Source organism: Mustela erminea, chromosome 10 (assembly GCF_009829155.1).
Source record: "Mustela erminea isolate mMusErm1 chromosome 10, mMusErm1.Pri, whole genome shotgun sequence".
NCBI classification, from domain to species: domain Eukaryota; kingdom Metazoa; phylum Chordata; class Mammalia; order Carnivora; family Mustelidae; genus Mustela; species Mustela erminea.
The window spans coordinates 101,983,443-102,052,212 of NC_045623.1; the positions used below are offsets into that span (position 1 = coordinate 101,983,443).

The window sequence follows — 68,770 nt, forward strand, 5'->3', positions numbered from 1 at the left end:
CACTCCAGGGCCCAAGAGACTGCCGGTGGCACTTCCTGACGGGCACACAGAGACCAGACTGGATGGCCTTGGTGTAAGAGGAGCTAGTGCTCTAGCCACCTGCCCGTGAGCTGGGACTAGATCTGTGAGAGAGGAGCCTGGTGTTGGGGCCGCCCTTTCCCACTGGGGACACGACACATGAGTTGATGTCAGCCCGAGTCCCTGAGCCTCCTACAGGGGTGGCGAGCTGACAGCCCACCCTTCCTGAACATTGTGCGCCGGCCCTGCGGGCAGCCGTGTGGGTACATCGACTCACATACATGCTCACGGGTCTCTCTGCTTTCACCTTCCAGGAAACAGCAAAGCGAAACCTTCCCAGTTTGATCCAAATAAGCAGACCCAGCCCGGCAAGGTAAGAAACACACTTGACATGTGAAACTAACAGGATTGTGTATGTCAGCTAGGCTTTGGTTCCAAATTCAAATGCAAAATACAAGAAACCATTAAAAAGACAGTAAACTCTGGAGAATTCTCGCCTGCTCATGGGGCTTTTTCTCCCTCTGCCTTTGCTGGGAAGACGGCCCGGCTGGGAGTCGTCTCCCTCGGCCTCTCCTTTCCCTCAGCTCATCTCTGCTCAGTACAGACAATACCCATCAGCTAGTCCAGCAATAAAAAAGGAACTTGTAAAGAGGCTGAAGGGCTGGCATGTGGTTTGAAGGGGTGTTTGCTGTTGGCTGCCATGGGGATGAGCTGTAGGCCAGAGACACTCCCTTGGGGGCCCGCACAGGCCTGCCTCTGCCCGTGGGTGTTGCTGCCAGCCAGAGCCAAGCGTGGCTGCAAGTTCAGCATCCGGAGGGTGAGACCTGTGTGGAGCCCTCGTCTTCTGTTGGTAGCCCCTGCGGACAGCCTTGCCTTCAGAAGCACCCAGAAAGGCCCAGTTCTCAGAAAACCAGGCCACACCAGTGGTACTGGAGTCTTGGACGGGCCGGCTGGGCTCCTATGGGGTTTCCTGCATGTGTCCTGTGGTCAGGTTGTCCCTCGACCAAAATGGCTGTTTATCTTTTCAGAAATGCATTGCACCCAAAAAACTTAAGCAGTCGGTGGGAAACAAAAGCATGTCCTTTCCAACCGGAAAGTCAGACAGGTACGTGGAGGAGGCCAGCGTATGGGCTCAGAGGGCCCAGCTGGAAAGCCTCAGAGAGCCTCTCGACCAGATCCCTCTCTGTCCGTCGGGCAGCGGAGATGGGAGGAGGGGAGGGCCTTGCCAAGGGCCGTCCCCCGCAGCAACTGTCCCTGCGTCCCTCACCGCCTGCTACTGTACAGCTTCCCGGGGTCCCCTCTGAGCAGACGGACTCAGAGTTTTCCCAGATCTTCCCATTTCTGAGGAATGAGGGAGGAAAAAAATCAGGAAATGTGGCTTGTCATTTAAGAATATTTTTGTTAAAAACATGAAACCTTCATGCTCAGGCCAGAGCCTAAAACCAGAGGACTCACCCCTAGGGTGTGGCCTCACCGTGACAAGGCAAGCTGCCTTTCGGTCTTGGCGAGCACAGCCACCCTGGGGCCGCAGAGTGCTTCTGCAGCCCCCTCTTGTCTGCCAGAGTGTGGGGGACACGCTGCTGCCCCGCTCAGTTCTCCAGGGGCCCCGAATGAACGAACATGCCGCCCCAGCTGCCCATCCCTGAGGTCTGCAGTGTTTTGCGAAGCGGCTGAGAGCAAACCTCCGGCCAGACCGGGAGAAGTGGCTCTTCTGCTTTCATGCCGTCTGTCTCTGCAGGGGTTTCAGGCACAGCTGGCCAAAGAGATAGAGGCGGAAGAGACCCTTGGAACTCCCCAGAGGACTGGAAGCACTGAGTGGTGCTGCTGCTTTTTGTACGGACCCCTTTTTAAACCATTAAAAATAATTCTTGTTGGAAGAAAGAGGATTCCAGACTTTTCCTTTGCTGCCACCTCAGGGCTGGCAGGGAGAGGACAGAAGCTCGCTCGGAGCCCGGGCTTCAGCCATCTGGGGGTAAGTGTGCCTTTGAGGACACTGAGATTTCTGGGGGAACCCAGAATCACCCCCGAGAGGGTGTGAGTCACAGGAGACTCAGTCACAGGAGACTCAGAAAAGGGTGGCTTCCACGAGGCTTCCATGGGGCACTGACTCTCCCTTTCCAGGGGTCCTCAGGTCACGCCCCTGAGGCCGCATGGCGTGGACCTTCTCCGGAAGATTTGCTGCTGGAGCTTTAAGAGCCAGCCGTGACCTCCGGAGGGCCGGGGTTCTCTGCCGTTCCTGTCTCACACCTTTTTTCTTTTTAACGTTTTCCCCGATTAGAAAAGTATTTTAATGTCGTTTTCCCCAGTTGGAAAAGTCATAGCACATTCATTGGTGGAATGAGGAAACAAGAAAAACCACGTGATCGGTAATCCCGCTACAGAGAGGGAAACTTCCACGCCTTGGTATCAAGGCTTTGTACCACGTATCGATTCATTTCCAAACTTGGATTTATGTTTCTACAGTTTTTCACACTTTTAAAGGTTTTTTTGTCGTTCCTCCTTCTAAACTTCCTTCTGGCTCGCTGCCGGTTTTGAACATTTAGATTTCCGGTTTTGTATTAATAATGTTCCATGGAATTTCTTCAGAATTCTGTTTGACTTTAATCCTGGAATGGGCTATTAAATTCAGAAAGCACAAAATACCATTATTTTTGTTTTCACAAATATTTATTTGTTTTTAAGATTTCATTTATTTATAGGACAGAAAGAGCGATCCCAAGTAGGCAGACAGGCAGGTGGGGGGCGGGGCGCGGGGGGGAAGCAGGCTCCCCGCTGAGCAGAGAGCCGGATGCGGGGCTCGATCCCGGGATCATGACCCGAGGCGAAGGCAGAGGCTTAACCCACTGAGCCACCCAGGTGCCCCTGTTTTCACAAATACTCAAACGAGGAGCCTGTTTTCTTAGACGTTCTTCTCGAAGACTACTGAGAGGGCTGGCTGTGTGCGGTTCCCCGAGGGGCTGTGAACCCAGACATCGCTCTGCTGCCAGGGCAGTCACGCAGGACAGCAGAGCACAGCCCAGGCCCCAGTGGACTGAAGTTTGGACTAGTTGGGGCTAGAATGGTTGCATCTGTCAGAAAAGCCAGACTGTTGGTGACTTAGCAAAACAGAAGTTTTTTTTTCTCTCTCTCTCCAGTCCTAGTTAGTCCAGAGCTAGCGCGGCGACTGGCAGTTCTCACTCTGACCCTTACTTGTGGCGCTACCAGCCTCCACTGGAACCCAGGGCTTCCACCTCATGGGCTTAGTAACTGGCCTAGCTCCGTCCATCACGTCCGCATTCCATTCAGCTGGAAGGAAGGAAAGAGAGGCACACGCAGTCTCCCTTTAAAGGGATACGGCCCATGTCCGCTTCCCATCAGCCAGCACATAGTCACGTGCCACAGCAAAGCCTACTGGGAAAGTCATTTCGGTGTCCACAGGCCCCTAAACGTGCAGGATTCTGGTACAGAGCTGGGAGAGAACAGACACGGAGACACAATAAGCCGTCTGCCCAGACATAGCAGAGTCTCTGCTGTTTAAAAAAAAAGAAAAAAAAATGGAATAGATGGGAATTTCGAAGAGCGAGAAATGATTTTCTACTGAGGATGGCCTAAGGAGGCTTCCCGAAAGGTACATTTGGGTTCGACCTTGAAGAGGAAGGGAGAAAGTCCAGAGAACCTTGTAATTAGTGCTAAGTGTGGGCTTCTGCCAGAGACCTGCTGAGAGCAGAACCCAGGGCTCCACCCACACCTGCCAACCAGGAGGGAGCTGCCGGGGAAGCCGGCTGCAGCGAGCTCTCCAGATGATTCCCCTGGTGGCTCAAGCCTGAGAACCACTGGGTAAGCAGGGCTATGCACCCCAGGCCTTTGCTGAGTGGCCCGCAGAGGGCTCACTACTGACCGGAGCTGACCTAAGAACAAAGACCGTATGTTAAGTTTCTTAGAGAGGTAAGGTGATTCCTTGTCCTTGACTTGGAAATGTGTGTCAGTGTTTTCTGTTTGTTTTATGAAAAGATGGGGAGACCACAGACAGTACTAGCTGAGACCTTTTTAAATGTCCTTCCTTGCCAAAGAAAGAGTTGGCCACCGCATGTCGGCCCCCAAACGTGTTTTTGAAATTTTACTGGTCCCCAAAACCACAAGTCCAGAACTATGGAGCCACGGGATGGAGACCAGAGCCTTGGGGATGTCTGGAGAACAGCTGTAGTTGCGTCCACTGGAGTCTGACGCTGTGGGGAGAGCGCTTGGATCCCCAGGGCCCTGGGAGGATGCGTGAGTGTCCCAAGGGCCTTGTGTCGGTCCAAAAGGCTCGAGGATTCTGAGCCAGGGAGGACTGCTGCTGTGCCCCGGGAGAGGGTGTGGCAGGGTCAGCAGCGTGGCGGGGAGAGAGAGAACTGAGGAGGAGGGCTTTTTGCTCCAGGGCCACACTGCTGCAGGTGGCGCCTTAGCTTGCCAAAAACATTTTCAACCAAGTAATCCCATGCCGTGGCCAAATTCATTCCCACTCACGCCTGCCTGGCTGACCACAGTGCCTGAAACACAGGACTCGGGTGTTAACTGCAGAGTCTCTCCCGTGACAGACACACCCTGCAGCGGTCCTACTGCCATCTCTGCCTCCACAGCAGCCCTACACCCCCCTCTCTCCTCCCGGTGGGTGAATCACCTGCGCGTTAACAGGCTGAGATAGTTGACCCACTTGACAGTAATACTTTGCAACTGAATCTTAAATCGTGGGTCTGAATTCATTCTGTACCTTGGGTTTCTCCACCCTGATGTCCCGTATCCGTTGTGAACGGAACTGGGCTATGTCGCGCTAGCCGGCTACTTCTGAGACAACCACCGCCTTTGTTCCTTGTGATCTGAAGCTGAGTGACATACATGGGATCATGGCCCTGGACATCTAGGGACTTTCCTGCCTGCCCTTTATTCGGGGCCTTTGTTTTCTTTGGGCCGGGAAGCTTTGGGCTACTGCTGCTCCACACCATCCCAGAGATCCCATTCGCTGCTGCTGTTGAGGCCAAAACTGTGGTGTCACCTCCTCTACAGGAGGGGAAAAGGTGTCATTGATGGTCCTTCTCCTCTGAGGATATATGTGCTGGAGCAGCTTCGTTCAGCCTGCGGGAGGAATGGGACTTGATCTTCTGCTGCCCCCACCCCCGCCTTGCAGTGCCCCTGGAATGCCAGGGCCCCAGGCTGGTCTCTGCTGTGCAATCCCTGGAAGAAGGCCAAGACAGCTGACTACGAAGTGCCTGGACCAGCGCCCGGGGCCTCCAGCGCCAACTCAGCCTGTTCTCCAGTGCTGCCGGCTAGGGACACCGTCCCTAGTCTCCTCGAGCTCACAGTCTGGCTCAGGGGACACACACGTGAACAGGCAATCACAGCTCAGAGGTGTAAATGTCCTGATGGAGTTAGTACTGGACTGAACCCAGGCAAGCCTGCAGTAACTGGACAGAGGGGTTGACTGTATCTTACCCAAATGACCTCGGTCGGGAAACAGCTCCCTATGAGACATCTAGGTACTTTTCTATTGTCTTGGTTATCCTGCCCTGGAAAAGGAGCTTCAAGTCAACCGAGACACGTTGTTGCTCTAAGCCTTGAGGCTTGGGCTACATGATAAACACTGTGTTATTCACCTGATCTTACAGAGAACATGCTTCCCACCTCCAAGCGGAGGCTGCAGAACGTCAGTCAAAAACATCCCTGTCATGTCCCCAGTAGCTTCTCCCAGTCTCCTCTCCCTTCCCTGGCATGCGAAGAACTATGCATATAGAGCAATTAGCATTTAATATTTGGTAATTAGCATGCTTAATTTGATTCAGAGAAGTTCCTTGACATTTTTCTAAAAACAGCACGTTGCCGCCCACCCTTCAAAGAGCAAAGCCATTTGTGTAAAAAAAAAAAAAAAGTGTGCCAGTCTTATTTGTTGCTGAATATGCATGTGTTGGCCTCTTCCGGGACACGGCTGGTAAATTTAGAAACTCGTTTAGAAAAGAACTCCTCCTTTTCCAGCAGCCGAAGGGCTCACGGGTGGGAGAATCCAGAGAAAATGGCTAGATCTCCCTAAGGTCAGGGTGCTGTGTTGGTCCTCAAGTACATAAAAACCCTCAGTGCGCCCTGGTCGAGCCACAGGCTCCGTTCAAGTCCAGCAAGGAGCCACGTTTAGGGACGGGGCGAGAGATCCATCCTACCCACCGCCCCGGCGCAACAACGTAACTCTGCGCCGACAGTGCAGCCGCCCGCGCCGGGTTCTGCAGCCCGAAGGCTCAAGTCGGCGGCCCTCTCGTCCCAGCGCTCGGAAAAGTCCGCGCCGGGCACCTCTGCGGCCCTCGGCGCCTCCCGGACCCCAGAAACGGGGCAGGGCCCCGGGGGCTGTACAGGCCTCCCGGCCGGCGCCGCACCCCAAAACGCACCCGGATCCCCTCCGCCGGTCCCGCCCGCCCCTAGCCGGAACCCGGGCCCGGCCGCCCGGCCCCGGCCCCGGCCCCGGCCCCGGCCCCCACGTGGCCCCTCGGAGCGAGCCGCACTACCCTGCTGCCGCCGACGGACGGTCCGCCCCAGCCACTGGGCACCGCGCTCTGCACCGGCAGCCAATGAGCACGCTCCGACTGCCGGCGGGGGCGGGGCCTCGGGCGCCGCCGCGCGCCCGCGCTCGCGCCTCCATTGGCTGGGCTGGGTCCCGCCCCCTACGAATGGGCCCCGCCCCGCCGGCCGCGTTAGGTTGCCTCACGGGCGGCGGGCGGAGCTGGTCCCGTTGTGCTGCGGCTCCGCGCGGCCTGCAGTCCCGGGCCCGCGCCCCGCGCCGCCCGCCCGCCCGCCCGCCATGGAACCCGGCCCCGACGGCCCCGCCGCCTTCGGCCCCGCTGACATCCACGAGGGCTGGTTCCGCGAGACGTGCAGCCTGTGGCCCGGCCAGGCCCTGTCGCTGCAGGTGGAGCAGCTGCTACACCATCAGCGCTCGCGGTACCAGGATATCCTTGTCTTCCGCAGGTACCACCGCCGGCCCCGGCCCCCGAGCGCCTGCGGCGGCCCTCGGCCCAGACCGCGCGCTGCCCGCCGCCCCGGAGCCAGCCGGGACTCTTCCTGCCCCGGTCTCAGCCCCGGGCTGAGCCCCTCTTCCTGCCGGACCCCTGTCGGCGCCCTTTACCTCCGGGCGCCCCCCGGGCCGTCTCTGTCCCCGCCCCTCCCCCTGCAAAACTGTCAGAAGTTCTGAGGAACTAGGCCCGGCCCCTCCCGGGACCCCCTCCCCACCCTGCATCCCGTCTCTCCGGGCAGGGGGCCGGCGTTTCGGGCGGTCCTGTCCGGCGGGGCGGGAGCCGGAGTCTGCGCCGGCCCCACGCGCCGAGCTCCACGTGTCAGTCCGGGACACGTCAGAGCCGGGACCCTGAGTCCACCCCCACCCCCCACCCAGCGGGCCTGCCTGCCGGTCCTCGCCACGTGTCATCCCCCAGCACTTACTCCTGGGACCCCTTGGCAGGTTGGGGGAGATTCTTCTCACGGGGTGGGGGGAGTGGGGGCCCATTGCCCCCACTCCAGGGACCCAGGTCCCTGACTGTCACTCCCGCCTTCAGTAAGAGCTACGGCAACGTGCTGGTGTTGGACGGCGTCATCCAGTGCACGGAGCGGGACGAGTTCTCCTACCAGGAGATGATAGCCAACCTGCCCCTTTGCAGCCACCCCAACCCTCGCAAGGTACCCCGGCTCCCACCAAGATGCAGCCCCCAGCTTGGAACCGGGAAGCCCTACTCCTCAGTGTCCCGCGGAACAGAGCAGAAGGCCTCAGCTGTGCCCAGCTCAGCCCAGGGGCTTCCTAAATGGTTGTCAGAAAGTGCTAGCAAGGACCGGGGAGGGAAGTGGGGCCCAGTGGCCCACTTCACAAGGGGTGGGGGCTGCCACAGCCTCTGGGAGCAAAGGGTTCTGGCCGAGGCCTGCTTCATCAGAAGGAGCAGCCCTGGGAGGAGTTTCCAGGAAAAGGGGACACCTCGTGCCAGGTTCCTGGGGCAGGAAAGCGTCTCTGAGAGTAGCAAATGAAGTAACGAGGTCTGTCTGTGCATCAGAGGAGTTGAGAAACCATCTGTTCGGGTTGTGTTGTGCGAGTGCCTCTGCCCTGTGCGCGCCCAGGCCCCCCCCCAGAGTCCTGCCGGAGCCTGTTTGGTGGGGCTGGTGCTCAGGCTTGGGGCTGTGTTTCTGAATAATGCTGCCACTCCTAGGTGCTGATCATCGGGGGTGGGGATGGAGGTGTCCTGCGGGAGGTGTTGAAGCATTCCTCAGTGGAGTCTGTGGTCCAGTGTGAGATTGACGAGGTGAGTGCCTGGCTCTGGGTTCAAATCCCTGTTCCGCCCTGAGTTGGCTGTGTACCCTTCAGCGCGTGGCTCAGCAGTGCTCTGTGTCTTTGTTCCTCTCAAAAATGTGTTGGAAGGATTCGGTAGGAAAACCAGGTAGAAAGGGCCTGGCAGGTAGTAGGTGTGCCGAGATGCTGGTTCTTAGATAAGACTTAGTTTTTCGTTCTTAGTTTTAAGACTACACTGGTTTTAAGTCAAGTCCCAGGGGCATTGCAACTACTTGTGTGTCCACCCTTTTCGTTCAGCATGTTTTTAATGAGCACCTGTTAAGTGGCAGCCAACGCTCTAGGTGCTGGGATAGAGTGGTGAGCGGACAGCTCCAGTCCGTGCCCCCTGAATTGATATTCTAGCGAGGAGGAGACCTCAGAGGCACGGTGGGGAGCAGAGTGTGGGAGAAAAAGACGGGCTCAAGAGATTAGAAGTGAAGGCTTGGTCGGTACTTGCCTGGAGGAGATGGGTTTCAGCCGAGGCCTGGATGAGAAGCAGTTCGCCATGTGGGGGCAAGGGAAGGCCCTCCTGGCAGAGGCTGAACTCCCCTTCCTCTGACCCAGCAAAAAAGTCACTCAGATGGGACAGTCTGGTCCAGGGACAGAGAACGGGGATAGTGGGAGGCAAGTTCAGGAGGCAGGAGCCAGCCCCCCATGATGGCGGGGGAGGCAGCAGGATACTGGGTCTCCGCAAAATGAATGGCTTGCCCAAGTGACCAGACTATCTAAGGGAGCACTGGTGGGCCCCAGCCCCCACGTCCCAGCCGGGTCCCTCCTCCTTCCCCAGGATGTCATCCAGGTCTCTAAGAAGTTCCTGCCGGGCATGGCTGTGGGCTACTCTAGCTCCAAGCTGACCCTACACGTGGGCGACGGTTTCGAGTTCATGAAACAGAACCAGGATGCCTTCGATGTCATCATCACTGACTCCTCAGACCCTATGGGTAAGCAAGGGATGGGCCTTGGGCCTGCTGGCAGCCAGGGTCCAGTGGCTCCAGCCTGCCCTCTGTGCCCACAGCTGATTTGCAGAGTGGAAGACAGAGGGGGTCCAGAGCTCCAGCTGCACCGTTCCCTTCTTGGTCGCTCCCTCCCCCACCCCAGACCTGGCTCCCCAGAGAAGGGAGAGCACACTGCTGCCCAAAGTTACAAGGGCATTGGGAGCCTGGAGGAGAGCAGGGCGCTGGCCTCGGCCCGCAGAGGCCCGAGCTTCCTCTTCAGTCTTCTCTCTGCTCTTAATAGGCCAGCATCAGGGCGGGGGATGGGCTCTAGTCTCAACCCCAGGCCCAGGGTATAGCGTCCCCTGACACAGTGGCAGTGAGAACCCCTCCCCCAACACCTAGGAACAGGATGGAAACGTGGAGCCCCCTCAGATACTGAGGCAGCGGGTCCCTGCACTCCTCCAAAGCACCCTTTTCATGGTTGGTTTCAGAGTCCACAGACCGGGGCTCAAATCCTGGCCCTACCCCCTTGGCAGCTGTGTGGGTCTGTAGTGGGGCAGTCGCGGTGCTCACCAGCCCCCAGAGCTGCGTCAGGAGGTCTCAGCCAGAAGGTGCTCATTGTCCCTTGTCCCCGCCTCTGTAGGCCCTGCAGAGAGTCTCTTCAAGGAGTCCTATTACCAGCTCATGAAGACGGCCCTCAAGGACAATGGTGTCCTCTGCTGCCAGGGTGAGCGGAGGGGGCCGCTGCGGGACTCGGGGCGGGCAAGGGCCGGAGGGGCAGCCCTCCGCTGTGGGCCAGGGAGCAGGCCTGCCTGCTGGGGCTGATGCCCCCCTGCTGCCCGCGCAGGCGAGTGTCAGTGGCTGCACCTGGACCTCATCAAGCAGATGCGGCAGTTCTGCAAGTCGCTGTTCCCCGTGGTGGCCTACGCCTACTGCACCATCCCCACCTACCCCAGCGGCCAGATAGGCTTCATGCTGTGCAGCAAAAATCCTGTGAGCTTCGAGCCCTCCCGCGGTGGGGGCCCCGGGGCGGGGGTGGGGATGTGGGTGTTGCCGGTGGGCCCGAGAGCACTTCCTGATGCCCGCGCCCCTGGCCCCAGAGCACCAACTTCCGGAAGCCCGTGCAGCAGCTGACGCAGAAGCAGGTGGAGCAGATGCAGCTGAAGTACTACAACTCCGACGTGCACCAGGCCGCCTTCGTCCTGCCTGAGTTTGCACGCAAGGTGAGCCGCCTGCGGGCCAGGGAAGGGCGGGGGACGCGGGGCCTCCCGAGGGGGCACCTGAGCCCCGGCGGGACCCAGCGTCCTTCTGAGCAGGCCTTCTGTCCCACCAGGCCCTGAATGATGTGAGCTGAGCCCAGGCGCTGCCACCGCCGCCCAGGACCTCAGGCCGGGGAGCCCCCGGGGCGCCTGGGCGCAGCAAGCCCTGGATGAGAACCCCCCGCCCCGCCGGTGTGCCCACCAAGCAAGTGTTACAGGCCCCAGAATGCTGCCCGGGCTGCCCCGCCGGGCGGACTGTCTGTCTCTCTGTCGACGTGGCGTCCGGCCTCCAAGCCTCCACCAGCTGTGTACAGCGCCTTCTCCACCTTCTGTCCCCTCACTCACCAAACACGTGTATTTATAACAAATTCCGAACCATGTGTCCCCAGACCTTGAATGGGCCCAGGCAGGTTCCCCCGGCAGCTCTTGTGGGGCGCTCCCATGTATGGGGCCTGGCCTCCGGGTGTCTGCCACGTGTCGGTGAACAGGAAGACCTGGCCCTCCTGTGTCCCCTGGGACCAGCCCCCTGGCCTCTGGTACTAGGGGGCACCACAGTTACCAGACCGGACCCAAGTCTGTCCAGAGACACTGCCGAGGTCAGTCCTTCACCAGGCCCCACAGAGGGCAGAGGTGACAGACCCCCGGGGCCAGGGCTGTGGGGTCGAGAAGATCATGGCGGGACCGCTCTGGGACTTTGCTGTCTCAAGAACAAAGGTCATTCCCAGGGTTGTCTGGGCCGCTCCCAAGGCAGTGGGCAGGTACGAGGTTGGGGTCCAGTTGTTGGGCCTGTTTAAGCATATCAGGTGCCCTGACTCAGGATTCAGACTTGGGTTGGAATCCCACCTGCCAACCCAGGAGTGCGCTCTGGTGAATTCCCAGAAGGACCCCCCCCACCACCCCCGTGCAAAGTGTCAAGAGGTTGAGAAAGCAAGTGTGGGTGGCCTTCCCAGGACTCTGGGTGCAGGACTGTCCCCTCTCCAAGGTCCTGAATCTCCCTCCTCTTCCCCAGGCACCTCACCCTTACCACCAGCCAGGACTGAGGCCCTCCTAGGAGGAGAGTAGCCACATAATGGGGTGCAGATTGGGGGAGGGATGCCTCCAGCCCGCTCCTGTCTCAGGATCTGCAGGAAAGGGCCCTGCTCTTTGGAAAAGCTGATCTCACCAACCCCTTTCTCTACCTTGGGCAGAAGCATGGCCAGAGGATGGGTCGACCTGGAAGACCTGGCAGGAAGGGGACAAGGGAGTGGCTCTGGCAGGGAGGTGGGGCACCGGAACACCCCCGACCTGCACCTGCCACGGGCAGCTACCTTGGACCTGGCAGTTTCTGGCGGGGCTGGAACTGCAGTCATCATAGGGGAAGGGAACAAGCTTCTAGCTGCACAGCCAACTTCTAGAAAGACTTCAGAGAGGACACTTGCCCTCTCTGGGTTCAACGCACCCCCATCCCCTTTGAACATGTGATCACAAGCTAACTTTGCCATCCCACCACCCCCTAACCCTAGAACAATCAAAACCAGGCTTCGTGGTGGACATGGTTTGCCCAGGACTCCCTACTCCCAGTGAGGCCAGGTGGGGGCATGATGTGAGCCACAAGGCAGAGTGTCTGTTAAAGGAAGATGACAGTGGCTAATTATGAAGGTCTGACCCAACCCAGGTCTCCTCCTTAAACCCTGCAGCTGCCCATGAGGAAGGTGCTTTAACTGCACGGGAGAGGTAGATGACCTGCCCAAGGCCACACACCTAGTAAGCACACGGAAGACACCAGGCAACTGGCCTTCGGAGAGCCACTCCACTCTATTTGACCTGCCCTGTGTGCCTCCTCTGCATCCCAGCACACCCCAACAGGGACATCCCCAGATGTTCACTCCTCTCCTAGCTCATCTTACCGAACTGCAGGAAGGTCCATAACCAGGGTGACCCCGGAAGGCTGCTGGCAGGGGCTCTGGATCTCGGTCTGAATCTCAACTCCGTCCCCTGTTGGCTCAGTGGCATGAACTGCTCAGCCGCCAGCTCGCTTGCCCTGTTGGCAAAGTCATTAAGGGCAACGTTCCTCACCTGTGACAAGCTCGGCTAAGAAGCGTGGGTCATGCAGTGCTTGCAGAACTCTCGGGAATCAGGACTGCCCGTCAGGTCAGAGGAAGGAGAGAGGGGGCCCCAAATTGTAGAAAGAGTTGGGGTCCTGGGGGAATCAAGAATGCCTGACCTGTACATTGAAGTTGTCTGCAATGGAAGTCCTTCCACTTCCCCAGCTTTTGGTAAAGCCTCCTTGAAGGGGTGCACGGGAAAGACTAGCGCTGGACCCCACGTCTAGACAGAAGGGACGGGAGACAGGGCCTGATGGCCCAAAGCAGAAGCAGGACATTCGGTGCAGACGAGGCCCGAGCCCTGAGGTCCCAGAAACCCCGAGAGAGCCATGAACAGGCCCCGCCTGTGACATTGAGGATAAAATTGATCCTGTCCAGAACTTTTTGGGTTTTGTCGTTATTTTAAGTAAACTTTATACTCAACATGGGGCTCGAACTCACAACCCCAAGATCAAGAGTCACATGCTCTGCTGACCGGGCAGCCAGGCCCCCTCCCATACCGCCGCCATCTAGTTGTGAAGTTTAGTTATTTATCAAAACTAAGCCTGCCTGGGTTTAAGGACTCCAGTATTTGCAAGAAGATCATTGGAAGGAAAATGGCGGCCCTCCCCGGCCACTTGGCTTCCAGCAGGACGAGCCACATGGACTGCTCCCAGCAGATGGTTCTGGTATTTACCTGCACGTCTGTATCCTCCTGTCTTACTGCCTTCCAGCTCATTGGTTTCAATCGTCATCTGATGACTTTCCACTAGGGAAGCTACAGATTTAGTTCTTTCCTTCCCTGACCCAACCACACCCTCAATAACCAAACAACCACCTCGGTCAGCGCCATGTCCCATGTTGGCGCCATCACAGCTCACGAAACATAGCTCTCGGCTGGGAGGAACACTGAGTCCATCCCCCGCACTGCTGCTGCTTGCCCCTGGAGGTGTTTGGCATTTGCTTAATCGTTAATAAATTCATCACCAGTTTAGCTAAGAAGTTTTTACCAAATCTTGAAGATTTGGTAAAAGATCTTTATTTTTATTTTTATTTTTTTTTAAAGATCTTTGGACTTAATACATATCATGAGGATCTGGACAGAATGCTGATCAGCTTTTTTGGCCATGAGGTCTTAGTATCTGCTCCATTACGATTTATAGTTAGTTCATGATCATATTGAATGGAATTTTCACTAACAGGAAATACTAATATATGTAATATGCATTTCTCCTTTATAATTTTTTTTAAAGATTTTATTTATTTATCGGGGGGGGGAGAGAGCGAGCACAGGCAGACAGAATGGCAGGCAGAGGCAGAGGGAGAAGCAGGCTCCCTGCTGAGCAAGGAGTCCGATGTGGGACTCGATCCCAGGACGCTGGGATCATGACCTGAGCCGAAGGCAGCTGCTTAACCAACTGAGCCACCCAGGTGTCCCCCTCCTTTATAATTTATACCAGAAACTAACTAAGACTCTCATTTAAGAAACAAAAACTACAGAAAAAGTATTTTTCAATCTCTAAACCCTACAAGTGTTGTGTCCTGAGCCTTCTGACTACCCCCCCTCGGAACTCTATCGAAGTCCTGTTTCTTGGACTCCAAACTTTCCTGTTTCTTGGTTTACTCCCTTGTCTGGGTGAAGTGTTTTCTATAGCACCTTTCTGAGCAAGGGGACAAGAGACACAAAGTTTTAAGACTCTGACAGCCATGAAATGTCTTTGTTCCAACTTCGTGCTTGATTGATGGGTATAGAGCAGGATGGGGGCTAGAATTCTATATTGAAATTGTCTTCCTTTAGCATTTTGAGATTTACCCTTTGCCATTTGTGTCAATGGTCTACCGCTGTGTTGAAGATTAGCCCAAACATAGCAGAGGGATGTCTTTTCTGTGGGTCAGGATTTGGGGAGTGACTTAGCGACCTGGTCCAGCCTGGAGTCATTTGTAAAGTTGGAGTAAAGCTGCCGGCCACGGCCACAGTCACCTGACCTTAACTGGAGCTAGAGGGTCAGCTTCCCAGACGGTTCCCCACGTGACCAGCAAATCACAGCGGTGGTGGCTAGGAGGCCTCCATTCTTCCCCATGTGGACCTCTCCACAGGGACACTGAGCGTCCTCATAATGTGGCGGCTGGCTTCCCAGAGCAACGGATCCCGAACAGAGCCAGATGGAAGGTCAGGGTCTTATAGGGCCGAACTCCAGAGTAACACACTGCTTCAGCCATAATCTGCCCACAAGGCTTGCTCCGTTTGGGAGGGGTGAGGACACCAAAGCAAGAATCTTTTTTTTTTTTTTTTAATTATTTATTTATTTGACAGAGGGAGAGAGAGATCACAAGTAGTGAAAGAGGCAGACAGAGAGAGAGGGGGAAGCAGGCTCCCCGCTGAGCAAAGAGCCCAATTCCGGGCTTGATCCCAGGACCCTGAGATCATGACCTGAGCCGAAGGCAGAGGCTTAACCCACTGAGCCACCCAGGTGCCCCCAAAGCAGGAGCCTTTGAAGGCCATCTCGGTCGGATGCTGGCTGCTAGCTTCCGGTGTTGTTTTGGGAGCTCTAGAGTAATTCTTTCCCTGATATTTTGTATGCAGTTTGTTGTTTCCTCTCTCCTTCTCTCTCAGTGCGTAGAAAATCATTTTTCTCTCCAGCCTTTTGAGCTGTCACACATAAAGTTTAGTCAACAAACTCATGTTCTTCTGTTTGGGGACATTTCTTTGCATTTCTTTTCTTTATAATTTCCTGTCCTCTCTTTCCTTCATTTCCGTCTGGAATTCCTCTTATTCAGCCTGTGACATGCGGTACAAATCTGTTAATGTTCTCATCATTACTATTTTTCATTTCTTTCCTGCTCTATTTTCTGGAAGATTTCTTCCATCTTATCTTCCAAATATTCGATGGAGCTTTTCATTGCTATCATACTTTTTATTTCCCAAAATTATTTTTTGTTCTCTGAATGCTCTTTTTCTTTTAAATTTTATTTATTTGTTTGACAGAGAACGAGAGAGAGGGAGAGAGCAGCAGGCGGAGGGAGAGGCACACTTCCCGCTGAGCAGGGAGCCCAATGTGGGGCTCGATCCCAAGACCCTGAGAACACGACCTGAGCTGAAGGCAGAGGCTTAACTAACTGCGCCACCCAGGCATCCTGAATGTTCTTCTTAAATAGTTTCCTGTTCTTTTTGTTCTTGTGTCTGAGGTTTTCCTTGACTGTTCTGCTCATATGTAAGAGTGGGGACTAAAAAGATATTTGGAGTCTCTAAGCACATGACTGGGTTCCCACCAAAGGGGGGGGGTGGCTGAGCTATTTGCTGGGGAACCTTCCAAGTCAGTGTCCTGGCGTCTTTCCTCCTGGACTGGCCACACTGTCCAGGAACAAGAGAGAAGCCTGCCCGGGGCGCTGCCTGGTTCTAGAAGCTGGATCAGGAAAAAGGCTAGGGCTGTCAATGTTCAGTCTGTCTGCTCAATCGCCCTGTTTTCTGGACATCCCTCCCTGCTCGGGGGGCCCGGGACCCTCCTTCTATTCCCTCTTGTTTCCACTGGGGCCAGGGGATGGGAAACGGGATTGGTCGGCCTCTTAATGCTTCCAGAAGGACCCGTGGTGCCGTCCATTCCAAAGCCAGTTGCCAATGCCAACTTAGAGCTACTTTCTTGAGGGTAGGTCTCGCCTGTCCATCTGCTTTTCTGGCTTTCTTTTTTTTTTTTTTAAAGACAATATTTTTTAAAAGATTTTATTTATTTATTTGACAGACAGAGATCACAAGTAGGCAGAGAGGCAGGCAGAGAGAGACGGAGAAGCAGGCTCCCTGCTGAGCAGAGAACCTGATGTGGGACTCGATCCCAGGACCCTGGGATCATGACCTGAGCCAAAGGCAGAGGCTTTAACCCACTGAGCCACCCGGGCGCCCCTTTTCCGGCTTTCAAACTAGAGACGTACGTTCTCTCCCATATTCCCCCCAACTCGTGCACGCATGTGTTTTTAAAATTCCTCCTCCCCGTCTTGCATAGGGAAAAAAGTAGACGTAGGAGGGAGGCAGCCAAGGTAGACGCATCCCCATCTCTCCCTAGAGGCCATCATCGTCTTGATCGTTGTCACGGACGTCCCCGCCGGCCTCAGAAGTCGCACAGCAAGAGGAGAACACGGACATTCAGGGTGGAGGACGGAGCCGGGATTTATTCCAGGCTTGTCATCCAGGTCCCGCTCCTGGCTCCCAGAGCGGCCTCTCCTCCCCGCCTGAAACTCGGGACAAGCCAGAGTCCTGGGGTCAACTCCCAGAATCCCAGGGTCAGGGAGGCAGGAGGCAGGCCCAGGCACTGGACAAACAGATCAAAGGTGAGGCACGATGCGGCTCCAGACCGGGCCTGGCCAGGGGGACGGGTTCACAATGAGGTGAGTGGGAGCCCTCCACGGTCTCCCCAGCAGGGACGGGGGGTCAAAACAGGGCCTTCACCCACCCCTCTGCTGCTGCCCTCAGGCTGCTGGTCTTCCTGGGCTTGCTGTGGGGCTCGGCCACGGCACCCCCGGGCCCACAGTGGCCTGAGCCCGTGTTTGGGCGCCTGGTGTCCCCTGGCTTCCCCGGGGCGTACGCCAACAACCAGGAGCGGCGCTGGACCCTGACCGCGCCCCCCGGCTACCGTCTGCGCCTCTACTTCACCCACTTCCACCTGGAGCTCTCCTACCTCTGCGAGTATGACTACGTCAAGGTGCCGCCGGCGGCGGGGAGACCGGGACCTTATCAAGGGCAGGGGGACGGGGACCTCTGGGAGCAGGGTCCGGCCTCGGGGGTGGGGGGGAGGCGGGCCTTGCGTCTCGCCCTCCCTTCCTGTGACTCCAACCCTACAGCTGAGCTCAGGGACCCAGGAGCTGGCCACGCTGTGCGGGCAGGAGAGCACGGACACGGAGCGCGCCCCAGGCAATGACACCTTCTACTCGCCGGCCTCCAGCCTAGACGTGACCTTCCGCTCCGACTACTCCAACGAGAAGCCGTTCACGGGCTTTGAGGCCTTCTATGCAGCAGAGGGTGAGCCGAGAGGAGGCCAGGGTGGGGAGACACGACGTGGCCCGTCTGCCCGTGGGAGTGGCTCAGTCTTAGGTCAGGCCAACTCTCCCTTCGGCCCCACACCTCCCTGAGGCTGGGCTCCCGCCAAACTAGCGGGCAAGGAGTCCACACCTCCGTCCAACACCAGCCCCAGGGCAAATATCAGTAATGGCCATGACCGCCCCCGCCTGCGGCTGAGCCGGATGGTGTGCGGAGGTGCTGAGCTGGGGACGGGCTAAGCCCGGGATGTCCTCCTAGGGCGCCCCCCTACTCCCATGACGCTAGGGCCCAGTGAGTCCACCTCTGGATGGGAAGGGCAGCCCCACCCGCCTGAGCCCCACCGAGAACCTGCAGCCTTGTGTTCCCCATGCGTGGTGCTCCCCATACACAGGTTTCCAGTAGAACACTTGACGTCAGATAGGGGTTCCTGCAGGGACCAGCTGTGTGACCTTGGGCAGGTGGCCACACCTCTCTGTGCTCCTCAGGAGTCAGCAGCAGGGTTTGCTGGAACATGGGTCACAGCCCTGCTTGCTGGGCTCGACAGCTGGCTGCACCAGCCGGGAAACTTTGAGCAGGACGCTTAACCCGTCACTCGTTCAAAAAAGGGGTTAGTGACATCTACCTCCAGGCATTCTGAGGAGGTTATCATGACCCTAGGCCTGCCCAATACTCCGCCGGGCCCCAGCCACCTCCAAACATGGGGCTCCTCTTGGGTCAGCCGCGAGGCTGTCGGCTCCCAGGCCCCCAGACGGCCTCGTCTCCCGCCCTCTGACCACCTGCCTGGCCCACCCCTCCCCCAGACATTGATGAGTGCCAGGTGGCCCCGGGACAGGCCGCTCCCTGCGACCACCACTGCCACAACCACCTGGGCGGCTTCTACTGCTCCTGCCGCCGGGGCTACGTCCTCCACGAGAACAAGCGCACCTGCTCAGGTGAGCGGGGCCGGGGAAGGTACGGGGCAGACACCGTGCCCAGCCCAGCACCCCCTTGGCCCAGAATACAGCCAGCTCCTAAAAGCCGTAAGTGCTCTGCCCAGGGGTTGGAGGGACGGCCCTGGGCCTACTGGGCCCCGTCCCCTCCTGCCATCTGTCCACCCCTGCACATTCCATACTCCCTCCCCCTCCCCCGTTCCATCCTGGGCTCCCTCTCTTGGGTCTTCAGCCCATCACTTGGATCACCTGTGCTGGGCCCCCACTATGTACCTCCCTGTCTGGGCTCTGGGCACCTGCTACAGGCATCTTGTCCTCTTGGGGCTCCCAGGTGGGAGGAACGGGGGACATAGGCCCAGCTCACACAGGCGTCCCTGCATGAAACTTCCCGGCAGGGGGCAGGCGTGCTCCGAGCGGCTGGACCCCCAGCAGGCCGACCCCTTTGGCCTGTACTTCCCGCCTCCTCTGAGCTCCTGCCAGGTGCCAAGTACCCAGATGGGAAACCCAAGGGTGCCCTGGGGAGGGGGCAGCCCCAAGGCTCGGTGCTGCCCCTGCCTCCCCTGCCCGGCATCTCTCCCCCAGTGGTTCTCCCCACCTCTCTGTTCTCTCTTCCAGAGCAGAGCCCCTAGCCTCACCTCTGGCCCCGGTCTGGGTCAGGCCGAGACGGCCGCTGCCTGCCACCCCCGGTCCACCCCATCCGCCCCTCCGTGGACCTAACAATAAATCTGCCTCCACCTCCACCTGCTGCTTCGTGTCTCTTGGGCGGCACGTGGGGGGAGGGCCGCGCTGTGCCCCCTCCCCCTGGCCTCCTCGCCGCCTTCCCTCCCTCATCACAGCCCGGATGAACCCTAGCCAGTGGGAATCCGCTCCATGGGGCCACTGGCCCACTTGCCAAAAAGCCTTGCCCACCACGCCCCATCCGTTCTGAAGACAGGGGACTGAGGCCCAGAGAGGGATGAGGGCTTCCCCGGGGTCACACAGGGAGACCGAGCTCTCTCACGCCCCCCACCGGGCCCCCAGGGGCTGAGTTGGGAACACTGGACAAGCTCCTGTTCAGGGGACCCCTCATGTCCCAGGTGGGCTGGGCTGGAGGAGCCTGACCCGGAGTCGAGAGGCCCAGGGAGACAGCCGTTGATGGGCCTGCTGGTGCCCCACATCCGGGGGCCGTTCCCTCTGCCCCGTGGGGAGCAGCACACGGAGGAAGGCAGGCTGTGCCGGGACCCCTCACTTCTGGAAGCCTCCCAGCTCAAATGCCCTCTGCAGCCTGGGGAGGGGATGGGCCGATGCCTCCCGGGGCTGATGCGGAAGCGCGCTCTGCAAGGGCGTGACCAGCTGGCCTGGCGGGGAATGAGGGCACCAGACGTGCTTTTGATAAGTGTGAACTTGAATTTCCCTCGACTAACCCCCAGGGCAGTGCCCAGACCCAGGGTAAAAGGGAAAGCGGACCAAGTGAGGCCCCTCTGCTCCCCATGGAGACCCAGGCAAGCCTGGACTGCTCCCAGCTGGTGTGGGTGGGAGCCCCGTAGGGGATGAATGTGGGAGTTGTCAGGGTCCAGGCGGGCTGAGGGACCCCTTGTCTCCCTCCCCCTCGGCAGAATCTAACCTTGCTCACTTTATCACCCCCAGAGTCCTAACTCTGGCCCAGGACTCCCCAGGTTCAGGAGCCCCTGGGAGTGTGGGTGGGGCCTGGAGGCTGTGTGCCCAAGTGCCACCTGTTTCAGCCAAAGCCAGGAAGCCCAAGAAACTCTAGATTGTTCCTTCAGCCCTGAGGTGGGGTGTTCCATCTGACGGGGCCAGAGGGCAGGGAGGGCAGCCAGGGGGCGGAGCCAGGATGCTGGGCCCCCACTCACAGTGACCCGTCCTCTCTTAGCCCTGTGTTCAGGTCAGGTCTTCGCCGACCGGTCGGGGGTGCTCAGCAGCCCTGAATACCCACAGCCATACCCCAAACTCTCAAGTTGCACCTACGGCATCCACCTGGAGGAAGGGTTCAGCATCATCCTGGACTTTGTGGGGTCCTTTGATGTGGAGGCGCACCCGGACACCCAGTGCCCCTACGACTCTCTCAAGGTCTGGTTCCTGGGATCTAGACCTCCTCTGGCTCTGGCAGGTCCTGAGGTGACAGGGCACCTTCTGCTTTCAGATTCAAACAGACAAGGAGGAATATGGCCCATTTTGTGGGACAACGTTGCCCCCTAGGATTGAAACTAAAAGCAATGCCGTGACCATCATCTTTGTCACTGATGAGTCGGGGGACCACACAGGCTGGAAGATCCACTACACCAGCACAGGTGAGGGCGAGTGGGTCTTGGATCCTGACAAGAAGCTCTTCCTGGAGTGCCAAGGAGTTACACAGGATGGGACTCTGCCTGGCGAGGCCCGGGAAGTGTAGGGGAGGAGATTTCCTTAGCCCTCTAGGTTTCCCGGCTGAGGCTGAAAAGTAAACTGACAAAGACAGATCAACAGGAGAAAATCAGGGGCACCTGGGTGGCTCAGTGGGTAAAGCCTCTGCCTTCGGTTCAGGTCATGATCCCAGAGTCCTGGGATCGAGCCCCACATCAGGCTCTCTGCTTGGCAGGGAGCGTGTTTCCCTCTCTCTCTGCCTGCCTCTCTGCCTACTTATGATCTCTGTCTGTCAAATAAATAAATAAAATCCTTAAAAACAAAACAAAAACAAAAACAGGAGAAAATCACCCACCCTTACGTAATGTGAGGTCTACATGGCATGGGAGACTTCAAAAGGAAGGAAAGACCCAGAGGAACAGTTAGGCTTGTGTGGGGTTTTGCAGAAGAGGAGACAGTCATGGGGGAGAATGACAGGTTAAAGCCAGTGTTATAAATGGGGGAAACTTAGCAAAGCCTCTTTCTTTGGCTTCTTCTTGGCTCCCTTTGCCTTTGGAGATAAGGACGCTCTTTCCCTCCAGGGATAGGGAGGGCACCTGTCACGTGGCCGTACACGAGGGTCTTCTGACCGTGACGGGGAAGCAGGGTGAGGGAGGGGGTGGAGGTCCGAGGGACCCTTGTTTCTGTTTTCTCAGACTCCTTCAGCTTAACATGTTCACCATGGCCAGGCGCCATGTTTAGGGGTCGTGTGTCCTGAACTCCTTCAGAAGACATGCGAGGTTAGAGTGGTGTGAGACAGTGATGTGAGACAGGGGTCCCCAGGGGGAAATGCCAGCCCACCCACCCCATCCCTCTCCCCGCCCCGCTTCCCTCCCCCCGTCTTGCGCGCACGCCGTCCACTCAGCCGCTCACCTTCCGTCTGCAGGAGACGAACAAACAATTCTCCCTCGGCCCTCCTCAGTCCTTGGCTAGGACCAAGGGACGGATTGACAGGAGAAAAACAAGCACGTTCGTTAAGGTGTCTGTCTCCTGCGTGCATGGGCGAGTACCCACAGGAGAATGAGAGCTTAGAACTCAAGACATCAGTACCATCTTCAGTTAAATACAAAAGAGAGGAGGGCCTGTGGGAAGGCAGCATGGGGCTGAGAAAACCACGTAAACTCAGTAAGGTTTGTTATACAGATAAAAGACGTGCCTTCTCCAGGGACGAGTTTCTAGTGATTTCGTTGTCCGTCTCCTGGAACAGAGAGGGAGACACTCTTAATGGACATTTCTTTTGTGAATATAAAGTTCTCTTACAGAAGGAAAACTTCTACTCTGTTTTCAGAGCTTCTCCTTTGTCTGCTATTTCTTTTTTTTTTTTTTTTAAGATTTTATTTACTTATTTGACAGAGATGGTAAGTAGGCAGAGAGAGGGGGGGAAGCAGGCTCTCTGCCAAGCAGAAAGGCTGATGCGGGGCTCCATCCCAGAACTGTGGAATCATGACCTGAGCCAAAGGCAGAGGCTTTAACCCACTGAGCCACCCAGGCACCCCCTTTGTCTGCTATTTTCTCTCTCTCTCTCTTTTTTTTTTAAAGATTTTATTTATTCATTTGACACAGAGAGATCACAAGTAGGCAGAGAGGCAGGCAGAGAGAGAGAGAGAGGAGGAAGCAGGCTCCCCGCGAAGCAGAGAACCCGATGCGGGACTCGATCCCAGGACCCTGAGATCATGACCTGAGCCGAAGGCAGCGGCTTAACCCACTGAGCCACCCAGGCGCCCTCTCTTTTTTTTTTTGACAGAGAGAAAGATCACAAGTAGGCAGAGAGGCAGGCAGAGAGGTGGGGCCAGGGGGAAGCAGGCTCCCTGCTGAGCAGAGAGCCCGATGCGGGACTCGATCCCAGGACCCTGAGATCATGACCTGAGCCGAGGGCAGAGGCTTAACCCACTGACCAACCATCCATCCATCCAACCAACCATCCATCCATCCTTCTCAACCATCTATCCAGGAAGCTCAGAGCTCAGGTTTGAATGTTGGACTGCCTAGGTCTATGCCCAGGCACAAACCTGTTTCCCGGCTCTGTGACACTGAACCTCTCACATAACTTTTCTGAACCCTAATGTCCCAATGATTCCAATTAAGGACAATGTCTCCTTCAAAAGGTGTCCATTCGTGGCCTAATGTAGGGAAAGCGTTGGGTGCAGGGTGTGGCATAGCGGAAGTGGTCATTGGATTATAGAGATGGGGGTAGTTTTTTAAATAAAAAATTGGATTAGAAAAGATTAACCCTTGGGCCACCTCTGTTAGAAAGGTGGGAAGGGGCAAGACTGGTTGGGAGAAGGGAGCTCAGCGCCATGAGAACAATTTGTCTCCCGTTCATTTTTGAAAGTCTTTCATTTTCCTGTAGGTCAAAGTAATAAAACTTGTGCCACTGAAGTGCTGGTTTTACAGTGACTCAAAGGGGGGGTCTCAGGTCTTCCAGGCTGGTGGGGGCAGGGCCCGGACAGAATGTGGAGGCTTGTGCCAGGGAGGGATGGTGCCAGCCAGCAGCCAGGGCTTTCCCTGGAGGTGGGGACTTTGGGCTTGCAGGGGACTGAGAGCTGCCCTGGGACACAGAGCCCAGCAGCTGTGAGGGAGAAGGCGACTCAGCAGGAGACCGGCCCAGGCTGAGTGGCAGCAGTGGGGGGTGGGCTGAAGGCTTGGGGTGACGACAGGCCAGGGTTTGAGGGCTGGGAGTGGAGGGCAGTCTCCCTGGAGGCCTAAGGCGGTGCCACAGGGCTGTCGTGGGCGGCAGGGGCGGTGTCACCTGTGCCCACTCTTGCCCAGCGCTCAGCCAAGCACCAGCCAAGTGCTTTACATCTGGTGTTCGGACAGCCCTGGAGGGTGAGTGGCTCTTCTCACCTCCCCATCTTAGCGGCGAGGAAACAGGCACAGAGAGCTGAAAATAACCGCTGGGAATGCGGTCTCGCTCTCCTCCTCCAGCCGACGCCCTAGCTGGGTTTGCGGCAGCGCAGAGCAGACGCTGCCCTGCAGGGGGTGGCGGCCGCTCCGGCTCCTGGTGTGCCTGCCTTTCTGGTAGCTTCGGCTGAGACCCAGGCCCCGGCTACAAACCCTAATTTGTGCAATAAGCGGCCCAGTGCAATCTTGCCTTTGGTTTTAAATCTGACCAACTCCACCCGACTTGCGGCGAGCTCTTCCCCTGGGGTAAGGGTTCCGCGTGTAAATCAGGACCTTTCAGTGGCTAAACTCAGAGCGGCCTGCTGGAGACCGCATCAAAACCCCTCGCTCAGCCCGGCCTCCCTCTCCGCCCCGCCCCCCACAGCGCAGCCCTGCCCTGGTCCCGTGGCGCCACCTAATGGCCACATCGCGCCGGTGCAAGCCGAGTACATCCTGAAGGACCGCTTCGCCGTCCTCTGCGAGACGGGTTATGAGCTGCTCCGAGTAAGTTCCCTACAGCACCGTGAGTACGGCAGGACCGCGGTCGGTCTGATGCGCACACGTAGTGCTATCAGCAAAGGATTTATGTGCGAAAGTGGGGAAAGAGCTGGAGTCAGCACGCTGGTTTCTTTTGGCGCTGACTGAACAAAGCAAAGCAAATTCAGTGGAGAAGAGAGATAGCTAGGGAGAATTTTTTTCCCTTAAGAATCGCGCCTTTAAACAAAAAGCTTTAAAAAGGAACACTGAAAAGAAATTTAAAAATAAAAAAAAATTTAAAAAGCTTTAAAAAGGCTTTTGACTGAAAGCTGGTGATTCAAACGGGCTTTTCCCTGTTCACACGTCACAGCAGCTCTCGAAAAGCGGCTGAAGTACGCGAAGGAAGCATTTACCATCCTCCTGCTCTGTGAGACCGCCTGCGTTAGATCAGGCACGTCCCCCCGGCCACGGGATGACCTTTCCTGGCCACACTCCTGGGCCCACAACAAAATTAAACGGCCCCGGGAAAGAGTATATTCTGCAAAGTTATAAATAGTGACCTCTGTTAAGGGAGAGGGAGGGTAATTTTTAAAAATGCTTCGTGTGTTGCTTTAGGGGCACAGGTAAGAGATTAACACGTCCTCTTTATGTTCTTCAAAATTGTCACTGAATCCCAGCGGTAAAAAGTAATAACATTGAAATGATAGCTAGCTATTCAATCCAGGCCTGTGGAGGGACAAATCAAAAGAAAAAAAAAAAAAAAAAGACACTTTCCCAACCTTGCAGAATTCCCCGGGCAGGCTCTTTCCCCAGCTCCCGGGACTGCAAACCTCTGTTTCTGATCTGGGGCAGAAAAAAAATCATCCTGCTCTCCTTGGAAGCATAAAGGCTTCTTTCCGCCAAAGTGATCTTTCATAAACTTCAGAAAAATATTTCTCCGCAAACACCACTAGCGATAAAAACTGAGAGCACACGTGTGAAATCTATCAAAGTGCTTTTAATAACCGGCCTGTGGTTAATGGCCCCGGGCTAGAAAAATCCAGGCCCACACACTCCCTGTCGGAGCAGGTCGGTCTTACCCAGATTCCCACCACCACCCTTTGGCACTTTACATAAAGAACTGGTGGCAAATCGGCAGGAACCTGTGAGATTGGACGTGTTCTTGGCCTTAAAGGGAAAGCGAGACATATTCCTAATCTGCGGCAGAGGCGCACACGGGATTCCTGCGGAGCCAAATGCATCTTAAAAGAGGAGAGCTATCCCATAGGGGACAAATCCCACAGAGCTGTAGGGATGTGTCCTGTCAACGCGGGTGTGGCACCCCGCTCCGGGCACCCACCGCCACCCAGAGGAACCGCTGTAGGAGCACAGCCTTGGGGTGTGGTGTCCTGATGTAAACCAGGTAAGTAATATTTGCTGAATTCTTCTTTAGGGTTCTTTGCCCCTGAAATCCTTTGCTGCGGTCTGTCAGAAAGATGGATCTTGGGACCAGCCGATGCCCACGTGCAGCAGTAAGGCCACGTGACCACGGGTCCTGGGACCGCTTCTGCAGCTTTGCCTGGAGTGCTGCTTCTGGTGGTTTCCGAAGCGGTTCTCCTTAGCAGGGCCTGAACTCCAAATTTGCTTCTCTTCCCCAGCCTCTCCGTGCATTTAACGGGGTCAAAATGGAACCGAGCTACCAGCAAAGTTATTTCCTTTGGAAGAGTGTCATCTTTTAAAAGTATTTTTTCCAAGTGTAAAATATTCACTGAGGATGGGAAAGAGAGCACGAGACAGTTTAATACCCACAATCCCACTGCCCTCACATCCCTCCCGTCACACACCTGCCTCACGCGTGCGTGAACACCATCTGGAGGCATGGGTGTCGCTATGTGTGAGCACTCCACTCGAGACTGCGGTGAGGGGGGACTTTGCCATTTTGCAAGCATCACATCTTATTTTAAATATTTTTTTCAATTATAAAATACATGCTAATTAGAAAAAGTAAATTTACAAAAGCGTAGTGAGGACCCCCCCCCTGCCTTGCCCAAACCCCCAAACTACGACTGAGGGCTGGGGCCCTTTCCTTCATTCCTGTGCTGTATACACGATTTCACCATTATAAACTTTTCTAAAATTTATTTTTAAGATTTTTAAAAAATTTATTCATTAGACACAAAGAGAGCACAAGCAGAGGGAGGGCGGAGCAGCCCCTTCCCCCGCCCCTGCCACGTGGGCTCCATCCCAGAACCCTGGGATCATGACCTGAGCCAAAGGCAGATGCTTAACAGACTATTTTATACTTTTTAACCAAAATGGGATGCTAAATCTGACGGCACTGTGCTTTTTGCCTCCGTATCGTCGGGATCTCTCTCCACAGCAGTCTGAGTATTAGCAGAGCCGCTCGCTCATCCTTGTTAAGGACAGCACGGCGCGCCCACCGCCGTCTCCCAGATTTTCAGTCTCACACACCGCTGCAGCGAACACCCCTGTAAATGTATTTGCGCATACTTTGTGCAAGGGTTTCTACAGAATTCCTGGGGAATTTAAATATCGTTTCCTAAATTTACATTCTCTTCCACTGAGACTGTCAATCCTCCGTTCGAAAGCAGTCGAGCTGGGAGAGAGAGGTCTGGATCCGAACCTCACTTGGGGTGAGGCAGGTGTGGGCGCCTCCTTTACAGAGAGGTGGACAGACTCTTGCCACGGAACCACGCACGCAGCTATGACGTCGCTGAAAACTACTTAAATGTAACCTTTTAAAATACCCAGAGAAATCCATTTTGTTTTAGCTCTACTGTGGGAAGCAGGACTTCTAGACTCAGTCACTTGGGCTCCAAACTGGGCAGGTGTTTCACACGTTCTGACCTCACAGGTGTGCATTCTGACGCCAAGTCCAGGTATTAGGACTCCCGGGTGTCCTACATGTGGATGAAAAGGAGCTCAAGAAGCCAGGTCCTTCTTTGTATGGGTCTTTGACCTTTAAGGCCAACCGAACTGCAAACCGAGGACCACTTTCTGGGACCCAGGCCCGTGCAGGCTGGGCCGGCAGCTGCTCTGCGACAGACCCTGAGGTTCAAAGTCAGGTGCTGGGCACCTGTGTGGCTCAGCCCGTTAACTACCTGCCTTCAGCTCCGGTCATGACCGCAGGGTCCCAGGACTGATTCCTACATCCGGCTCCCTGCTTCTCCCACTCCTGCTGCTTGTGCTCTCAAATAAATGAAATCTTTAAAAAAAAGAAGTCAAGGTGCTGAGGACTCCAGTGCTTTCAAATTCCCTTCCTTTGTGAAGGGAATCACAGGCTCCTACCCACGGGCCTCACCTCACTCTAGCTGTTTAGTCGAGAACAGGCAGGAGGGCGAGGCTTTTAAACCACACTAAGGCGATTCGTCCCTTTTGAGAGAGATGGAGGAGGTCCACCCCGGCGGGGGGGCGGGGCGCGGGGAGCGGGGAGGGGAGAGACCCGGATATGGCTTGGAGCCACAGCACCCCAGCACCACCAGTCCATCCCGTCTTCTTGCCGTCCGTGCAACCGGCCTCCTCCTCCTCCTGTGTTTCCTAGTTGTTGACTGTGGCCCTCCTGACGACCTGCCCATGGGCCGAGTGGAGTACGTCACAGGCCCCGAAGTGACCACGTACAGGGCCGTGATTCAGTACCACTGTAACGAGGTCTTCTACACAATGACCCCTAACGACGGTAAGCAGCCTCTGCCAAGTTGGGGGTGCGTGCTATCTGGAAAAGGAGGCCTCCCTCACGATCTGAAAATAAACTTGAGCCGACATTTTTGGCTAAGGCTACACAAAAGATTAAAAGGCACTTCTCCCGCCCGCTAAGTGAAATATTACAGCTGAAGTGACTTTAATGTCAATTTGCAGGAATCTGAAAACAGATCTTATCTAGTAAATGACTACTACAAACACACAATATATTCCAAATGGTTTAATTTAACAAGTCAAAACCTTATCATTAAGCACTTGAGATCTTGATACATATTCAAGTTACACATCTAAAAGGTTTCCACTTTGCAAGCAAACATGGTTAGTGCAGAGACCTCCTATTTATGAAATCATGTAAAATGGTTAGACACCTCTCTTTCCCACTGATGCTCAAGAATCAACATTTTTCAAGGGGGTATTCAAGCAAATGACAACCACCTTATACATGCAGTTAAACATTTTTGCTTTTCCAATGATTTGCAGGTAAATACGTGTGTGAGGCTGATGGATTCTGGACGAGCTCCAAAGGAGAAAAATCACTCCCCGTCTGTGAGCCTGGTAATGGATACATTTATACAAGAGATTCGTAATTGATGGAAAGTAGAACTGGGTGAGAGACAATCAGCAGAGCTTTAGCTGTGGTCGGCTGAAATGCAGCTTCAGCACTTGGCTCTTAAACCAAGTGGTTATTTCCAAATAATACGTTCTCATTATCCCCCTTCTGGATGGACGGAGAGGTTGCTGGGTGCTGACTGCATCAGCCACTTGGTTATTTCTGACCTTACAACTAGGCAAGCGTAAAAAATTAAATGATTTTAAAAATTATCTTGAAGCATTTATACATTTATAAACTCGAGTTCTGCTGTGGAGTTACTTTTCTTCCCTGTAAAACTGCTATTAAAACCCAAAGCTAATAACTTCATTATTTCCCTAAGCAATTGTTTTCAATGACATCTTAGTTTTTAAACATTAATGCAATTTGCCTTTTAATAGGACTTAAAAAAAATTTTTGTTTTTACCAGAATTGGCTCTGAGGATATGGTTGAGTACAGTGATTTAAAAAATCAGAAAGGTAGTAATATATTCATTACCCCTGTTATTTGGCTGAAATTGGTTAAAACAAAAACAAAAAACCCCTACATCTTAGCTGACACAACATTCCTAGGTTTTAAAGCCAGTACTCTGCCGCAACAGGGAACACAGTCGCTATGTTAATGAGCATATGCACTTAGCCACCGAGAATAAAATTAAGTTTGGAAGAATCAACTAGATGAAAAATAGTAATTTCTGTTCCTGAAGGTTCCTAGCTCAACTGCAACTTTCTGATTTTTAAAACACTTAAATGTTCAAAGGTGAAAAGAATTTTGCAAATCCTGGGATAGTGACCTTAGTTCCTGCTTTCCCAGCACTACATGGTAAACACCCCATCATCCAAGCAGGAAAACAGAAGCAACGAGGTCATTTCCTTTCACTTTCTGATCACATCCCCCACTACATCAGCTCAATTTGTTTGCCCTATTAAGTAATCTTCCAAATTGTGAAGGCCAAATTGTTTTAGCCAAACAAATCAGTTTCTTAAAGTTAATCTCTCCTCTCACCTCATTCTCTGAAGAGCTAATGCCAGGAGGTTTTATTGGGTCTCCTGTGTTTTCAAAGCACCTGCTGGCTTGGGAGGAAGCCCAACCAACCCGACCTGACTTTTGGGTGACATCACACATCCTGAAGTGGTAACAACTGTGGGAAAACCCACCACCGGGTCTCTGTAAAGGCTGTGTGTGTCTGCTTCTTTCCCCAGTGTGCGGAGTATCAACTCGTACCACGGGAGGTCGTATATACGGAGGGCAGGCGGCACGGCTCGGGGACTTCCCCTGGCAAGTGCTGTTACTAGGCCAGACCACGGCAGCAGGCGCGCTCCTGCAGGACAGCTGGATCCTAACGGCGGCGCACGCTGTGTACGCGCAGAAGGAAGCTGCCTCCTCCTTGGACATCAGACTGGGTACCCTGAAGAGACTGTCGGCTCATTACACACCAGCCTGGGCCGAGGCCATTTTTATACATGAAGATTACACTCATGGCGCTGGCTTTGATAACGACATAGCGCTGATTAAACTGAAGAACAGAGTTGCAATGAACAGCAACATCCTGCCCATCTGCTTGCCAGGAAAGGAGGCCGAATCCTTCATGAGGACAGATGACATCGGAACTGCATCAGGATGGGGGTTAACCCAGAGGGGTTTTCTTGCCAGAAATCTAATGTTTGTTGACGTACCAATTGTCGACCATCAGAAATGCACCACTGCGTACGAGAAGCTGGCCTTTCCGGGGGGGAGGGTGACAGAGAACATGCTCTGCGCTGGCTTAGAAGGTGGGGGCAAGGACAGCTGCAGAGGGGACAGTGGGGGGGCGCTAGTGTTTCTGGATAATGAGACACAGAAATGGTTTGTGGGAGGAATAGTGTCCTGGGGTTCCATTAATTGCGGGGAAGCAAATCAGTATGGAGTCTACACCAAAGTTATTAACTACATTCCCTGGATCAAGAACATAATTAGTAATTTTTAATTTGTAGGTCTTCAACGATTCCTTAGTTTTAAAAGTCCCTGCAAAAGCTCTTAGTAGCCATGTGGCCTGAGAGCCACGAACGTGGCAGTTGTCGCCCTAACCCCAAACCACTGCCACACCCCGGATCAGCCCGCCCTTCCCGGCACTTCTCATTCGCCAGTTTTTCACCCCTTACTCTTTGATTCAAGGGGACACAGATGATTAGGTGGGATCACCTTTGCCAATCCAACAGAAACTCACTGGTTAAATATGCATTTAATTACTTACAAGTCTAGTATCTTTTGTACTGTTTATCCACATTTCAACAGATTGCCTGTTCATGTTCTCTAATTTTCTACCGTTTGGGGGCTTGTTCTTATTGATTTCTAACAGAACTTTATATATTATAGCAAAGCTGGCTCACGGATAGCCTTGAATCATGATTTTTTTTTTTGTAAATAAACTGGACACATGGATACTTTGGCTTAGGTGCTGACTCCCATGTTTAAAAACCAATAGCACAAATGGTGAGATAGAATTTTTCACTTATTCAAATTGGCAGACAAAAAGGAACATGGAATAGCACTATTTCACACTGTTGAAGACAATATACATTTTCTAAAGGACAATTTGGAAATATTTGAAAAGCCCTGACAGCATGCATATAGTCTTTGACCTAGTAATTCCAATGTTAAGAATTTAATTTAGCTGTGAGGATGTTCTGGCACTTGGAAATATCCTGAATATAATATTCACATATAGAAAACAGCTGAATCAAATGTGGCATTTCCTTAAGAAGAAATACGTCAGAATCAAGTGTTGGTTTAACAGATAAATCTATAGCTGGTTTTTTCCTTCTTACAATGAACATGGAAATACTTGGGCATGCTTAACAAACAACAGATCACATACCATACAATAGCTAAGTATAGAACTCATACACAATTAAGAGCTACTCACCTAGTACTCAACAACAAATTATTCTAATTATCATGTACATCTTCTTTTTCCAAAGGACACAATTTAAGCCGATTTAACCTTAAAGATCTAATGCCATTTTCACTGGCTGTTCCTCCTTAAGAAGTTCTAATAGGTTAACATTTAACAAAGGGTTTCATTCTAGCCAAATAACTACCACTCATGTAAAAATTCACTGTTGACTTTTGGCCCAATTTCTCTTGTGCTCATTAAAGGGGGGGAACTTCTTGAGACTCACTTTTGAACGGTAACTTTCCATCGCCTTTGTCACATATAAAAAAGAAACTGTATTTTTCCAGTAAGACTCCAGACACTAAACTGTGGTGACAACAAATTTTTTATTCAACTGGTTCAAAAAGTTTTGAGAATGAATGCATTGAGATGACCAAATAGACTTTTAAAAACAAATCTTTGCCAAATAGTTTACTTCTAGACTTCATTTTCTTTTTTTCTCTTTTTTCTAGGGTAGAATTAAATACCCACAGCTACTGGTACCACAAACATGTTAACAGAAGGCTGCTCCACATTGAAAGCCTTCTAAGACTGGTAACTAGATTTACAACAAGTGTAAATAAGGGATTAAAACCATGCCATTGACAAGTGAACTTACCCCTGGGCTCCTTGGAGGCTTGTCAGTTTAGTCTTTGGAGGTCCCCGAATACCATTTTAAGTGTTACCATGTTACTGCTGCTGAGTAATAGTGCAAGTGCTAAAATGCAAAATTCAGATGGTACAGGGTTTGGAAATCATGCAATTTAGATGCAGAAAAAAAAAAATTCAAACAACGCAAGATCCTTTTACAGAGGAAACTGAATAACGAAACAACGTGGCGATCACAAGTCTAAAGGACGACTTCATTTCTAACAGTTTCAAACACGCAACGTGCAAAATGACAAACCTATCTATCATCATCTACCAGGGAAGGGCATCAGGTAGAACCGACACAAACCCGTTCACATCCTTCCATCAGAAAACAAGCTCGACTCTCACGGCAGTTACATAAAAAGTACAACAGAGAATCAGTAATTATTGCTTTGACATACTTCACAATGCATCGTGAGAGTCTAATCTGAGTTTGTAAACGATTTTATTCAACGTTACTCTAGTCCCCCACTTGTGGGGGACAAAGCCCATTTCACTTAACACTTCCAGACAGACACCCCACCCTGCTAGTTCTTAAAGCTATCAGGCTCTGTAATGGATTTCAGGCACAAGATAATTTGTGGTTTCTTCTACTTTATCCCTACTGCAATTAATTCCACTTTTCAAATCCCAAGCTAGGAAGGTGCTGATATGCCCTTCTTTTCGACTGCTATGCTTTGCTACAAAGCATTTGAAAATAATTAACAGAGTTCTTCCCACTCCCCCAAATAAGAATATTTTTAGAAGGCAAGAGTCCCAATGGAGATTTATACAGGCCATGTAAATAGAACATCACCCAAACGCACAGAGGCACTAGTAAAAAGCCGGAGGGCGCTGCTTACCATTTTAGGTGCGGTCACCCAGACTTATTAAAAACTAGATTTAAAAAGAAAAAACAAAAAAACAAAAAAACAAAAAACTTTCACTTTGGACAATGCAAGAACAAATAGCAATTAAGTCTGGGTATCAGGTGTCAATGCATGACAGGTGAGGAATCCATCTGACTTGAGACAACTTTTCAAATAAGTTTATTTGAAGCAAAATAAACTACTGCCAAGAAACTTTATGAAAGTTCCATCTCAAAAGGGTCAAAAAAGGGGAATTAACTGCTATGAATTCTTTGCATTCAGGGCTGCAAAACAAAGACACATATTATTTAAATCAGTTTTATTTAAGAATTTCCAACATTGACAACTCTTATAAAAAGCATCCAAGCACAGGACACAGAACTGCATCAAACAGCATTCTTATGGGTAGCTAACAGACATGAGAACTTCCACCCTTCTTTGCGACACCCCGAGCTCACTGGTGAACTCTGCTTCCAAGTACTCCTGCAAAGCACACCACAAGCTCGTCCATGTTCTCACCCCACCAGCTTCAGTTCACGTGACCACACTTACAGATCAGTAACAGAAGAGAACACACACCATACAGCATTCACAGCAGTTGACAAAGGGGTGGGGGGAGTACAAGTCATCGTTTCACTTAACACATTCAGCTAACGTGGGTTATCTAGGAACAAAACTCACTTAGTCTTCCAACAGATGTGGATGTCCTTTGAATGCAAAAAACATTCGTACATTATTTGCTATCATTGCTCTCTGCACACTCTCTCACCAAAGCCACAGGATTGAGAGACACATCTCGCCAAGTTAAAAAATATCCATTATGCACCACCAAGTCTCTGCACGCGCTCTCTCCTGGCCTCGCTCATACTAGCCTTTCATGCCTCGGCACCACCATCAATCCCACACAAGGTTTCAAAGTTCAAACAGCCTTCTGGATCCATATCACAGCCTTGCGTTCACAGCGTTGATACGACTCCATGAAATAAAGAGTAGCGGATAAAAATGGGACACCCACCGTCAAAGACGCAGCCTGTGCAGCGTGCTGACGAGTTCTTGAATGAGAAAGCGTGCAGACAGAAGTATTCCTATGGCAGAACATTTACAGCACTACTTTCAATGAAGTGCTTCTTCCATAAACATTTGAAATGAGATGAACTGCAGAGATTAAATGAAGGCTTCGTATTGTACTTGTGCATGTGAAGGGAGACAAGCGTTAAAAAAACAAGAACAAAACCAGAAAGAACCAAACACTGTGACACCGTCATCTCCGAGAAGGAGATCTTCCTAAGGGAAAAATCCATATGGTGGGGTTCAAATTAAAACAAGGAGAAAAGAATGTAGTTCTAACCAATGGTTTCCATTTGAACATGCAAAGAATTCACTTGACAAGTCCAGGGATAAAAGAGTACAGGAGAAACCTTTTGATATCAATTGTAGTGTGTTGGTTTTTACCCATCAGGCAAACAGCAGTTCACTTTCAAACACTCAATATTTCAACCCTTTATGTAACAAAACTTATAAAATTCCTTTAGCTTTTCCTCTTTTTCTAAAGAAAAATGTCAAAAATACTGCTGAATATACTCCACACTGAACAAACCAATTTTGAAAATTCTTAGTACATATGTATCTTACAATATACTTACCATGTGTTTAGAAAAATTTGAATTCCCACCAGTCTCTACCACGCCCACTCTCTACATCCCCCAGCCAGAAGACTTAGAATCCATGCTTGAGCCAAAGCCTCCATTAAAGCCGCTGCCTGACCCTGCATTCGATGCGGATCCCCAACCAATGGCTGCACCTGAATTAGAACCGCTATAGGAGTTATTTCCAGAACCAAAGGCCTGATTTGGCTCCCGCTGCATGTTGCCTTGGCTTTGGTTGTTACCTGATGGGCCCGACTGGTTCTGCTGACTGGCCAGCATTCCCATCATGCCCCAGCTGCTCTGCAGCGCGGCCTGGGCCGCGGCCATCATCGCTGGATTAATGCTGAAAGCACCAAAGTTCATCCCTCCGCCCATATTACTTCCTTGATTGTTCCCCAGGCCAGCCCCACCCCCTCTACTGTTACCAAACCCACCCTGATTCCCAAAGCCACCTGGATTACCACCGAATCTTCCACTTCTTTCTAACTGTCTATTGCTATTGTGCTTAGGTTCAGCATTGGATATGTGGACGCTGATTCCTTTAATGATCAAGTCCTCTCCACAAAGAGACTGGGCAACCTGTAAGAAATAAGGGGCGTAGATAAGGGAGATTAAACCACTGTCTCACGCGTCAAGGTAGCAATAACACTCAGATTTCAAGCCATTGTCTAAGCTGGAGGACAAATAAGCAACGACCGCTCATTTCTTTCAAAGCCATAAAACCGCCTTTAGCTCCTGGAAGGCAGCAGGGATCTGTCAGCTTATTCTCAAGAAACAGAGTTCTCTGAGTTAACTGCCTCACACTGAAAACGTATCGCAAGGGTTTATCATGACCATCTAGACCCACCTATCCCATAGCTCAGCTAAGGACGGCAACTAGCGGCGTGGGAGAAGTTCAAGACAATTACCTAACAGAGCTGGGACAAAATTATTAAAGAGAAAAATACCTGATCGTCTGCAAATGTAACAAAGGCAAAGGCCCTGAACGGTTTGGGAATGAAGACGTCTACCACTTCCCCGTACTGGCAGAAGAACTGGCGCAGTTCGTCGGCGGTCATGTCCTCCGTGCAGCGCCCGACGAACACCTTCCTGCTTCTCAGAGGCTCGTCCGGGCTTTGCTGGGCAAGTCAAAAGAAAAGAAAACTATGAGAAATATTCTACGAGCCAAGAAAAGAGGATCGAACAAAAGTTACCTGCCTTTTCTCTTAGTCATTACGAAGTAGGTACATTCTTAGTTTTCTGCGCCAGCACGTCTTTGGAAAACTTCGGTGAGGAAAAACATTTTATTTTTTTAAAAAACCAAATTTTTAAGTTTTCTCTGCACCCAGCACGGGGCTTGAATTCACAACTCTTGAGATCAAGAGTCACACACACTCTACCAACTGAGCCTGCCAGTGGCCCCCACATTTTAAAGTTTAAAGTTCACGACTAGCTATTTGGATTAAGGAAAGCCAATGACAGAAATGCCCTGGCAAAGACGCTAACTCTCCAAGTCAGTCCTGCTTGCCTGAAACCTAGTCAGGCCCTTGTGATAAGATTCATGTATTCTGACCGCCCTTGCATTTTACTGTGTATCTACGTAAGAAACTGTTCACGCACTAAAAATAACAAGAATAAAACAAAAAAACTTTTAGTTTAGAGGGGTAATAAACTAAAGATTTCAAACAAACAAAATATTCAGCACACATGCAGGTACTAAGGCTTTAACAAGGCAAAAGGTTCCAGGAATCCACCAGCCACCACCTTTTCCAAGTGCATTTTAAGTGTCATTTTACAATGTCTTCTAAGGGAGTTTGTCAGCAAAAAGTCCCAAAGCACAGGAAAAAAGAGCAAAGTACCTTAGAATTAGGAAGTTTACAGTCACACCACCGTCCATCTATCATATGCCGCTGTGACATTACTTTAACCTGGGTTTCATATTCCGTAAAACGAACAAAGCCAAACCCCTTTGAATGACCAGTTTTAATATCCTTCTTGACCTAGGGAGAAAAAAAACAAAAACAAAAACAAAAACCAATGAAATTTACTAGACACCCCCCCACACCCCAAAATCAGGTCCTTGGTAATTTGAATGCATTCAGTTTGACTGGAGTTGCCCAATCAAAATTTAAACCAAGTCGTTCAAGTGTCTGCCTTCAGCTCAGGTCATGATAGAACTGAGCCCCAGGTTGGCCTCCCTACTCAGCAGGAGGCCTGTTTCTCTCTCTCCCATTCCCCCTCCTTGTGTTCCCTATCAAATGACTAAATAAAAATCTTAAAAAATAATAATAATAAATAAATAAAACAAAGTAAAACTTACACCAAGTTATTCTTGATCTATTCATTGATCTAGACCATGTTAATCGTTAAACATGGGGGCACCTGGGTGGCTCAGTGGGTTAAAGCCTCTGCCTTTGGCTCAGGTCATGATCCCAGGGTCCTGGGATGGAGCCCCACATCGGGCTCTCTGCTCAGCAGGGAGCGGCTTCCTCCTCTCTCTCTACCTGCCTCTCCACCTACTTGTGATCTCTGTCTGTCAAATAAATAAATAAAATCTTAAAAAAAAAATAATCATGTCACAAAACAGAATGTTTTAGAATGCAAAGATATATTAGATCTAATATTTACAAATCCTAAGTGGGAAAAGCAGAAAAAAATAATTTTCTTTTTAGAGTTTATTTTAGTAATCTCTCTAAAATGTGGGGTTCCATCTCACAACCTTGAGGTCAAGAGTCACATGCACCCCCAAATGAACCAGCCAAGTCCCCCCACCTTTAAAAATAAGTGCTTTTTGATCTCCCAGCAATGTAAGTTACAAAGAAATAGACTATGGACACCTGGGTGGCTCAGTCAGTTAAGCACCTGTCTTCAGCCCAGGTTATAATTTCAGGGTTGTGGGATCAAGCCCTGCACTGGGCTCCCTGCTCAGTGGGGAGTCTGCTTCTCCCTCTCCCCTTGCTGCTACCCCCCCTCTTGCGCTTGCTCTGTCTCAAAAAAATAAAATCTTAAAAAAAGAAAAACAGGCCCTTAAACCTTTATGCAGCTGGATTTTATAACATCAAAGGCAAAAATATAGGCTATATGCCTAATGGGAAATAGTAAAACCCAAGTTTGGTTTTTGTTTAAGTATGCTCTAGGCCCAACATGGGGCTTGAACTCACAACCCTGAGATCAAGAGTTGCGTACTCTACCCACTGAGCCCGCCAGGCACCCCAACCCATATTTCTTTTCGGCCTTCCTTATGTATGCATGTAATAAACACAAAAATACTGTCTGCTGGGCATGAAGGGCCAGCAGTGTCACCAAACTACAGGAATTCTGGATGTTCATTCATGGGGAGAGAAAAATCGTTCTATGAAATCAAAGTTTACCTGAACCATGAGAACTTCTCCAAAGGTACTAAAATATTCTTTTAGATCCTGTTCAGTCGTTTTCCATGGAAGACCCAACACTATTAAATCAGACGTTTTCTGGACAGCTCTTTTCACTTTCACTGCTGATGAAGCATCTGTCTCATCCATTTTTCTTTTGTTATCTAAACAAAATGAGCAGAAACCTTTCAGAACTCCTCACTTAACATGTCTTAAAACACATCAGCTCCTACACCTAACAACAATAAGCAAAAAGATTCTAAGAATAAGATATTGAAAACTTTTCGCAGAGTGAGGTCAGCTCTCACAGACAGACGGAGGGAGTAGGGGAGCGGCTGAGGGGCTCTGCTGGTGCGAAGGCACGAACTCCCACCTCTGGTTTCAAGTGATCTGAAGATTATGATGGTTTGTTCTCCCCACTCAAAAGGCACAGCGAAACAAAAATAATCCTACTTCACTCTGACTCTAAAAACATAGTAAGGGGGAAAAAAACAGGCTAAAAAGGCACGCTACACTTTGTGCCTATTAAATGGAGTTGCTTAATTTAATGCCTGTAACTTTAAAAAGTTGTATACCAAAAAACAATCCAACTTTTATCTCCAGCTGTATATTCAAGAGTGACTTCAATTTTCTTTTTCTTTCTTTTCTAAACGTTCAACCATGAAGTCATGTTGATTTCATAATAGAAAAGTCTTGGGTTATTTTTAAAAAAACAGTATTCAGAAGGGAAGTGGAAGAACTGAATGAATTTTAAGAAACAGACTATCTTTAATTTTACAAATTTTTCATTTTCATTTATTTTGAGAGTGAGCGAGTGCACACGTGCGCACTGGTGAGTGAGAGGGAGAAGCAGATTCCCCAGTGACCAGAGAGCATGATGCTGGGCTCCATCCCAGGATCCCAAGATCACAACTTGAGCTGAAGACAGACACCCAACAGACTGAGCCACCCAGGCAACCCTAGACTTTATTTTTTAGAGCAGTTTTAAGTCCACAGCAAAGTGGAGAGGAAGGCAGAGATCTCCCACATCTCCCCTCTTACCTCCACAGGTGCACAACTTCCCCCGCTATCATATTCCTGCCCCATCCAAGACGGTACATTTGTTAGGACTGATGAACCCACAGGGACCTATCTCGATCTAAACAACATTTCAGATTTGGGTAACAGCATACTAAAGGAAAACTAACTTGATACTGTTAAAAATGTTCTCAAAGTGGAAGGCAAAGTCTTGCATACTAACCAAACAGGATACTTTTTGCAACATCAAGTTTTAATAAAAGTAACACAGCAAAAGTAACTAAAGCAAATTCTTACCACTAAAAGGTACCTGTTTCCTCCACAAACTTAATGTCTTTTTTTTTTTTTTTTAAGATTTAGAACACCAGTGATAAGTGGCAGTGAGAATAAGACCAAAACCCCAAATTATAAGTGCACTAATTCAAGATTTGGGTTCCTGCAACTGATTATCATTTAAGGAGGGAAAAATCAGATTAACTGAACCAATGATACAAGCTTGCAAGAACAAAAACCAGAACTAAGTATCCGGGCACTTTGAAAGATTCTACTGACAAAAGACTGATCTTCACAAAACAGTCTTAGTTTCCTTTAAATTCAGCATTAACTTGGCATACTTGTCCAGATAATTAAATACATAGCTTTCTCTTTAGAAAAACATTCTCTATCTCCAATTTTCACTAATTTAGACTAGAGACACTCCAAACCAGTCTAGTCTATTAGTAAAGTTTAAATAAATACTGGCGTTACAGGAGAGGTTTCACCGTGACATGAGGCGCTGCACCAACTCAGAGGAGATACAAACACCACAGTTTAGAATTGCAAAAGCAAATGGCAACAAACCTTTGGGATAGTTGACAACATACACCAGGTTCCCCCAGCCAGCATCGGGGGCATGCAGAATTCCTTCCACCAGCCGGACACCTCTCATACACTGCGACACTGGATTCCTGTAGCGCAGCCCACAGGCGCCGGGAAACTGGGCTGTAACTGTGGACAGCAGCACTGTCCCGTCGTCTTCTGATGGTATTTCAATGGGCTCGTCATTCTCATCTTCAGTCACCCGAATATACTCGGACATCTTTTCTTATCTTTCTTAAAGGGAAAAGACATGTTTAATGACATACACTCAGGTGGAAGAAACGGTTTCCTTAAAAATCACCCGAACACACACACTACCGCCCCAACGTTCTAGGACTTCTAAAAGAACTTTAGGGTTTGGGTTCTTATATGAGTCGGTGATCACTGAAAGGAGGCCAGGCAAGGACCAGTGCCTTGTGAGTTCATTCCTGCGATAGACACGTGCCCAGTGCCCGCTACGCATCAGATGCTGCACCGGGAACCCGTCAGTCCCCCGGAGCACGCTGGTGACAAGGGGCGTGGCGGGGAGGAAGGGGACGCAGAGATGACAGCAAACAAGCTATTCATTTATCACAGCTGTGCTATACGCCACCCGAAAGAAGTCAATCGTCCTGGGGGGCCGAAGAGAACCTACGCCGAGACGTGTGTGGGGGATCAGGGCACATGTCCCTGAGAACACGATGCAGAAGCCGTGTCGAGGAGGCACGCGAGCAGTGAGCAGGGGGAGAGAGCAGGAAAAAAGTTCCTCCCTGTTCCTCACTGGGGGACTTCCGGGGGGAGCTCCCCAAACTTGAGCCAAGGACAGCGACGACAGGTCCTTAGCGACGCGGCCGCCACCTCCCAGAAGCCAGTGCGTGGGGGCCGAGGGAGGAGTTTTTAAGCGCGGCCCGCGGTACAGAGGCGGGGAACCAGGGCCTAGGCTGCCGGGGTCCCCCGGCGGGCCGGGTGCTGGAGGCCCAGGGCACGGCTCGGGCCCGAGGCTAGGCCAAAGCTCCGCCTCGGGCTGCACGGCACCGCGGGCCAATTGTCCCTGCTCCGGCGCCGGCTGCCACCCCGCGCCGGGCCCTAACGACGCGCCCGCGCGAGGCCGCTCAGGCAGGACGAGGCAGGCCCGGCCCCACGGCTCCCTTCCCGGGGCGAGGGCGAAACCCGCTGCGTCCGCCTCGGGCCGCGCAGCGCCGGAGCCGAGACGCCCCGGGTGTCCTCAGTGAGAAGCGTTCGCGACTCACCCGCTAGGCCGCTGCTAGGAAGCCCGACAGGGAAACCGAAGCAGCGAGGGATCCAGGAGCAGCCCAGCTACCGCTTCGCTCCCACAAAATGGCGCTAGGGCCGCCTCCTCCCCCCGCCGGCCGTCGTCCTCTCCCACCGGCTCCGCGTCAGGAGGGGAAGGACGCCGCACGGAGGCACAATGACCTTCTCCCCAGAGAGGCAGCGCTCCCTGCTGAGAGGCTGAGCAAACGGGGCGGACTTAAACGCTATAATATGGCCAAAAATCTGGAGGAGAAAACCCCAAAATTGAAAAAACAAGAAAGCCTAGACTGTTGGCTCCCCCCACGTAGCGTAACAGATGGCTTCGCCGGACCAACCGTCGGCCCCCGGTCCCGGCCCGAGCTCGCGCACTCTGAAAGTGCGCGAGACTAGCTCAGGGGCAGGGCTAGGAGAGACAGGGCGGGGCCAGGTGGGGTGGGGCGGGGCCAGGCGGGGGCGGGGCCAGACGGGGGCGGGGAGCCGGGTCCCGGGTCTTCCTGACTTTCGAGAAGCTGGAGAGAGCAGGGAAGTCAAGCAACCTTTGGTTAAAAAGCCAGCCGGGTGCATCCTCTCCCCACTCCCCTGGGCAAGCTCCACACCTGGAAAGAATGACTTTATTTCAAATAAACAAATGATAGCGCCTACCATCCACCTCGATAGCCTCGTGTACGGAAGGTACTATTGATAAAATTCTCATGTACAGGTGAGGAGGAAACGGAGGCACACAGAGGTTAAGTATCTTGCATGAGGTCACCCAGGCAGTAAATGGCAGACCTGGGATTTGAACCCTAACTCTAATGGTAACATACTCCAGCTCCAGGCCTCTAATAATAACACTGTGCTTTTCCTGTAATAGGACAGGCCCTGCCCAGCCTCACAGGGCCAGCCAATGGTGGGACTGGGATCTGAACCCAGGCAGTCTGACTCCGGAGTGGAGGAGCTCCATGGCCTCCCGGACAGCCTCCTAGGGAATAAACACTAAGAGGGGCAAGGCCAAGTCCTGGTGGGTGCTGTTTCTGCTAACCAGATAGCGGCTGAGTCAATTTGCAGAGATAAGGGAAGAGAGCGTGGAGGAAGACAGATTGCGGATCTTTTACCGGCTTTGGGGGCGCCTCAGCACACAGAGGATGGCAGAGTTTGGGCACATGGGCCCCTATGGTCAGTAACATTTTGAAGCACCGGATGAAGCATAGAGGCCTCGGTCATCTGAACTAATCCACTCAACCATTTTGGGGGAAGAAATTCGTTTTATGGGGCACCTGTGTGGCTCAGTGGGTTGAAGCCTCTGCCTTTGGCTCAGGTCCTGATCCCAGGCTCCTGGGATTGAGCCCTTATCAGGCTCTCCGCTCCGCAGGGAGCCTGCTTCCCTTACTTTCTCTCTGCCTGCCTCTGCCTACCTGTGATCTCTGTCTATCAAATAAATAAAATCTTTAAAAAAAAATAAAAAAATAAAAATATATATATATATTAAAAAAAAGAAGTTCATTTTATTATCTCTCCACTCTGCAGAAAAAACTGAGGCTCAGAGGCTGTGAGATTCGCCTGAGGTCAAACAGATCCCCAAATGCGTCACCCAGCTATAATTTCCTCTCCCAGGTCTATCTGTCCCTGAAGCTGTGTTCCTGGGCCACATGTTCTCTGCGCCATGATTGAGACTGAGGCATTCGGTGTGGGCAGCTCTGTGGGCCTTGGAGGCCAGCCATAGGTGGGAGGAGCACGGTATGCAGAAACCGGAGAAAAATCAAACAGGACAAAACCACAAAAGCTGTCCCTTCCCCCAGAAGTTTCAGGCCAGCAAACACAGTCTTGAAGAGAACAAACACTCCTTCGGGAAGAGAATCAATGATAAGGTCAGAGGGAGGCTGAACAGTGGAGTCCTCCTGCTCTAGCTGGATCTCATCTCTGGGTTTCAACCCTGCAGTCATGATTGGTAAACGTTCTGCTTGCTTAAAATGTGTTTTGTAAGTTCTCCTGGTTTGTTTGTTTCTTTGTTCATAGCTCTTAGACGTTAAGCTTGAGGATTGTTAGAAAGCCAAATGTGTCTGTTCTTACCCATCTCTTCTCTTCTGAGCATTTATTTATTTAAAATTTATTTGACACAGAGAAAGAGATCACAAGTAGGCAGAGAGGCAGGCAGAGAGAGGGGGGGGAGCAGGCCCCCTGTGGAGCAGAGAGCCCAATGTGGGGCTTGATGCCAGGACTCTGAGATCCTGACCTGAGCCAAAGGCAGAGGCTTAACCCACTGAGTCACCCAGACGCCCCTCTTCTGAGCATTTATTAAGTGCTTTCTGAAGACGATAGGTCAGAAAAGATAGACGGAGCTCTCATGCCTCATCTAGCATTGTGCCAAAACTACAGTGTAAAAGACACACAAGAAAAATGAAGGCCAGGGGCGCCTGGGTGGCTCAGTGGGTTAAAGCCTCTGCCTTCGGCTCAGGTCATGATCCCAGGATCCTGGAGTCTAGCCCCTCGTCAGGCTCTGTGCTCAGTGGGGAGCCTGCTTCCCCGCCCCTCCCCGACACCAACGCCTGCCTCTCTGCCTACTTGTGATCTCTCTCTCTCTGTCAAATAAATAATTTAAAAATCTTAAAAAAAAAAAGAAAAGAAAAGAAAAGAAAAATGAAGGCCAGCCACTGTGGGCATGGAGTGGTCTAGAATCCAGGGACAGAGAGTTAATTAGAAGATGATCCCGGGAGACCTAAAGCACATGGATGCCAGTGCTAGGAAGATGCTGAGGGACTAAGGGGCTCCCTAATAGCTCTATTGGGGTGGTGGCTTCCCGTATAAGGATGAGGATTCTCAACTGGAAGGAAAGGACACTGGGCAGGGAACCAGAGTACCTGGGAACAGCCTCAGTTCTCACTCCGCTTACTAGTCCGTGCTGCCTCACCTCCCCGTCCCCCCTCAGATTCCCAGCTCTGCCAGCTTCAGAAAGTGTACAGAATGGAACTCTAAATGCATTCTTGAACACTACAAGAAATACCAAGATAATGAAAGTATTTAAATAAGAGTAACTTCAAGATTTACTTTTCTCTTAGTCTCTGTGTTTTTTGGTTCCACCGACATTAGAAGCTGCCTCTCCAACTGGTCTAGGTCTGACTTAGATTTCTCTAAAAAATTTTTTAAAAGATTTTGTTTATTTATTTGACAGACAGAGACCACAAGTAGGCAGAGAGGCAGGCAGAGAGAGGAAGGGAAGCAGGCTCCCTGCTGAGCAGAGAGCCAGATGCAGCGCTCGATCCTAGGACCCTGAGATCATGACCTGAGCCAAAGCGGAGGCTTTAACCTACTGAGCCACCCAGGCGCCCCTCCCTTAGTCATTTTAAATCTAGAAGAATCTCCCCCTCCAGGATACTGACTTTTTAAAGACATCTGACTTTAAAATAAAGATATTTTTAAAATATCTAAAATGTTGTACATTTTAGATTCATTTGGTTGGTTCCTCCTGGCATTATTTAGCTCATTCCTCTCTCCCCTATTTTTCCTGCATACAGGAAGTTAGGTTTAAAGACGTGATCACATTTAGAATGGCGAGAATATTTTGTGAGTAAAGGCATGTCTGTTTCATTGCATCCGGTCAGGAACACATAATGCCTGGTTGTCTAACTCTCAGTGATGCTAAGTTAGATTTTTGGTTAAGACTGACCACCGGGCGTGCCTGGGTGGCTCAGTGGCTTAAAGCCTCTGCCTTCACCTGGGGTCATGATCTCGGGGTCCTGGGATTGAGCCCCGCATCGGGCTCTCTGCTCAGTGGGGAGTCTGCTTCCCTTCCTCTCTCTGCCTACTTGAGTTCTCTGTCTGTCAAATAAATAAATAACATCTTAAAAAAAAAAAAAAAAAAGACTGTGACCACCAGATCTCTCCAGAAAAAGCGTATTTTCCCTCTCTGCAATTTGCAAGTAATCTCTGGGTGATACTTGGGCACAGGCCAATATCCCATTGACCTACAACCTTTTCACTTAATGGATTTGGCATCCACTGATGATATTTGCCTGGTTCAGTAACTTCACGGGGTTGCAAAATGGCAAATTTTAAAATGCTATCATTCCGTCTACATTCCTTTGTAAAGAAGAACTTTCCTTCACCAGCTGGGGATGAACTACAGTGCCTTCTAAATGCTTACTTTTTATCAATTTTCAGAATAGGCTGATGTAATAATTACCTCCAGTGTTAACACAAGAATTTTGTTTGCTCTCTCTCCTTTTTTTTTTTTAATTAAAAAAAAAATTTATCAAGTAGGCTCCAAACCCAGTATGGAGCCTAACACGGGGCTTGAACTCATGACCCTGATATCCAGTCCTGAGCCGAGATCAAGAGTCAGATGCTTAACTGACTGAGCCACCCAGGTACCCCAAAGATTTTATTTAAGTAATCTCTACACCCAACATGGGGCTTGAACTTACAATCCTGAGGTCAAGAGTTGGATGGCTCAGTGGGTTAAGCCACTGCCTTCGGCTCAGGTCATGATCCCAGAGTGCTGGGATTGAGTCCCGCATCGGGCTCCCCGCTCCGCGGTGAGTCTGCTTCTCCCTCTGACCTTCTCCCCTCTTATGCTCCCTCTCGCTCTTTCTCTCCTTCTCAAATAAATAAATAAATAAATAAATAAAATCTTTAAAGAAGAGAGAGAGAGAGAGTTGGATGCTTCACTGACTGAGTTAGCCAGACACCAACCCCCTCTCTTCTTTTTGATAGTCATTATGAACTCTTGGATTTTATTTATTCAATGTTTTACAATAGGTTACAGTCATTAGTGTTTTTAATGATCAGATTGTCCTAATGGTGGCCTGGGGAGCCCTTTAAACTAGCTTTGGGTGATTTTAATGTGTCCCTATTAGTTTCTGACCGTGTTCTTGCTTTCTGGCACAAAAAGTTCACCTTATACATTCTCTGCACCAGCCCTGGAATCTGCCATTCCTCTAAAGAGCTCTGATTCCTTTTAGTCAGGGAAGGCATTTACAAACAAGAATTTGGGCGTTAGTTGTCCTCATTGCTACTGTAGGGTTATCACAGCATTTTTGAAAAGTAAAAGCACATAATACCAAGGCAAGGTATTTTCATCTCATCACAATTTACTTTCTTTTAATTTAAGTGCCTCAGAACCTGCCAAAGTTACGATACGCTTCCCGTTTGGCCTAGGTCTTCTTTTTTTTTAAATTATCTTTTTAAACAACCAATTAGTGCAAAAATACCAACAACAAAAAACTGCAGCCCCTTATTCTCCTCATATATATTCTTACATATATTTAAAGAATAAATCTATTCTGCAAAATTTTGATTCATTCATTTTAGAGATTATCTGTTGATTACATATTATGAGTGAAGGCTTTCATCTCAAACATTCCTGTATCATGTCCTCCAGGACCCCGGGATCATGACCTGAGCCGAAAGCAGAGGCTTTAACCCGCAGAGTCACCCAGGCACTCCTCAATGTTTTCATTATTATAACTAAATAAATTTTATTCAATACTGACCCAAGAAATATCCTTTCTTGTGCAACTTTTTCTTTTTCCTGGAGTTAATAATTGCCTTGTTTTTTCCGCTTGTTTTTTCTCCTTGAACATCCAAATCTACATCCTCAAAAAGCTGTATGAACCTCTCAAAGTTTTCCTTATAGACAACTCTGTCAACAGTCAATATCCTTCATGTTTGAAAATGGCTTTATTCAATGATCACACTTGACTGACAGTCTGGTTGCATATAGAATTTTAGGTTGAAAATCATTTTTTTCCCCAACACTTTGAAGATATTTTCCCATTACCCTCTAGCTTCTCTTGCTGCTTTTGGGAAGCCTAATTGCTTTCTTGGTCATTCGTATAATCTGCATGTTATTCCTGAAACATATATGATCACCTTATCACTCGCAGCCTGAAATTGAAGATGATGATTTCGTTTTCCCGAAGATCTTTTTTGTTGTTGTTCATTGTTCCAGGCATATGATAATCTTTTCACTCTAGATGTCCTTGTTCTTCAGCTCTGGAAAAGTTTGTTATAGTATTACTTTAACAATCGCTTCTCTAGTGTTTTCTTTTTATTAGCTAGCTGTTGCTGCCATGAGCCACCATTAAAGAGAAAAAACCAACTCTCTTCTGTTGTGCAAATTTTCCTTTTCATTCTACTTTCTGTGGAACTTCTCCAACTTTACCTTCAATCTTTTTATTGGCTTTTATTTTATTTTATTTTTTCCAAAGTAATTTTTTTTTAAGATTTTATTTATTTATCAGAGAGAGAGAGAGAGGGGGAGAGAGCGAGCACAGGCAGACAGAATGGCAGGCAGAGGCAGAGGGAGAAGCAGGCTCCCTGCTGAGCAAGGAGCCCGATGTGGGACTCGATCCCAGGATGCTGGGATCATGACCTGAGCCGAAGGCAGCTGCTTAACCAACTGAGCCATCCAGGTGTCCCTTTTTTATTGGCTTTTAAAAAAATCTATATTTTAATTTTCCCAGAGATCTTTCTTATTTGTTGATTTCTCCTCAATTATAGCCACGGTTCTTTTTGCACAGGAGTAATATTTTATTTAACTCTCTGAGGACATTAATGATAGTTTCCTTGATTTTTTTTTGCACACAACATTATGTATGTTCCATCAGGATAATTATTTTCTGTTTGTTTATTGTGGTTTTGTCTTTCATCTTAGAGGTTTTCTGAACAGAATTTTTGCTCAGAATCCACAGCCCACCTCCTGGGACTTTTCGGAGTATTTCGCAGGGGGTTTTTGTTCTGACTCCTTTTGTTACTTTTCCTGGGGCAGAAATTGTGGGTCCAGAGTGGTAACATACTAATTTATTTGAGTAGTTATATACAAGGCTCTGTTTTGAATAATTCTTACCTCAAACCTATGAGGCAAGTAGGACTATTATTAGCACTTGCCAGCCAAGGAAACTGAAGCACAGAGAGACCATGTAACCTGGCCAAGGTCACACAGCCTGTACATGGCAGAGCTGGTGTTCTTGACTCCAGAACCTGTCCTCTTAATCACCTCTAATCAATCAGTTGGTCTAATCAATCAATCAATCATTCTGCCTTATTTGGAACCCTGGGGAAAAACTGCTTTTATTTGCGTTTAGCTGACACAAAATGTTACCTGAGTTTCAGGTATACAACATAGTGATTCAACAACTCTGCATTTTCCTGTGCTCACCACGAGTGTGACTACCATCTGACACCATGTAGCACTATTAAACACCATTGACTATATTCTCTATGCTGCGCTTTTCATCCCCATGACTTATTCACTCCATCACTGGAAGCCTGTGTCTCCCACTCCCCTTCACCCATTCGCCCACCCGCTCCCCAAACATGTCTTTTTCTATTCTTTTTTTAAAAATATTTTATCTATTTATTTGACAGAGATCACAAGTAGGCAGAGACACAGGCAGAGAGAGGGGGAAGCAGGCTCCCCGCTGAGCAGAGAGCCCGATTCCGGGCTCGATCCCAGACCCTGAGATCATGACCTGAGCTGAAGGCAGAGGCTTAACCCACTGAGCCACCCAGGTGCCCCTCTTTTTCTATTCTTTATAGAAAACAATCACAACATTTTCAGATTTATTGACCCTTTACTAAGTGCCAGACACTGTTCCAAGCACTTTACATGGATGCGTTCGTGTAATTCTCACAATGGCTCTATAAAGTAGGTACTGTGTTTGGTTGCATTGTACGAAGACCCTTTGAGAGGTTAACTTGCTCAAGATCCCCAGATAGTGAGGACAGCACCGGGATTTCAAATCAAGGCTTTCCAGCGTCAGGACCTTCCTTTCTTGGACTCTGTCTTTGTCTTTGTCTTTTCCTTTCTGGGCCTTGGAAATGGTGTTGAGTTTACCGCCCCCCGCACATCATGACCCACCATCCTCTTCCATTTGAGCCAAGTCTCTCTTATTTCACTATTTCCCCCACTTATTCCTAATCCCTATCCACTTCCATCTTCCCCCGGACCCTCACACAGGTATTTGCTATCTGTCCTTAAGTTTGCCCCTGGCTTTGCAAAGCAGGCGCGGTTGTTCAGTGCATGTACTCAGCAAAACCAGACATTTATGCCGTGCTTGCCATGTGCCAGGTGGTATCCCCGACCAAGGGTCAACAAACAACAGCCCATTGCCCGATTTTGTACGACACACAAGCTAAAATCGGTTTTTACATACTTAGTTGAAACAAAATCAAAAGAAGAATATTTCGTGATATGTGAAATTCGAATTTCAGCGTCCATCAGGTTTAGGGGCACACGGTCACGTTCACCCATTTATATATTGTCCTCATGCCACATCGGCTTTATGGCATGAGACCTGAAATATTTACTACCTGGTCCTTTACAGGAAAATGATTTCTGAGCCCTGCTCTAGATGTTGGAGTACAGTAGTGAGCATATGTTTTAAATTTATATAAAAAAAAGTGACGGTCTAATGGGGTGGAGGGGTGCATATATTCATCACCCCATCTGGGACTTTTTCTTTTTTTTTTTAAAGATTTTATTTATTTATTTGTCAGAGAAAGAGAGAGCATGCGCGCACACAAGCAGGCAGAGTGGCAGGCAGAGGCAGAGAGAGAAGCAGGCTCCCCTCGGAGCAAGGAGCCTGATGTGGGACTCGATCCCAGGACTCTGGGATCATGATCCTAGCCGAAGGCAGTGGCCCAACTAACTGAGCCACCCAGGTGTCCCCCCATCTGGGACTTTTGAGAGTGAAAGAGACGTGGGACAGCTTAGTGCAAACTGTCTGTCTGTCCCTAGAAAACTAGGATATGTGGTCGACTCTGAATTGTCATCCTGCCTGAGATCACCAGCTTTGTTTGTCGTGTTTTTAGAATTTTTCATGTTATGAACACACATCTAGAACAGGGCTCAACCAACTAGGGCCAGATCTGGGCCACCACAGTTTCTGTACAGCCAAGTTGTACAGTTTCTGTGGAATCAAAGATTTTCAAATGGTTGGGGAGAAAAAAGATCAAAAGAAGAATAATTTTTTGTGACACATGCAAATCATATGAAATTCAAATTTCAATGTCCATAGTTTTATTAAAACAGCCCCGCCCACTCATTTGCATATCATCTAAGGCTGCCACAGAGACCTTATGGTCCCAAAAATCTAAAATATTTACTCTCTCTCTCTCTTTTTTTTTTTTTTTAAGATTATATGTTTTAATTTATTTTAGAGAGAGTGTAGGTGAGTGCGGGGTGATGAGCAGACGGGAAGGGAGAGAGAATCTGAAGTAGACTCGTGCTGAGCTCAGAGCCTGATGTGGGGCTCGATCCCACAACCCTGAGATCATGACCTGAGCTGAAATCAAGAGTCGGATGCTTAACTGATTGAGCCACCGAGGTATCCCATACCATCTGGCCTTTTATTTTTTATTTCTTTCTTTCTTTTTTGAAAGATTGTATTTATTTCTCTGAGAGAGAGAGGGAGTGAGCCCAAGCCAGGCGGAGAGTCAGAGGCAGAGGGAGAAGCAGACTCCCCGTGCAGCAGGGGGCCTGACCTGAGGCTCCATCCCAGAACTCTGAAATCATGACCTGAGCTGACGGCAGACATTTACTGATTGTGTCACCTTCCGGCACCCCACTATCTGGCCTTTTATAAAAAGGTGTGCTGAGCTGTGCTCTGGGTGACTGCTTCCTTTTTTAAAATAATTTTTTATTTTATTTTTTTAAAGATTTTATTTATTTGACAGAGATCACAAGTAGGCAGAGAGGCAGGCAGAGGCGGGGAAGCAGGCTCCCTGCAGAGCAGAGAGCCCGATGTGGGGCTCGATCCCAGGACCTCGAGACCATGACCTGAGCCAAAGGCAGAGGCCCAACCCACTGAGCCACCCAGGCACCCCTTAAATAATTTTTTTTAAAGATTGTTTATTTATTTATTTATTTGAGAGAGTGTGTGTTTGCGGCGGCAGGGGGGTGGCGGGAGGAGGGGCAGAGGGAGATGGAGAGGGAGAAAGAGAATCTCAAGCAGACTCCACAGGAGTGCGGACCCTGAGGCAGGGCTTGGTCTCACCACCCCAGGCTCCTGACCTGAACCAAACATCAACCGTCCGACACTCAACCGACTGCGCCACCCAGGCACCCCTGGGTGACCGCATCTGACTACGGTGATGTTCTATTGTGTGACTCCTTCGTTTTAACCGCTCATTCCCCTGCAAATGTCCAGCTTGCCCCTGGTTTACCTGTTATGAACCAGAGGAAGGACCTCTCTGAGCCACATCGTAGTGAGACAGCTGGCTCAGGCAGCGGAAACACGCTTGACTTTCCTTCCTTCTGTGTGGTCACCATTTCCGAGATTTCCCCCCCATTTTTTTTTTCCCCACTATTTGAACATTCCATCCAGCAGGCGCTGAGAGCTTTCCTCTCCGCGTACCATTCGCAAACGCATCATTTAGTCAACAAATATTGATCGAGCACTTGACTTACAGAGAGGTCGATTATCCTGGGCACGGGGGGACACAACCAATGAGCAGAGAAAAGTCCTTGCCCGCTGGGAGCTTCCAGGGGGTGGTGCTGTGTCCATGGAACCCTTGCTGAACTCGGGTGTCCTTCCCAGTACCTGGTGTCAGCAGCGGTTGGAACCCTCACAACGATCCTGCGAAGTAGGTAATGTCATCTCCGTTTGCCAGAGAAGACCAGCTCTGGAAGGCAGGGGTGTGTGTGCGTGTGTGTGTGCGTGTGTGTATGTGTGAGCTCCACCCCCAACCTGTTGTGGCTTCTGGATTCTCAGCATCTCGATCTCTCCTGCCTGTCTGCCGTGTTGCCACCACTCTACCCTCTCTTCTCCACCTTCTTAATTTTTGCCATTTTGATGAGTGTAAAATGCTCTCTCCTGATGTGGTTGTAATTTGCATTTCTCCGATCTCTAGTGAATTTGAGTATTTCTAGAATCTGGGCTCTTGACTCTTAATTTGCTTCTTGAAATCTAACTAGCCCATTTTCCAAACAAGGGGGAATAAAGAAGTTTTCGCAGAGAAAATCACATTTAGGAGTCACTGCTGGGGTATAAGATGTCTTCATTCCCTGCACGGCCTCTCTGGGAAGGCACCGGAGGCCCATTAAAATCAGAGTCTAAGTCATCTCAGAGAAAGGGAAGTCATACCATGCAGGTGGGCTCTGGAGCCTGACTGAGCAGGGCGTGAATCCTAGCTGGGCAACCTCAGGCAAGTGTTTTAACTTCTCTGAGCCCATCTTTCTAATGTCTGTCTCACCGGGTTTCTTCATCTTTTGTGTGTCATTCATGGTGGTTGAAGAAGCCTATGGACCCCTTCTCTAAATAACGTTTTGAGAAGCATGTCATAAGGTGCCTGGGTGGCTCAGTTGGTTAAGCTTCTGCCTTTGGCTCAGGTCATGATGCCAGGGTCCTGGGATCAAGTCTCACATCGGGCTCCCTGCTCAGTAAGGAGCCTGCTTCTCCCTCTCTCTGACACTCCCTCTGCTTGTGTTCCTTCTCTCATTATCTCTCTGTCAAATAAATAAATAAAATATTAAAAAAAAAGAAGTTAATGGAAATTTTTTCCCCCATCCAAATTCAGAGTCCAGAGTGCTAACCATTACACGATGGAACCCGCTCCCCCATCCAAATTCAAGGACCCCCAGATTCTATTCAGGCCTTGGGGTGGACCCTAGGTCAGGATCTCCAGATGAGATGCTCTGAGCCCTGGAACTGGGTCTGGCTCTAGAGGCACACCAGAGCCAGGCTCCCCTCTCGGAGGCAAGGAGAGTCAAAGATTTGCATTCTGTTCCAGGGGGTCAAGGAACTGGTCCCTAGAATCGATTAAATTGCTCATCACAAAGCAAAGAAGAAACTCATGTTTCTATATCACAACTAGTTGACTATTCATTTCTTGGTTCCCAGCCTGTGTGTGTTTTATAATTGACTCACTGGGGAGTTTTTCAGCAGGCCTGATCATCGTTTGGTTAAATGTTGGTTTCCACATCTATAAAGTGGTAATGATGGTGCCAGATCTCACCGAGATGGGCATGTTTAAAATGCCTTGGAAGCTTGGCAATGGGAGTTAAGTCTATTTTATTAATCCTTGACCTCTAAATATCAAAAGAAACCCGTCAGTGGGTCAGTGGTTTCTGCTTTTTGGAAAAACCGGCTCAGTCGGTAGAAGAGCCCTCAGTTTAAAAAGGATTTCGCAATTTCTCATTTGCAAGAGAGGGAGGGTGTTCATAAATAAAACCACGGTGAAGCCGCGCAGAGCCTTGGGATCAGCCAGTTCCTGGGGCTTCCAATCTGTGGAGCAAAGGCAGTTTTGAAAGTGTGATTTTTTTCCCTGAATAGAGAGAGGAAATTTGAGCCCAGCAGAAAGGTCGGAGTGAAACTGTGTCCTCCAAGAATATCCAAGACAGGAGCCCTTCCTGTGTGTTTGTGTGGGTCGGGGTGCGTGTGAAGCCCTAGTGTCCGGGTGTGCGGAAGGGTGTGTGGAGGGGGGTGTGTATAGGAGGAATGGGGTTTAGGTTGTCAATATTGGCAAGAAAATCTGCTTTTCAATTCCCATATCTTCTTCTCTTTTTAAAGCTTCCACAAGCCCTCAGGGGTGGTCCCCTGTAGCGTCTCCCAGCGAGTTGTGTACTTGGCCTTGGCATTCCTGAGTGGGGCCTTCTGGGCCTTCCAGTCCCTGGGAAGGTTTAAGTCGCTGTGGGTTCTGCTCTAGTTTGCTTCTGCTGAATGTCCTCTGTGCGTGGACAGACCCAGCCAGCACCCAGGCTCCACACAGCGCGCTGGGTCCCGACTCCCAACCCTGAGTCTGCTCAGGAGGCTCTTGATAAGTCCGCAGCACTGTGGGATTCAGGAATGGTGGTAACAGAGAGCTGCGTTAAAAGGAGAGAGAATCCAACAAGGATGGAGCAGCAGGTCAACAATCCAAGGGGAATCTAGGTAGCAGGGATACGGACGAGAGTTCATCGGACACATTGACTTTCCTGTATGTTAAAAATTAGCATAAGGAGGGGCGCCTGGGTGGCTCAGTGGGTTAAGCCTCTGCCTTCGGCTCAGGTCATGATCTCAGGGTCCTGGGAATCAAACCCTGCATTGGGCTCTCTGCTCAGCGGGGAGCCTGCTTCCCCCTCTCTTCCTGCTGCCTCTCTGCCTACTTGTGATCTCTGTCTGTCAAATGAATAAATAAAATCTTTTTAAAAATTAGCATAAGGAAATTCTGGGTAAGGGGAGAGATCCAATTTTTTTTTTTTAAATGTATTATCCCAAGCACCCCCAATTCCTGTTTTGATGTAGCCGGGATGACGTTCTTCTGGCTCATTTGAAAAAGGAGCTCCAGGTGCCTGGCTGGCTTAGTCTGTAGAGCACATGATGCTTGATCTCAGGGTTGTGAGTTCAAAGGACTGTAACCAAGGACCACAGACCAGGCAGCCTAAACCACAGAAATTTATGGTCTCACAGTCTAGAGGCTGGAAGTCCAAGATCAAGGTGTCTGCAGGGTACATTTCCTCTGAGGCCCATCTCCTGGGCTTGTGGATGGTTGTCTTCTCCGTGTCCTTACAACTTCCGTTGGCATGTGTTTGGATCCTAACTCCTCTTATAAAGACACTGGTCAGACTAGCTCAGGACCCAATTATCTCCATAAAGGTCAGGATGGGTCTCCCAGCTTCTGGTCTGGTTCTTCTTCCCAGTCTTATTGGGAGCTTGGCTTTGTGGGACTAAAGAACCACATGCTTAAAAATATCCCCCAAGAAGATCCAGGCACACACATTGTTAGTCCTGGAAAGCTCCGAGAATGCTCACGTGGAGTCTTGCCACGTGTAGGGAGGGTCGGGTGGGGGAGCAGGGGGCAGACTGCACAAGGCAGGCCTGGAAGGCTGGAGGAGCCACGTACGTGCAGGAGACACGTGTCTCCTGGATGGATGGTGGGAGCTGGCTCTCAGCTGCTTTCCTGACCTCTTCCCTCACCCATTCCAAGCCATTCTCAACCCAGCAGCCACAGTGACCCTTCAAAAACCTCAAGTCTGTTCATTTCCGTCCTGTGTTCGTGATGTCTCTCACCACGGCTGCTTCATTCAGAAATTCTCCATTCATTCTCCTAGAAACCCTCCAAGCCTCAGCTGGCTGATGTGGCTGCTCTCAGCAACCTCCACCAGGAGGGTCCCCGGGGAGGTTTTTGGGAATTTGGGTCAAGAGAACATGACTGTTCCTCAAGTTAAACTTGGCTTTTGAGCTTCTTTTTCTGGCTCAGACACAGCCCACAGGGTCAGGACACGCTCCCTTAAAAAGGGGCACTTTGGTATATTAAAATTGTAAAGCTGAAGGAGTTTAAGAACATGGCAAGTACAGGTGGCCCTTCCATCTTCCCTAAAGCAGGTCACAGAAACTTCCTGGGAGAAGGGACCTCTTCCTAGACTTGGAGGAAAGGAGCATCCTTATCCCCAGGACTGAGGGACACTGGGAGGGATCCAAGCAACAGGCCTTGCCAGGTCTCCCCGAGTTTGCTACCCTGCGCGTGCACCCTTTGCCCTGTCATATCTGTCCACTCTTTGTCAAACTAGCATGAAAACAGTCAGGTTTAGCCATTTGTTCAGGTCTTCATTTTTTAAAAGATTTTATTTATTTATTTGACAGGCAGAGATCACAAGTAGGCAAAGAGGCAGGCAGAGAGAGGAGGAAGCAGGCTCCCTGTTGAGCAGAGAGCCCGATGCAGGGCTCGATCCCAGGACCGTGGAGTCATGACCTGAGCCGAAGGCAGAGGCTTAACCCACTGAGCCACCCAGGTGCCCCCAGGTCTCTATTTCTTTAGGAAGGCTCCCACATCTCATAAAACTCATATTAAATTAATGTGTGTGTTTATCTGCTATAATCTGTCTTTGTTGGGTTGATTTGCAGACCCTAGTGTTGCCAGGGACCCTAAGAAGTGGAGGAACTTTTTCTCTTCCCTACAGAACTTTCTCCTTCAAGCTGAGGGAGGGGCCTTGCCTTTCCAGGGCTTCTGTCTCTTGTCACCCTCCTGGGCATCCGTTCTTCCTTGGAGCTCCCAGGGCTGAAGCAGCTAATCTCACAAGAGTAGGGGACCACTGGGGGGGGGCTGCTGAGAGATGGTGGTATCCACCTGTGCTTTCTGGCACCACAGTGCCCCTTGAGACCTGCGCTGGAGGGGAACGAAAGAGGCTGACCTTTCCTTTGTGCTCTTGGTTCTGCTTCTAGATACATTTGTCCGGGGCAGGAGAGAGCAGACAAGCTCAAGGATGTGGGGGTCCCCAGCAGCTGTCTGCTAAGGGTCCCTTAACTAAGCCATCCAGAAAGGCCTTACCTGGTCACTGTGGAGTTGGGAGAACCCCGTGGAGCTCTGCACCTCCCCACACACACTTGGGAGCTGAGACCAGATATTTTCCATTGGAAGCCCAAAACCTCACATCTCTGTGGTGTTAAAAAAAAAAAAAATTCATCCTCATAAATCTGAAGGTCAAATTGGCTTCATGCGGCGGTTCGCGGATCTGCAGCACCCATCTGGCGAATGGAAGGGAGCGCCGTGGAACGGAAGGAATGGAAAAGCTTGTAAGGCCAAGAGGGAACAGAAAAGAGGAAATCATTAGCAGGGAATGCACTTAGGCAAGGCCCACATCTTGAGGGGAACGGAGGGTCTGCGGGTCATTTCCGAGGGCTGGCCAGGAAACTCCAGGCTGGCTGGTTGAAGGTCGCCCTTCTGAGGGAGGTTTTGCCTGGAGTCAGGGGAGGCGTTACGTCTTGCTTTGCTGCTACGGGGCGTCACGCAAATGGCTCTACCTGGGGTCTGTGGTCTCCTTTCTTATAGTGGGGGGGGGGCAAATGTGTGAGGCTGGACCGGGTCTGGGGCTGCCTTGAGGGGTGGGCTTTCTTGGGGCACCTGCTTCCCAGATCTCGAGTTCTCCAGAACACAGAAGAAACAGAACCCTCTTTGTGTTTCTTGGAGGGGTTCTTAAGACAAATGAGGGTTCAAGCTGACCAAAAGATGCTTGATTTCAAGGAGGTTTCAAATGATGGGGTTGTGGTCATGGGCTACTGAATGGCAAGGATACAGAGACAATCTCATTCTTCTTTGCATCAGGACTACTGCCTGTCCTCTCCAGTGGACAGCCACTTTGAAGCAAGACTTGGAATGGCTCCTTCCAGGGACTCAGGAGGGAGGCCTCCAAAGACTTGAATGTCAACAATATCTGTCTCCCACTGCTGGGGGGGCGGGGGATGTTCAGAGGTAGCCTGCGTGCAGTCCCCTTTCTTCCTTCCCACTCCTCAAGGATGCCCAACAAGGGGGTTCAGCTTTGGGATGGAGTGTGGTCCCCACCCCAAGGCTGGGTCAGGCAACTTCATGGGGCTGCCTCAGCTGGGTTGCAGAAGCCAGGGGGAAAAACCCCAAACCCACATCTTTCTCCCAACCACATGTCAATCTTCACCAGGGTCAGAAGCTCCAGGAGGAGTTTTGGAGAAGCTACAGAAGGAGGGGTGGCCTTCTGCCACTTCACCCGTGTCCCTGGCCTCTTGCAAGGTCGGATTTTATGCAGCTTTCCTTAATGTGAAGCCAGAGGTGGGAATGTCCCCGCGAGGATGGTGCTATATGTCAGGGACAGCCTCTTCTCCTTCCCTGGTTTATTTCTCTGCTCCAGTTTCAGATTTACTCGCCCTCTGAGGACCTTGCTTCAAGCTGGTCCTCAGTTGGAGCTTCCAGTTGCTCCAACCAGGTCTTTGTTTTGTGAATTAATCAAATAATAATAGCACTTCCCCCAGCATCCTCAGGCCAGCCAGCAGAATGGTCTGGTGGTGGGGGGAGCCCACCTTCTAGAAGACGGGCTCCACACTTTTGAGTTCAATGAATGACATTAGGCTGCCGGAAGCCTAGCCTTTGGCTCCTCTAGCTCAGATTCCAGCCCGGGGACATGCCCCTGTCATTCTTTGCCAACCCACTCTTGGCAGTTGGCCTGACCCCGTCCCACCCAAGTACTGAAGGGCCTGATGATAGCAGCCTCACATAGAACTGGGGTGACCTTTCCTGCCCTTTTGAATGTAACTTTTTTAAAAAAGTTTTTATTTATTGGACAGACAGAGATCACAAGTAGGCAGACAGTCAGGCAGAGAGAGGAAGGGAAGCAGTCTCCCTGCTGAGCAGAGAGCCCGGCGTGGGCCTCGATCTCAGGACCCTGGGATCATGACCTGAGCTGAAGGCAGAGGCTTTAACCCACTGAGCCACCCCTTGAATGTAACTTTTTTTTTTTTTTAAGATTTTATTTATTTATTTGTCAGAGAGAGAGAGAGAAAGAGAAAGGCAGGCAGAGGGAGAAGCAGCCCTCCCCACTGAGCAGGGAGCCCAATGCGGGACTCGATCCCAGGGCTCTGGGATCATGACTGAGCCTAAGGCTCAATGGACTGAGCCTTCCAGACATCCCTGAATTTAACTTTTTTAATTAACTTTTTTTTTTTTTAAACGGAAATCTAACGTTCACACAGGGCAACACAGATTTTGTGAAAGGAGAAATTTTTTCAAAGGGTATCAGCACGACTTTCCTGCACATATAAAATGAAAGTGTTTCAGGGATTGTATTGGCCTCATTCTCTAATGAGGGAGCCGGTACCATGTTACCGTGGAGGTGGCAGGCGGCCAGAAACGCTGGAATGGAACCGCTTTGTAGATACAACATTGGTCGATGTCCAGAGGTCTGTAGCCAACTGCAACTCTGCTAGACGCCATATGTACTTTTTGGGACAAAAGTCATTTGCATAATTTCCAAAGCTCAACTATGTAGAGAGTTGTCTTTTTTTTTTTAAACAACTGAGTTGTAAAATAGCTCAGATGATGAAAAGTGCATAGACTAAAACAATCCTGAAGGGGGCGCTAGACAACACCCAGTTTTCTGCTGAAGAAACCGTGCACTTGAGGGTTCCACTCCTAAGAATTTCACATTTTTTCTCTTCAGCTCTGTGGTTGCTGAATTCATTTCATTGTACAATTCAACGGAACATTTTTGTACAATTGCACAAGTTCTGTACAATTTTGTGCAATTGTACAATTCATTGTACATTTTATTGAACAATTCAAGTCACTGCTCTGAGGACCACCACCCAGGACAAGAAATAGAAGATTCGCTCCTTGGAGGCCCTTCTTGGGTTCTTCCCAACCGTTCAGTACTCTTACCTTCCTCCCTGAAGGTCGCCACTGTCCAGATTTCCAAACCCGAGGGCTGGTTTTGTCTATTCTGGAACTCCTGCTACATGTAACCAGTGAGTGCGTATGCTTCTGTTTTGGGTTCGTTTCACTCAGCAAAGTGTTTCGGAGGCTCATCTGTGGTGCCCCCCTACATCTGTCTCAGCTCACAGGAACCCACTGGGTGAAGAGAGCATTCGAATAGTTCCCAGTTTCAGGAAAATGCCGTGGCGAACTCTCTCGCCCATGTGCTCAAGCGCCCACGTGTTTGCGTTTCTGTTGGAGCAAGAATCGGTTGCTGCAGGTCAGAGGATGGACACGGGTCAGCGTAGGCAGTTTTGACCAGGTTCCCAGAGTGGCTGAAGCCACGTGATTCCCATCAGGAGGAAGGAGATATCTCCCTGCTCCTACCCTCCGATTTCTGCCACTGTTGTCCATCCCTCTTTCCAGTTTCTGGCTCCGAGATTGCTTCCTGAACTCCCTAAAAGAAATTTCTTCCCGAGAAGTTCAGACTCTTGTCTACAGTCCTTTTGCAATAGCTACTTTCTTAGTGGCCAAAAAAGATTCTTTGACAACGTAAGGGAGATCCTATTCCTGGCTCGCTCAGAATTCTCTAGGGTTTCCCTTCATTCTGAATGAAGGCTCAGTCTGGGCTCTGTGGCTCTGGTCCCTTCCTGGTCTTCCCGCCTGGTGCCCACCATTCGGCTCCTGGTCACTGGCTCCAGTCCCGCTGAGCTTTCCTTAAACACACCAAAGTCGTTCCCTGCCCCACAATCTTTACACCCACTGTTCACTGTTCTCTGCGCTGGGGGCAGCCCATCCCCAAATCTCTGCATCTCTGCCTGGAACTTCTTGGCACACCATCTCGACTTACCTGTCATTTCCCAGCGATGTTTGCTACCTGACAAGAAAAATTGGAATAAACAACAGCAAAAAAAAAAAAAAAAAGGCTACTGCATGCGTCCAGTGGAAAACTGCATTGTTTATAGGACACTTTCGCTGCTGTCTCACTCCTCGGGTCCCGTTGCCTCGGAGCTATTTTATGGTGTGATAAGTTGTAGATATCCCACGGCAATGTGAATGATTCTCGTCTCTGGACAGGCAAAATAAATTGCATCGGGGCGGTTCAATGGACTTCCACCCCCTTCTGCGGAATAAGGAAGAAGCCAGTTTTGAATCTATTTGCAAATTCATCTTAACACTCCTCATCTAGAAATGTATCTGTTCTTTGATTTCTCCTTTGAACTGGTTGTAACATCTGCCTGGTTCCCTCATTAATAATGTGTTAAATAAAGTCTTTAACATGGGTTCTTTTTTTTTTTTTTTTTTGATCTGCATGAGAGTCACGATGTTCCCTTTTTTGAAAATTATCTTTTAACCCTGACCTTGCGCAGCCCAAACTCTTCACGTCTCGTTGCTGTTTTACTTTCTTCAGACCTGGACCATCAACTGAGATGATTTTGTTCGTTTATTTCTTGACTCATTTTTCTAGGGGAGGTGACCCCGCCTTGGCCACTGCCCGGGGTGGGTGTTCCAAATAAACCTCAAGGACTGAATGACGGTAGGAGGGTCCGCAGCGGCCATAGACCACCGCTCACTCCCTTCCCCGGCCCCTTCTCTCCTGTAGGGCCGGCTGTCTGTCTTGTTTGTGTTCAACCCATGTTGTTCCCACAGATCTTCCCTTTTGGGCTAAACAAGGCCAGGCCAAGCCCTGCACTTGACGTCTCTGACGGGTAAATAAATCATGTGTTTAGAGCTTGCATCGGGCTTTGGACATTTTCCCACAGAGCATTCTGCTGAGTAACCTGGTGAGACTGGGTAACTTTGCCAGTGAGTGAGAAAGCCCTCGGCAGAAGCGCGGATTTCAGTCTCCTCCTCCCGACAAGGAACCGGGGTTCCCTGAGGTCAAGTGCTGGGGGTCAACTGCCGGAAAGAGGGTTGGAGCCCGGATCCTGACGCAGAGTTTAGCAGTGCTGGTATAATAAAATCCCGCACAGGGAACATGGGATGCTCCAGGTCTGCTTCTAGAATTTTGTGTCCCCAAGCTCATTCTTAGGACAGCATGACTCTTAGGGGAGGGAACTGAGGTCCAGAGGAGCGAGGGATGAGTCCCGGATCCCACGGCAGTGAGGGGGAGAGCCAGGACCTTGGCCCAGGCAGATCTTCAGAGTCTCTGCACGTGGCCACCAGACCACCTAGAAGATTCTAGGAGGAGGAACACGTACCTGTTGGACACACATTCCAGGCCAGGCCCCGAGCTAAGGCTTTCACGTGCACAGTCTCATTTCATTTCCTTGCTACCCAGCGGGGGAGGTGCTGGTGTTGTCCTGAAAGGTTCCAGAGTCCCCAGGACCACCCTTGCTTTTGACACCAACTTCAAAATTCAGGGGTCCTCGAGACCTCGCTTAGTTTCTGCCATTCACAAAGAATTTGGAGAATCCAGAAAAGTCACCATACTCCCTGTTAAGGCTCATTACAGCCAAAGGATACGGATTAAGATCAGCCAAAGAAAGAGGGGCACAGGGCCGAATCTGGGAGACATGCGGGTCCCAGCTTCTGCTTGTCCTTCTCCCGGGGAAGTGAGCAAGCCGTGCTAATTTCTAGCAACAATGTGTGACATAGATGCAGAGAATCGCCAACCAGAGAGGCTTACTCGATGTCCAGAGTTTTGACTAGAGGTCAGTCACGTGGCCGTGGCTGACCATCTTCCTGGCTGGCCTTTGTCTCTAGCCCTCCAAAGGTTGAGATGACATGACATAAGTCATGCCGTTAGGCCATCTGGTGTAGCCCAAGGCCTCCAGGGAAACAAAGATACTTGTCAGGAGAAATATTTTCCAAGGGCCTAGAATGTGCTTCCTGGGATCTAGGGGGTCAAGGGCCAACCCTTTCCATAGGCAAGGTTAGTTCTTTACTGGACATGCCTCCATTTTGCAGAAGAGGAAGTAGAGTCTGGGAGATGCTAAAGGATTTGCCTGGGCCATGTAGCTAGATCTAGAGTCTGAGTCCTGACATCCCAGCTCTAGGAGCCCGTGCATCTCATATTCTTCCTGGCAGCTTTAATGTCTCTATTGAGAGAGACATTAACCCAGGAGATGAGATTTTTTTCCAACTGCTCATCTCTCCAGTTGTCAGAGAAGTCTAGAGTACACTGAGTTTAAGGTCTCTATCAGCTCTGTACCATTAAGGAGGCATGGGTAGGGACCTGTTTGGGAATCTGTCACAGCCAACAAGATTCTACTTACTGTGGCCAAGCTATCACACTTGATATTGTTGCTTCGGTCTGGTTACAGGAAACTGCAGCACACTTGGGGTGAAAACACATATTTAACACGTCTTTATCAGGAATCCATGGACGCCAGGCCCAGGGCAAGGCGTTGGGGGTGCGATGGTGAGTGAGTGAGACATAGCTGTGCCTTTCCATGGAGCTCATTGGTTATGTGTTTTGGGAAGAAGGGAAATAGAAGAAATCCCCCCAAAATTTCTTCCAGCATTCCTCTTTTCTTGGGCATGCTAGGATCCAGGCGTAGCCATTTCCTGGTCCAATATTTACTGAGCAGCTACTGTGTCCCAGGCACAGGTCAATGGAAGAGGCTTGGAGCGGAGTATGTACAGATAGATATGGTCCCTGCCCTCCTAGAGCTCATCCTCACTTGAGTGGGAGACAAACTCTCTGCAATTCTCTGACCTCAAGTGGGAGAAATATACAGAAATCTTTGTAAGCCACCGGATAACAGAGCTCCCAACAGTGACGTGAGCCAGGAAGGAAATAAACACAAGGCCAGGGTAGAGAATAGTCAGGGAGGGTACTCCATGGGGACGACCCTGAAGCTGAGATCTACTGCATGAAGAAGAACCAGCCATGTGAAGAATGAGGAACAGTGTTTAGGCAGGGGGAACAGCATGTGTGGAGGCCCTGAGGTAGAAAAAAGACCACCTTGGCCAGAATGTGGTGATGGAAGGTTCAGAGAGGTGGGCAGGGCCATGGGGGTCATGCAAGTGTTCGGATTTTTCCAAGGGCACTGGGGGAGCTGTTGAAGCTTCCTCAGAAGGGACTGGCATGATCTCACATTTTCAAGATTCTTCTTGGATGCCATCTGGAGGCTGGATTGGGATGGGGTGAGCAGAGGTTGGAGTGGGAGTTCCACCAGGACACCGTGTACTGCTTCTTTCTTCTAGCCTGTGCATGGGCTGTGCCTGCTACCTGGAGTCCTCAGCTGCACTGTGAAGCTCCAGGGTGCCCTGGCCTGCTCCCACCCGGCTTCTATGAGTCAAGTGACCAATAAGCACATTCCTACTCAGGCCTACTCATATCTTTTAAACTGCACTAGGGCTATCCTACATCTGTACTGTGCAGATTCCGCTCAGAATCCCCTTTCCCGCCACCAACTCTCCCAGACAATGGGAGGCTGTGTCTACAGTGATGATCCTGTGGCCTGCCAGAGGGCAGATTGGCCTCCCATCCCAGCAGAGGAACATTACGATGGGTAAAATGTGGATTCAGGGTCGTGTGTGTTCTAACATTTATTTGATTTCTGACACTCTAATTTGTTTGACTATGTGATGAGCCGGAAAATGACAGTGGGAATGCTTGGGCATCTGGTCCTACTGCTCTGTGACCATAGAGAAGTCCTTTTTTCTCTGGGTGACAGTAACTGCCAACATAAGAGCTGTCAGCTTTAGGTACCACTTTCTGGGATAACCACCCTCTAAAGACCATAGTATATACTCACTCAACTCTCACATCCACTTTACGAAGTCCAGTCATCACCATCATCACCACCATCACTGCCACCATCATCACCATCATTCCCACCATCATCACCACCATTGTCACTGTTGTCACCACCACCACCCCACCATCATCGTCACCACGACCATCACATCCACCATCATCACTATCACCATCACCACCATCTTCCATATCGTCACCATCACCACCATCACTGCCACCATCATCACCATCATTCCCACCATCATCACCACCATCGTCACTGTTGTCACCACCACCACCCCACCATCATCGTCACCACAACCATCACATCCACCATCATCACTTCCATCATCACTATCACCATCACCACCATCTTCCATATTGTCACCATCACCACCATCATCCGTATCATCACCATCACCACCATCACCACTATCACCCCCACCATCATTGTCACCACGACCATCACCTCCACCATCATCACTATCATCATCACTCTTGTCATCTGTATCATCACCATCACCACCACTATCACCACTATTGCCACCATCATCACCACTATCATCATTATTGTCACCACCACCATCACTACCACCACGATCACCACCATCACCATCACCATCATCACCATTTTTTTTTGGGGGGGGGGAGTAAGGCAAAGGGGGAGGGAGAGAGAATCTCAAGCAGACTCCACACTGGGCACAGAGCCCAAAGTGGGGCTTGATCTGATGACTCTGGGATCATGACCGGAGCCAAAATCAAAAGTCTGACACTCAACCAAGCCACACAGGCGCCCCAGTCATCGTTGTCATTGCCACCATCACCTCCACCATCATCATCGCCATCTTTGCCATCACCACCATCATCACCACCATTGTCATCATACAACCAAATCACAGGAAGAAACCATAACTGAGCCACCAGTACACACATACGCATATACACACAGAACAGAGGTATTCACACCCAGGTGCTCTGGCTTCAGTGTTCCAGTCCCACCATTAAGTCACGTCTCCTTGTCTCCCCCTGTAAAACCTAATGGTTGGATTTAATGACCTTCAGGGCATCCCTATGTTAAGTGTGGGCCCTGAGCCCCATCACCTGGGAGCATCATCATCTCTTGGGAGCTTGTTGGAGTCGCTGAATCTCAGGCCCTACCTTGATTCTACTGAATCAGAATCTCTCTTTTAAAAAGACCCCCAGGCGGGCGCCTGGGTGGCTCAGTGGGTTAAAGCCTCTGCCTGCGGCTCAGGTCATGATCTCAGGGTCCTGGGATCGAGTCCCGCATTGGGCTCTCTGCTCTGCAGAGCAGAGAGCCTGCTTCCTCCTCTCTCTCTCTGCCTGTCTCTCTGCCTACTTGTGATCTCTGTCTGTCAAATAAATAAATAAAATCTTTAAAAAGACCCCCAGGTGATTTGTAGGCACACTGAGGTTTGAGAAGTCCCACCCTAAGACAATTGTCCTCTAATAATCTATGAACTGTGACCTCTGCATGGAGTAACGTGTCCCTTCAGGGTTGAGAATATGACTCCTACGTGTCCCTTCCTATCCATTCCATTAAAGTAAGGCCGGGAGGAGAAATTCGTCCTTCATTCTCAGACGTGTCTTCTCATTCCACAGATAAGGTCAAGTGCTTTTTCCCTGTGGATTTCCCTGGAGCCGTGTGGAGAGTTTGAGGACATGGCTGAGCAGAATTCTGCCCTTGCCAGGTAGGGAAAAGCTGTTGGCTTGGTAGGCCTTCACTCGGGGAGAGATGCCTGTCTGTATACCTCACCCCAGGGCCTTTGTACTGCCTTTCCCCTGCCTGCAATGCCCCTCCCCCATTTCTCACTGCTGGTGTGTTTCTGTCTCTCACATCTCTGCTCAAAGGCCATCTTCCCAAGAAGCCTCTTGACTCTCCATCTAATGCAGTCCCCGCCCACCCCAGTCACAACCTCAGCCCACTGGCTTCTTAGCACTCGCCGCTTCTTACAATGACCTTCTAGATCCTTTGTCGTCTGTGCTCCCCCCACAGAGGAGAGCGCCATGAGGGCAAGCCCCACATGTTCCTGGTTTACTGCTGTATCTCCAGAGCCAAGAACTCTATCTGGTACTTAGTAGACACTCAATAAACATTTGGTGAATGAACGAGCATCCTGAAACCCTAGAAGAAACGCCCATCCTTCAAAACCTAAATCACCCGGAAAAGTAAATGATGTGGGGCTATAGGGCTGCCTTTGACACACCTGAGGCGGGAAGCCATCCCAGGCTTGGTGAGGGGACTGCTTCCCTGACGCGGCAGAAAATGGGCCTTTCAGGTGTGGATTTGCCAAACGAAATAGGAAAGGGGGTGGATACCCCAGGTCATTCTGGAATCTTCTGGATGGTACAAGAGTAGAGAGTTGTGCAAATTGCCCCCTTCCCTCTGTGTCCTCCAGTGTGGGCACTGCAGAACAGGCCCTAGAAATTTCTCTTTTGCACAGAAAGAGAGATGGGGGAGAAGGTCTTTCCATCTCTCTCAGACGCTAGGAAAATCTCTCAGGGCCCCCTTGCGGATTACTAAGGACATCCTTAAAGCACTTTCGGGGACCGGTGGAGCCTAAATCTGTCCTGGGAGCATCAGCTGCCCGATAGCCAGCCAACCCGTGAAGCCTCGGGAGTGACAATTCTCTATTAAAAGGCCCCTTTTCGGGGAGAAATGCTGTGGATACATTAAGCTGTCGCCTGTTCTTTGGAGAGCCATTATTAATGGAAAACAATAGATTAATAGTTTTAAAACGCTTGTTCAATAAGTAATTTTTATGGCTCTGGATAGAGCCCATTAAACATTTCTGTATGTTATTATAAAGAAGTTTTAAGCGTAAAATCATAAAGTCAATAATCAGAGAATTAGTCACAGCGGCCAGCCACAGGCCATTAGTTTTAGGCGCTGTCAGAGACACCTGTGGCTTTCGCCGAAGAGTTTTCTTCCGAAGGCAGCGCCAGCCAGGGCCAGGTGGAGACAGAGACATGACAGTGCCTGGTGCCTTCCGTAAACTTGAGGGGACAGCAAGCAGGTGTGAGCAGCGGGACGCCAGGCAAATATTTACAAAGTGCAAACGTGAATGCAAAACTAAAACGATCCAGGTCAATTTGCACATCCAGGCTTAGACACTTTATTTCCCCAGTGATCTTCCTCCTCCCAGAGCCTACCTCTGCCAGAGGCACGGCCTTGATCTCTTGCTAAACATAGAGGTGGAAGCTGCGTGCTTTTAAAAGGAGCGCATGTCACCAGAGAAACCCCCCTACAAAGTCTTCTGGGGCCGTTTTTTGAAATAGCGTATTCATCTCCCACCACGGAGTCAAGGATTTGAGAGTGAAACGGTGAGCTTTTAAAAAGCGACTTGAAAACAAAATCATGACAAAAGCAATACAGGGTAATTACAGAAACTAGAGAAAATCCAGAGGAGATGATAAAGATCTCTCTGCCCAGAGCTCTCCCTCTTTCTACTTCCCTCATTCAACAAATATTTATTGTGAGCCCTCTACATGCCAAACACTGCTCTCGCTGCTGGGGATAGAGTGAGGAACCAAACCAACACTCCCGGTCCATGGAGCCACATTTGGGTGTGGGGAGACAAGCACCAAGCATAATAGATAAGTCAATTAAGCTCATCAGGGTTCCAGAAAAAGGAAAGTGATTGTAGACTAAAGGCAAGAAGAGGGGAGACCTCGTTGAGAAGGTGACCTTTGCACAGAGACTTGAGGGAAGTGGGGCAGTGAGCCATGTGGGTATCTAAGAGAAGGCAGCTCCAGGCAGAAGATTTGGTCAGTGCAAAGGCCCTGAGGCAGGCGTGTGCCTGGCATGCTTGAGAAAGAGCAGGGAGGCCAGTGGGGAGCAGGAGGGAGGTAGGGAAGTGGAAATGGAGTTCAGGGAAGCGAGGGGCAAATCATGTGGGCCTTCTGGGGCTTCGGCTTTTCCTCAGAGTGAGAAATGGGAAGGTTTGAGCAGAGGCCATGATAGGATCTGACCTGGTGTGGACCAGGATCCCGGATGGCTGCTGTGTGAGGTACAGACAATCAGGGGCTCGACAAGTAAAGGAAGGCAGGGGCAGAAATGCAGGCCAGGGACCAGAGCAGGGAAAAGGGGTGGGATTCTAGCTATATTTTGGAGGTAGACCGGATAGGATTTCCTGCTGGTGTTCACCTTTTCAGCCTTGTCCTATGACTACTAATTTTCTTCACTCCAGATAGGGAGCTTCTAGGTTTATATCTGGGTATCTGAGGTTTCTGACCTTGTAGAGAAGTAGCCTCTGGGGGTCGCTAGGACTGCTGGGTGTGTTAACCCAGCTCAGAGGCTGCCTCCTTCAGGCAGTCTTCCTGATAGTTGACCACCTCTGTGCGTTGAACCTGCTTTTCTCGGTGCACCTGTCACCCGGATGAATAATGTAGCTGCTCACACAGTTGTCTCTGGCTGGACCTGGAGTGTCTTTGGTGGGGTGGGGGACGGTGGGACCTACCCACAGTGTTTGCCTTTGGGTTTGGTATCCAGTAGGCGCTTGATAAGTCCTTAACAACGTGAATAAAGGGCACCGCCGGATTCGCAGAGGCTGACTGATAGAGCTGAGGGAGCGTAAGCCCCAGAGTGCCTCACTAGCTCTGGTCCCTTCTGTGCTCACAAGACCACATGACTCTGTCACCTTGGCAGAAGACATTTTTGTATTCTTTCTCCTAAAGGAAGTTCCCCCAAATTGCACAAGCTTCAAGAGCTACACGGCCTTGACCCGGCCCAGGGAAGGTGCAGAGAGGTGAGTTTTGGGGGCTAGGGTCTGAGGGCTGGGCTGATGCCAGTTAGCTGGGTTGCCAACTCACCTTCCAGGGCTGGAGGACGAGGAGTCGCCCTGATGTGCAGCTGTTGAAGG

The 68,770-nt window shown here is 50.6% G+C and overlaps 4 protein-coding genes across 10 annotated transcripts in view; 3 read left to right on the forward strand and 1 right to left on the reverse strand.

Annotated features, from left to right (window-relative positions):
* Positions 1-1,899, forward strand: part of EXOSC10 (exosome component 10) — a 21,356-nt gene extending 19,457 nt beyond the window's left edge. Inside the window, exons 23-25 of one of the 2 annotated variants that reach the window (XM_032302000.1) lie at positions 333-391; positions 1,047-1,123; positions 1,620-1,750. In XM_032302000.1, the coding sequence (XP_032157891.1) occupies positions 333-391; positions 1,047-1,123; positions 1,620-1,632 (149 nt within the window). In that variant the 3' untranslated portion in view covers positions 1,633-1,750. The other variant, XM_032301997.1, reaches the window with a different exon arrangement.
* A 4,806-nt stretch (positions 1,900-6,705) lies between these two features.
* On the forward strand, positions 6,706-12,978 carry SRM (spermidine synthase). Its single transcript, XM_032302529.1, has 8 exons — positions 6,706-6,981; positions 7,563-7,683; positions 8,202-8,294; positions 9,108-9,261; positions 9,899-9,982; positions 10,103-10,248; positions 10,356-10,478; positions 10,589-12,978. Exons 1-8 carry the CDS (start codon positions 6,815-6,817, stop codon positions 10,607-10,609), a joined length of 909 nt encoding a protein of 302 aa, XP_032158420.1. The 5' UTR covers positions 6,706-6,814; the 3' UTR covers positions 10,610-12,978.
* A 3,810-nt stretch (positions 12,979-16,788) lies between these two features.
* MASP2 (mannan binding lectin serine peptidase 2) lies at positions 16,789-30,816 on the forward strand. 4 transcript variants are annotated; one of them, XM_032361706.1, is made up of 11 exons: positions 16,789-16,954; positions 17,040-17,268; positions 17,408-17,585; positions 18,404-18,535; positions 20,403-20,599; positions 20,673-20,820; positions 24,177-24,295; positions 25,701-25,779; positions 27,810-27,944; positions 28,448-28,522; positions 29,760-30,816. In XM_032361706.1, exons 1-11 carry the CDS (start codon positions 16,908-16,910, stop codon positions 30,521-30,523), a joined length of 2,103 nt encoding a protein of 700 aa, XP_032217597.1. In that variant the 5' UTR covers positions 16,789-16,907; the 3' UTR covers positions 30,524-30,816. The 4 variants fall into 4 exon arrangements, 3 of the variants coding, with proteins under 3 accessions (XP_032217597.1, XP_032217599.1, XP_032217598.1); XR_004289912.1 differs by lacking the exons at positions 25,701-25,779; positions 29,760-30,816 and having other exon boundaries at positions 16,831-16,954; XM_032361708.1 differs by lacking the exons at positions 20,403-20,599; positions 20,673-20,820; positions 24,177-24,295; ... (2 more) ...; positions 28,448-28,522; positions 29,760-30,816 and adding an exon at positions 19,148-19,272 and having other exon boundaries at positions 16,846-16,954.
* Positions 30,817-30,945: 129 nt separating this feature from the next.
* Positions 30,946-41,427, reverse strand: TARDBP (TAR DNA binding protein). Of its 3 annotated transcripts, XR_004289913.1 has the most exons (7): positions 41,071-41,425; positions 39,824-40,075; positions 37,967-38,130; positions 36,455-36,595; positions 35,564-35,734; positions 33,986-35,195; positions 30,946-33,254 (listed from the first exon to the last, which is right to left on the reverse strand). XR_004289913.1 is itself a non-coding variant. In XM_032361710.1 (6 exons), exons 2-6 carry the CDS (start codon positions 40,059-40,061, stop codon positions 34,665-34,667), a joined length of 1,245 nt encoding a protein of 414 aa, XP_032217601.1. In that variant the 5' UTR covers positions 40,062-40,071; positions 41,071-41,427; the 3' UTR covers positions 31,800-34,664. The 3 variants fall into 3 exon arrangements, 2 of the variants coding, with proteins under 2 accessions (XP_032217601.1, XP_032217600.1); XM_032361710.1 differs by having other exon boundaries at positions 31,800-35,195; positions 39,824-40,071; positions 41,071-41,427; XM_032361709.1 differs by having other exon boundaries at positions 31,800-35,195.
* Positions 41,428-68,770: the final 27,343 nt, after the last annotated feature.

Excerpts from the sequence above, each read along its gene's own strand:
- MASP2 (XM_032361706.1), top strand. The coding sequence starts at position 16,908 with ATGCGGCTCCAGACCGGGCCTGGCCAGGGGGACGGGTTCACAATGAG. Across the intron at positions 16,955-17,039 it reads GGGGACGGGTTCACAATGAG|GCTGCTGGTCTTCCTGGGCT; the intron begins GTGAGTGGGAGC and ends TGCTGCCCTCAG. Across the intron at positions 17,586-18,403 it reads GGCCTTCTATGCAGCAGAGG|ACATTGATGAGTGCCAGGTG; the intron begins GTGAGCCGAGAG and ends CCCCTCCCCCAG.
- SRM (XM_032302529.1), top strand. The coding sequence starts at position 6,815 with ATGGAACCCGGCCCCGACGGCCCCGCCGCCTTCGGCCCCGCTGACATC. Across the intron at positions 10,249-10,355 it reads TGCTGTGCAGCAAAAATCCT|AGCACCAACTTCCGGAAGCC; the intron begins GTGAGCTTCGAG and ends CCCTGGCCCCAG. Across the intron at positions 10,479-10,588 it reads TGCCTGAGTTTGCACGCAAG|GCCCTGAATGATGTGAGCTG; the intron begins GTGAGCCGCCTG and ends CTGTCCCACCAG.
- TARDBP (XM_032361710.1), bottom strand. The coding sequence starts at position 40,061 with ATGTCCGAGTATATTCGGGTGACTGAAGATGAGAATGACGAGCCCATT. Across the intron at positions 38,131-39,823 it reads TGTTGTCAACTATCCCAAAG|ATAACAAAAGAAAAATGGAT; the intron begins GTTTGTTGCCAT and ends CATTTTGTTTAG. Across the intron at positions 35,196-35,563 it reads TTACATTTGCAGACGATCAG|GTTGCCCAGTCTCTTTGTGG; the intron begins GTATTTTTCTCT and ends TATTTCTTACAG.